The sequence below is a fragment of the Oryza sativa genome, chromosome 4 (genome assembly GCF_034140825.1).
Source record: "Oryza sativa Japonica Group chromosome 4, ASM3414082v1".
NCBI lineage: Eukaryota > Viridiplantae > Streptophyta > Magnoliopsida > Poales > Poaceae > Oryza > Oryza sativa.
The window spans coordinates 33341688-33411325 of record NC_089038.1 but is presented as its reverse complement, the minus strand read 5'-3'; the positions used below and the strand labels follow the sequence as shown (position 1 = coordinate 33411325).

The window sequence follows — 69638 nt, the reverse complement described above, 5'->3', positions numbered from 1 at the left end:
TCTTTTCTTTTCCCTCCTTTTTCCTTTTTCTTGGGCCCGGCCCATTCCCTCCAGCGCCGGCCCGCTTCACCTCCCGCGCCCACCTTCCCTCGGCTGGGCCGGTCCAAGCCGGCCCACTCCCTCCCTCCTCTCTCCGGGTCACCGACAGGTGGGGCCCACCTGTCGGCCCCTTCTTCCTCCTCCAGCCGACGGCACCGCCGCCGCCGAAACCGCCACCGACGCCGCCGGTTTCCCCGTTTCCCGCGCCCACTCCGCCCGTACCGCACGCCCACGTCGCCGCCCACCTTCCCCGCACCTCCCGCCAGCTCGCGCGCCCGCAAACGGCGGGGGATTTGAAATTTCCCCCACTCTCTCTCTCCTCCTCCATTTCCCCCACGTCGCCGGCCAAATCGGCCACCTTTCCGGCCTCGTCCGCCCCCCCGAGCCCATATAAACCATCCCCGCACTCCCCTCCACCTTTTTCCTCTTTCCGCCGCTCTCTCCCGTGCCCTCCATCACTCCCGCACCGCTACACCCGCCGCCGCCGCCTTTTCCACTCCTCCGGTCGCCGCTCGCCGCCGCTGGAGCCGCCGCCGAGCCAATTTGCCACCGCCATTAGCTTCGCCGCCGCCAAAGCTACCCCGGCCGCCGCATCCCCATCCAATCCCGCCATCGGGGCCCGCTTCTCTCCGCGCGCCGGTGAGTACCACCATAGCCGCCGCCGTCGGCCATGGTTTCCGCCCGCCGTAGACCACCCTCTCTCCCTCTAACCCCTCACACTTCCTCTCTTAGGGTGTCCCGGAGCTCGGCCGCCGTTCGCCGTCGCCCTTCGGTCGCTCACCGTCGTCGTTTGCCGTCGTTTCCTCCCGCGCCGGCCGAACCCCGGTGAGAACTCCCTCTCTCTTCCTCCCGCGCGCGCCGCCGCTCCCCGCATGCGCGTCGCCGCGATGCACCGTCGCCCGCGTCGCCGGCCGCCGTCGTCTTCTCGCCGGCCGCCGCCGTCGGAGGCCGCTTGCCGCCGCCGCCCTCGCCATAACCGGCCGGCCGGCTTGAAGCCGAGCCGAGCCAGGCCGCTTTCCCCCCCCCCCCCCCCCTTGTGACGCTGCCCGGTGGGTCCCGCCTGCCAGCCGCCCCTCTCCCTCTCTCCTGTGCCTCTGTCCCGTGGGTCCCGCATGTCGGCGCCGCCCCACCCCTTGCTGACGTCAGCCCTGGGATGAATTATTGCGCAATAAATTGATTAAGGGTTTTTCTTTTATAGTAATAAACACAGTGAATCTTCTAAAATTCATAACTAATTCATCCGAGCTCCGATTAATCCCATTCAAGTCTCAGTAAATTCATAAAAATGTGTAGAATCCATTAAAAATGGTTTTGCTTCCTGTTTCAGTAGTCTTATAGCATGTTTTGCTTGTGTGCTTTGTTTGTCGCGTAGATTTCGCCCGTTTCGTCGATTCGTGGTTTCGCGAAGACGTTGCTGTGGTTCCATCAGTGCGAGAGCAAGGCAAGTCATACATTGCAATTGATCATATTGTACCTAATTTACAAATGTCCCGCATTTCTATTAAATATTGCATTGTTTTACAATATCATGTGGGATGGGTCCTATTACTCAGCTATATGTTGTTTCCCTTATGCCATTGATAACTTGGGTATTAAAATGACTAGATGTTGGTTTAGGAGATGCTTAGCCATGCTTAGTTCAACTAGTGCACAAAAGGGGACCACATTAAAGCATAGACTTGATTATTGGCAATAGCTTTGGATTAGTGCCACCGCAATGGTGTTGGCTAATTAAAATACACTACATGGTGGGCTGTGGGTGCATGGTTTTGCTAGACGTGCCCATGGCGATTAAGGACCGGTTCGCGGGATGCCCTGGAAGAACTTATCGTACTTACCACAAGCCAGCGTGGGCAACGGCTGGGCTTGTAGTGTAGCTTTTCTCTAGCCGACGTACCCAGGCGAGGGTGGGCGTGATGGAGTTGGGTCGGCCGGGGTGTCCGGTTGATCGGCTGCCGGATTCACCGCGGCACGAAAGGGGGGCTGCCCGTTGCCTGCTGGGGACGGGGGCGAACCCTAAGGTGTGGTGCGATCGGTTAGAGGGGGTTATACGAAGGGTCCTGTCACGGCCTCTTTCCGGTATGTCGTGGTGGCATGTCGGCGCACGGGAACGTGTCGTGGGGCTGTGTCTTGTGGGTACAGTTGTACACCTCTGATCAGAGTAAAACTATTCGAATAGCCGTGCCCGCGGTTATGGGCGGTCGACCAGATTCACCGTGATTAGTTTCACCCTAGTTAGCTTTTGGAACTGATTAGTTTAGGTGGTGGTTTGGGCCTGTTGCAACGTGGTGTAACGTTGGACAGTGATTGGTTAATATGGATTAATTACTACAACTGTTTTACTGCTTTCAACTACTGTTTTGAAATGCCGGCTTTATGCAAAAGAACCTTTAGCCTCCCTTGGATATATCTTGCATCATACCTCCTCTTCCGGTATGACTTGCTGAGTACAGTGGGTAGTACTCAGTCTTGCTCTCTTTTCCCCCACACCAGAGTTGAAGTCCTTCCCAGTTGAAGATGTCTCGAAGAGGTTGGTTTCGTCGCTGCCGTCAAGGATTGCCTGTGGAATGGAGTCGCCCGCTGCAGGAGTCAAGTCTTCAGGCTTAGCTCGCTTTTATCTTTTTCCGCTGCATTTGTAATCTTTTATATTTTTGTAAGACGTGGATCTGTATGTCAACAATTGTCGTTTGTGTACCCTGGCTGGTCCTGGACAGGGGTTTAATGCACAATCAGCTTAGAAATTCTGGTTCGTGAATTTCTGGGCGTGACACGCCGCCTCCCGCCGGCCGCGCTGGCTTGGCCGCCCTCGGGCGCGTCGAGTGGCTGCCGTGTGGGGCCCGGCCGTAAGCCGCCCGCGCCCTCGGGTGCGGCTGACGCGTGGGACCCACGGCGCCGGCCGGTGTGAGCCGGGTGCACCCGGTCCACCGTGGACCGTGAGGCTGCCGCGTGGGCCCCACTCCCGTGGACCCGGTCCGCGCGCCCTCTCCCCTCGGCTGACGCAATAATTCCGATTTTAAATTAAAATTTAAATGAAGAAATTCGCAAATATTCAATTAAAGAGCATATAAACTTCAAATGGCCATAACTTGGCCATTTGAACTCGGAATTGGACCGTTCAAGTCTCTAATTTTTCCTTAAGAAGTCAAGAACCCATTTTTGTGCTTTGTTTCTGCTTGTTATATGGAGTTTATTAGAGTAAAAGCCTTTTCTTTTCTGTTGGTCGTGTAGACGCTGCAGCTTCGGAAGATCCGCTCTTCGTGGAAGTTGAAGCCGGCGTTTGGGAAAGCGAGCAAGGCAAGTCACATCATCCTTGAACATATTAAATCCCAGTTTATAAAATTATTTTGATTTAAATTATTGCATTGTCGCTTTATTTAAATTCCCGCGTTATCACTGTTTTATTTAGCCATGCCTATTTACCTTTGTTATGACCTTATTATTATTGTTATTGTTATTATTACCTTGTTCACCCTAGATTAAACAAAACCCCAACTAGTGGATACTCTACTTACGGTACCACTAGTATGATTTTAGGTAGATGCTTCGCTGTTTAATTAGGTAACATTAGGTGGTTTTACAACTCTAGACTTTGGGATATTCTCATCACCTGGACACTTTGGAATTGTTGGATTATTGTGGAATTGGATTCACACCGCCCCCTCTATTCAAAACCCCCAAAATGGTTTTAGGCTGGGCTCGGGGTGCATGGTTTGGATAGTAGCACCTCGGCCATATAAGGACCGGTCTTCGGGCCTCTGTTGCAAAGCACTACCGTACTTTCACATGTCTAGTGGGTAAGGCTTAGTTTGTGGCTCAGTCTGGTTATAAACAAAAGTACACGGATGGAGATGGACGAAGTCGGGGGTCGATGGACATCTCTAGGACAAATGAAGGCTACACGAGCTGCGGCCCGGTAGTCGAGATGTCATGGCACAGGGCTGGTGTCCTGCTGCTAGGGGCTCAATCCTGCCTACCTGTCCCGGAGGTTCCGGCCGTAGGTGGGGTTGGGTCGGTACTCTTGTCTATGGCTAGGATGGGTTGGAAACTATGTCATGTCTTCCGTCCATATGCCGTGGTGGTATGTGGCACGTGGTTACGCGTGAGGAAGATGTGTCTTGTGGGTAAAGATGTACACCTCTGATCAGAGTATAACCTATTCGAATAGCCGCGCCCTCGGTTATGGGCAAGCCGAGCAATGTACCCAAGTTAGTGTTTTAATTCTTAAAACCTGCTTAACAACTAAAATGTGGAATGGTTGGCCTGGGTTGGCTTGGGACGAGCTGGGACCCAGGGTCGGGTTGCCAGTTCGGTCTGAATCATCGTAGGCCTTGGGTTAAGGCAGGTTCGTGAGGGTTCACGGCCTTGATTAATAATACTGTGTAGCTTTAGGATCGTCTTTTTAAAATGGCTTTGGGCAACTAAGTGACTTTTAAATGCTATTTACTGCAAAACTTAACCCCTTTATTATTACCCCTTGTACCCCCTTGCATTAATCATGCATCTGCCGGTGTGGCTTGCTGAGTATTGTGGTTGTACTCATTCTTGTTCAATCTTTCCCCCCTTCAGTAAGAGAAGCTTCGGAGAAGATGTCTTAGGTGGAGTCCTGGCTTATACCCCAGTTGAGCGCCTGTGAAGATGGAGCCGTAGGCCCGCTAGTCCGCTGTTGTTTATTTTTGTTTGTCAGGCCGAAGTGCCTTTGTAATAATGTAAATATTATCGATATATTAAAGATGTGCCTTTTGTATCATGTTTGTTTGGTGTACCCCGGCTTTTCCTGGGACGGGGATTAATACACTAGCGTTCGGGAAAATGTATTTTTCTCGGTCGCGACAGTTAATATTGTTTAATTATTACTTAACTGTTTTATTAAATTCTGAAATGTTTATTAAATGCTGTTTATGCAAATGAAACCCTACTATGCCATCCTTTGTTATCCTGTGCACTTGCATATTTGCTGTGTGGCTGTCGTCAGCTCATGTCGTGAGATGTTTGGTCAAGTCCTATAACGAGCGAAACCCTCGTTTTGTGTTGCTGAGACATGCGCCTAAGGAGAAATTGTGGTACGTAGTGGTAATAGTACACGCCCCGCTCCGAAACAAAGAAAAAGGTGCGTGCCGCACTCACGAAGGACTGCCAGTGAGATACTGGAGGAAGGTGGGGATGACGTCAAGTCCGCATGGCCCTTATGGGCTAGGCCACACACGTGCTACAATGGCAATGACAATGGGAAGCAAGGCTGTAAGGCGGAGCGAATCCGGAAAGATTGCCTCAGTCCGGATTGTTCTCTGTAACTCGGGAACATGAAGTTGAAATCGCTAGTAATCGCGGATCAGCATGCCGCGGTGAATATGTACCCGGGCGCTGTACACACCGCCCATCACACCCTGGGAATTGGTTTCGCCCGAAGCATCGGACCAATGATCACCCATGACTTCTGTGTACCACTAGTGCCACAAAGGCCTTTGGTGGTCTTATTGGCGCATACCACGGTGGGGTCTTCGACTGGGGTGAAGTCGTAACAAGGTAGCCGTAGGGGAACCTGTGGCTGGATTGAATCCTTCGTGATGGAAATGCCCTCGCCTACTTGACTAAACTAAGGACCTCAACGGAAGCTTATGTAGATTTTCTACTTTTCCATTTTCCTTCTTGTTTATCAATCACCAATCAAGACAAACCGGGCACTACGGTGAGACGTGAAAACACCCGATCCTATTCCGACCTCGATATATATGTGGAATCGTCTTGCGCCATATGTACTGAAATTGTTCGGGAGACATGGTCAAAGCCCGGGGTAAGGCTAAAGGAGATTTCTTGAAGCCAACATCCAGCCTTAGTGGCCCCTCTCTGATAAGGTTTTAAAGTTTTCAAAACGAAAATCAAATGATCCGAAAATCGTATAAAAATGTGTGGTTCCAAATGCGCTAACGCGCAACAGCTTTCGCGCTAGTTGCTCAAAAAATCGTATAAAAATAAAGCAATCAAAAGGTGAAGGCAGGGCAGTGGGCGTGGGACTGTAAATCCTTTTTCGTTCGCTGGGCCTGGGCCCTTTGGACTCTAAATCCAAACGGAGTGAGTGGTTCGATTCCACTTTAGAACGAAAGCAAATGCAAGTGAAACGAGACAAGAATCAAAGATTTTTCAGTGCCGCTAAAACCAGATCTGGAAAAGTGTTCAGTGCATCCTAATCTGAATCTGCGAAACCTTTCTATTCTAAGACGGCTAAGTCGAGGGCAGACACAACAGGTCCCGAAGAGGTTCGAAAAGGCGTACATGAGTTCCTCCTACATAAGGGGCTCATTGGTTGTCAACCAAGTGAGAGGGGTCTAATAAAGCTGAAGGATGAGTATAGATACCTTCAGCCGAGATCGCTTGGGAGGCATAGCCGCCTCTACCAGGAGATTCTCTCTTATTTCTTAAGAAAGTATGAATTGCCATAGAATTCTTCGAGGCCTGATTCAAGATCTGAAGTATGTATTGAACATTGGTTTTTTCCTGTCAATAATATCCGTTAAAAAGAAGAGAGAGAGAGAGAGAGAGAGACTGCCATCGCCATCTCTCTCTCTGTCATGTCAAATCGAGATTGTGTGGGTGTTCGGTATCACAATCCCTGTATTCTAGGTTCTGGCTGGTTAGAGCAGAGGACTCGAAATCCTCTTTAGCTTTGCGCGTTGGACTCTAAATCCTAACAGAGTGGTTCGATTCCACCTCAGAACGACCTTCACGAAAGTGAAAAATCTTCGTCCTACCAAAACCGGATCTTGAAAAGTGTTCAGTGCCCAACACATCGGTGAAACCGGGGAGAGCTGAAGAGAAGGTAAACCCCAGAGGCATTGATCATTTGGTATAGCTGCTAATTCGGCATTTGGTACTGCCACCATTTCTCGAAAGGGAAAAAACATACTTAACAATTCGATTGGGAGGACCAAGGGATAGATCGATTGCAATATCAGTATCATACAAATAGAAATAGACATGAGTACATGAATAAGGAAACGCAAAAGACACAGAGTAGGGGTAGTCAAAAGCGTCAATGCAGATGCCAATGGGTAATCAGATCCATTCCACTTCTTCAGATAGCAGTTGATCCTGGATTGTCCTTGCTTCCAAACTCCGTAAATGAATGAAACTCCTTCCCCGGTCCATTGCTCGGGTGTGATACAAATACTTCTTTGAAGTTGTAGGATGCGGGTCATCGATCTTCCTATCAGTCCAGAGGTTATGCGCCAGCTTGGGAAAGAAAAAGTAAGATTTGTTTGTCATATCACGATCGGAACTTAGATGTAACTCTTCTTGAGTAGGGGGAAAAGGACACCTATCACGCGGTCATGCCTTGAACGCAGTAAAGAAATTAATAAGCTTCGAATAATAGCTACGCTAGTCTCCAATAGCGTCTTAAGCGTTGGTTTTCTTTGCGGGCATCGTAATGGATTGGTGGTTCGTTGCCTCTATTTTAAATAGGGTACGGCATACTTGCCTGAATCTTCTCTCTCGGTTACTCAGTGGAGTGATCTCTCTCTTAAATTCCCATAAGGATAAGGAAAAGTAGACGGTTCGAAACCCGTGCTTAAATCCTACTGTCACGCCCGGAATTTCTATCCAAAATTCCAAACGCTTACATGTGTGTGAACCCTCGTCCAGGAATCAGCCGAGGCACACAATAACAAATTGATAATAGAGTACAAATATTACTCTAATTAATAAGCGAATAAAATGTCATTACAGAGGTAGATAGTTCCTCTCAATCAATAAAGATCTAAGCAGCGGAAAATAAATAAACGGCGCAGACGGCTCCACTCCACAGGCAGCTTGACCAAGGCTACACCTAATCCTCCACACCATCAGCCTCATTGTAGAACTCTTCCTCTGATGAATGATTGCAAGGTGAGTATATGACATACTCAGCAAGCCACGCAGCAAATATGCAAGTGCACAGGATAACAAAGAATGGCATAATAGGGTTGCATTTGCAAAAGCAGCATTTAGCAAACTTTTGAGAATTTGATAAAACAGTTAAGTAATTAAACAATATTAATCCAACGCTATACAACATACCCTGTTGTATAGGCCCAACCATTCTGAACAACCACCCCGGCTGCACAGTTCTATCTCCAAACCAGGAATATACCATTCCAAACCAGGAGCTAATCAAATTATTACCAGTTTAAGCATCTTTTACAATGATGAGAGGTGTGAGACTAATCACGAAAGACATTGTTAGACCCGCCCATAACAGCGGGCACGGCTATTCGAATAGTTTTACTCTGATCAGAGGTGTACCACTGTACCCACAAGACACAACCCCACATCATGTCACCATGTGCCTCAATACCACCACGGTACCTCGGAAAGGAGTTGTGACAATACCCCTCGCATAACACAATCCACTGCAGCGCACCTTCCTGGATCATAATCACCCCCTTATAAACAAGGCATGGACTCCCCAGCGACCCCCGTGGGCTTATCTCCGCCACTTCTCAGTCTGGTGCCCCGCAATGAACCATGCTATACAAAAGATAAAGCCGTTGCCCATGCTGGCTTGTGGTTGGCACGGTTAATGTTTCACAACCGAAACTCGTGAACCGGTCCTTAATTGTCATGAGCACGACCAACAAAACCATGTGCTCACAACCCACCATTACCAGGTTTTAGTTGGCACATTAATTAATTAACTAATCACGATTGACCATCGTGAACTATCATGAAACCATCATTAAATAATAATGAGTCATTAGTTATCCCGAATGTGTACTAATGTTTCTAAGCAGGGCTAAGCAATTATATCTAATATCTAGTTGAAACAATATAAATAAAGCTCAACTAGTCAAATTGTAATAACCCAAGGTATCAAGGAATAAGGTAATCAAGTACGAAAGGGCCATAACAAAGAATAGGTCAATTCCACCCAATGACATTCGAAAATAGATGCAATAGTTGAATAGAAACAATAGCTTTAAATAGGATCAACATGCTCAAAGGGTTGTTTGGGATCTGTGTGACTTGCCTTGCTGGCCTTGGAACTCTTCAAACTCTTCTTCTGCGAAAACGGACTCTCCGGAAACGACGGAATCTAAGCAGAAAAGAGCAAAATCACTAAAACAGCACATAAACAAGCATGAACAGTACATGTGGATATTTTTAATGTGTAGATCTCAATTTTAGAAAAATTTAGAGACTTGAACCAACTAAATCGGAGCTAAGATGAATTAGTTATGAATTTTTAAAGATTAAATCGGATTAAAACACTTATATCGGTTTAAATTGAATTATGACGCAATAATGAATTATTTTTGAAAAGGAAAAGAAGGTTTATTGCGTCAGCGGGCTAGGGTTTTGGTGGACCGGGCGCACGGGCGGCGGTTCACGCGAACGGACGGCCGAGATCGAACCAATCCAAAACGGACGGCCGAGATCGATCGGGTCCACGGCGGCTCACGGCGGACAACCCCGATGACGTCGGCAATGACGTCACCGACAGCGGCGGCGACTCGACGGAGCGGACGGCTCGGACGGCGCACGCTCGCCGGCGAACGGCGGCGCGAGGACGCAAACGGAGGGCACCAGCACGTAGAGGACAACGCGGCGAACACACCGGTGACCAAAACGGCGGCGGAAGAACAACGGACGACGACGGCGGCGAGGAGGAAACGGCGGAAACCTTCGGGTTGTCGACGGCGACGAAGCTCCGACGATCTCCGGTGACGGCGAAGGGGCGGACGAGGACGGCGACGTGACGGCGACCACGATGACGTCCTTCCCGAGCGACGGCGCGTCTGGAACGGCGGCGGAGCACGGCTGGAGCGGCGGCGGCGACGGCGAAGCTAGGGCACACGGCGCTAGAGCGAAACCGGCGACGAGAGGCGAAGGCGAGGGTGGCGGCGGGTAGAGGAGACACCGGGGTCCTTTTAAAGGGGCTCGGAGGCGGCGGCGAAGGCCCACGGCGACGGCAACGGCGAAGGAAAGCTCGGTAAGAACAAATCCGAGACGAACTCGAATCCAACTCTTTCCAAAACGATTTAGCCAAAGATTCCAAAGGAGAAAAGGTAGAGGAGATCCCGAGGATCATTTCCCCTCTTTCAATTCGGCCGGAGATTTGGAAAGGAAACGGCGGCGGCGCGAAACTAGGGTTTCGGCGGCGGCGGCCGAAGGTAGACGACGATCCCGATAGGTGGGACCCACCTGTCAGCGACAGCGCACTCGCGCGCGGGCGGCTGCGGCTGCGGACTGGGCCGGCTGGGCCGAGGAGAGAGAGAAGGGATTTTGGGCCGACTTTCGGCCCAAAGCCAAAAGAAGACTTTTTAAAACCTTTTTCAATTTAAATTATTTCTTAAATGCAATTCCATTTATTAAAAATACTTTCTTAGCTCAAATAAATCCCAGAAAAATCTAGGAATTATAGAATTAAGCAAAGTATTTAATGAAATTTTATCTTGCCCCATTTTATATTGGAATTTATTAATTAAAACTAGATCTTCTCTTCAAGACTTTTAAAATTATTTCTAAAAATTCCATTTAAACAACAATTTATATATTTTGAAATTTTCAGGGTGTGACACCTACTCAAGGCCCACTACGGGTAGCGAGCAATTAACAAATAGAGACAAGGATGAGGAGAAATGACGCATATACGACCGGCCTGGGTCACTCATGATGTTGGTAGTTCAAGTGAATTGTCGTAGTGTAAGGAAGATTGATTGGTTTTCTGATTGCTACTTGGCTGGCATAAGAAAGAAGGCGCCCCGGCAGGAATTCTGTAAGCTTGACTTGCGCGCAGCGTTTGGGAATCAAAGATAAAAAATAACTCTATGGGACTTACGGAACTGGAAAAAAGGTAGCACCTAGGCGTAAGAAAGAAAGTAAATAGAGACAGCACCTACTACGCTATCTATTGAAGCTTACTATATAATATATAAAAGAAAAAAAAAGGCCATATAAGTGAGATCCTAGCCAGAGAAGAGCAACAGGAGCTATAAAAAAGGAACTTATGGACTTGAATCAGAGATTGGGTTGACATCCGAAACAGAGAGGAAAAGAGGAAGCAAACATAGCTAGCTCACGAAAGAAAGCTTGCAACTACGCGTTATATATTTTATTTTCAACTGCGCTAATAAGGGCACATCCGCTTTCTCTGTATGTAGATTAAAAAAATACATACCATATTTTTTCCCTTGCTTTGCTATTTGAATGCTTACCTCAGTGCAAGAGCAGGGAAGAGGTTTGATTGCTAATAAAATGAGTGGAAGAAGGCCGTCATGGAAGAGTTTGGGGTCCAAAGCCACACCTTCTTTCTCCCATAGGAACAGAGGTCAGGAGCTACCGGCAGGGCGCTGCTTTTAATCTGACTGATGGCTCAAGATAAGTTGGAGACGTACTTGAGATAGATAATTTATGTATTTCGCTATTTCGAATACCTAAACTCAAGCGGTGCTAATTTGCTAATCCAAGCCTTATCAATAATACCAACACGCCGTCTGATCCAAGATTAGCAACCTCTCTTTCTCTCACAGAGGAACCTCACTGACGCATTCAGGGCTCTGCAGTTGAAGCGTTCCTACCATCCATATATAGGGAATCCATACCGTCAGCTTGTCGATCCGGGATCGCCCAGGATCGGGTGGAAGGTCAGAGAAGCCAGTCTTCAGTGGTGCTTCCATGGCAGTTGGATAGTAGATCAGAGAGGCAGGCCAGTAGAATATGGAGTTGTTTTTGTTCTCTTGTTATTCTTTTATGGCTATAAGTCTTTCTGTCTTGGATTCGTAATGTTTGGCCATTAGGTTTGAATTTCCTTCTCTTTCTGTCTTCCATTTGAATTCTGTGACTTATCCTGCAATTTGGAGAGTAGTTGATATGGTCTTTCTTGGCTTTGGCTTTCAAAGTCCCCTTCTTTTAGTATTAGGTAGTAGAGGGCATCGCCACTCAGAGATTCTACGATAACCCGCATATTCTACCTTTTGTTCCCCTTCCTCTGGCCCCAGAACTCTGTTCGTCCCTAGTAGCACTCCCGTCTTCTTCCAAGGATGAAGCCTCAATGCCATTCCCTCTTTCTCGGGCATTAGATTTTGCTTGCTTGTACTAGAAGTTAACATCTTCATTACTCGATGGTGAAACCTACTCTGGTGGGGTCCGAGAACATAGCTAGCCCAGAAAGATTGAAGTGAGAGATTTGCCTGGAAAAGAAAGGTTTAGCGCTGCCTGGGTTGAGCCATTCCTAACAACTCATCCAGCTCGACTAGCTTGCATTAAGAGTAGTTCATTTCCTATAAAGTGTAGCGAGTTTTCTCCCTTTTCACATAACCGAGAAAAAAGGAAAAGTTACCCTACTACATGTATTAGCTAGTTTTGTCTAGTCAACATCTAACGCTCATTTCACTATGGGATTTATTTACTCCGATTGCTTCTACTCTCTTACAGCTGGGTGCGCCTATAAGGAAGACTTTTCATAGATTGACTTTGGGCAGGCAAGTTGAACTATCCGGCTTCACTAACACAAGTAAGAACAAGTATAAAACTCCGTATTAAGGGTTCCTTTTGACCTAGTGATTAGCACAAAGGAGGAGAGAAAAAAGGATTGAATAAGCGAGCACCAGCATTGACTTTCTTGCTTTAACTAACCTGACGCCAGGCCCTTTTGCTCTAGGCTCTACTCCTTGTCATTGATTTCTAGCTAGCTTTCCCACTCGCATAAAAGGAATGAATCGAGGGTATTTACTTGCATTTCTTTGTCCTACTTGGGCTTTAAGAAGAGAGGATTTATTAGCACGACGAGCAACGCATGCTAACCTGGGGATTGAATAGGATATCATAGAATGTAGCATATTGTCTGAACTTATAGGGTCTTTCCTATAATACTTTCCTTACACTAACTATACTCTTTTCTGCTCTTCAAGTAGGTGGCGTGGACGGTGTGTCCCTTGCCTATTCTTAAGTGACTTTGTTTGGATTCTGTTTATGTGTTTTTTCTAGAATTGGTATGTTGCACTCGTGTTCTGTAAAGTGTGCTAAAGTGGTATGTATGTGCCTTATGTTCTGTGCATTGCGGGCTTTAATTGTGTGATAGTTTGTTTCTCGGACAGATAACTAGTAAACAGCTTTAAAAAGATGGAAACATAGGTTGTTTGTAACTATAAAAGACAGTACATTATCAGCAGCATTAGGTAATAATGTGTCTCTAGTACTAAATCACGCGTACCAGCATGTACAGATATATGCTCAATTGGTTGTTATAAGTACCTTCAAAACAAAAGATGATCGAAATGCCAAATTGATCATAGTAGCAAACAAAAGAGATTAGGGTTAGAGGAGATAGCAAACATGGAGATTAATGCTTCTTCAGGTTCTAATTGCTTTTCTGTTGCACTATTGCTTAACTCCTCCTGTGGATCTTCCTCATCCTCACCAACCTCTTCTTCTTAACCCAATAGCATGTTTAGTTTGATTTTACACTAATGCAAGCTCTGCCAATTTGTTTTTATAATCAGCGATATATCTTCGATAAAGTGCTAAGAAAAGAACAAGTAAACTATTACATGGTCTTGTGAAGCTGTCTTTCGGGTCCGACTTAACTATATTGGTAGGTCTGACTATCTGTCTTTACCTGCTATCGATGTAAAACTGCCCTATGTGGCAGCTCTGGTCCTCCCTTTACATTACCAGTAGGTAATTTGTCTAGTGCCTGTACCCTTTCTTTTGATAGAGGAGTCAGTGTAAGCCAATGCTTAGGTCTTCACCTCCAGCCAATCAGAATCTGAAGTCAGCGGGGTATTCCAATATAGCTACTTCTAAGGAGGTTCGCTAGCACTCAGAAACCCGGGAGGCCAGGCAGTGAAACGTTCCGCAGACTGCTCACCCGGCCACACCTCGGAGCCGATGAAGGCTGGCAATACAAGCATCATCTGTCCAACAGCCTACTTCTCATCCGTAAACATCACAGTTCGTTAGTGCAAGCGGGAATGAGAACACCACTATCTTAGAAGAAATTAGTAGAACTTAGTTCAGAATGTACAGATGTATGCTAGATACTCTCACTACGATTCCAGATTAGAACCGGAATAGTTAACCAATGGAATAGGTGTAGGCGGTTTGATCGTTTCCTTTTCTCCGATCATAAATAACCTGATCTCTTTCTTTGTCTTTCATCAAATAAGTACAAGAATTGCATAGATGAGGATTCGGTATTGATCGCTAAAATGCGAGAAAAAGACCCACGTTTCTCTGTTCGTCCGCTGTCAGATCAAAACGGGTAGGGATCGGCCCAGCCTAGAACAACTCGCTTCTCATAAAAACGAATCCCTTTGTGCCTGGAAGAAATGCAAAGGGGAATGCTGGGTCAGCGTAAAGAAAAGCATGGGGCGGGTCTGCTGTTTTGTTATCTTATAGAAAGTGAACTGCGAATCGAACCAACTTGTCCGGAATATGCTCTATCGGCCCCGTCTCTCGGTCAGGTAAGAAAAAACCAAGGAATTGATCATCCAGGCGCGCCTATTCGGCTTGCTTGATAGGCTGGCGCATAACCCCCATTTCTTGACCCAGATTCACAACCGAACCTATTTCTCATCTTCATCCCGACCTATCTATATGTGAAACTCCGCCCGAATCCTCGTAGTACTAAGTCGTGGCTTACAAGCTAGCCCCTACTCCTTGTTTGGGCAAGATCTATATGGTTTACCAACCTGGCATAGACACCAGATCCTTTTTATCAAGCGTGCAGGACCAGTGAAGAAAAAAGATTTGCAAAAACACACATGAAACATATTGAACTCCTAAGAAACACCTGACCTCAGGTGCTTTTTTCTCTTGCCTTCTGGATGGTTCTGAAGTAGTGAACAGCTTCCGACCATTATGACCTTTTATTGAATTTTGGATTTTCTATAGGAGCTCACTACTGCTGCATTTCAAATGTGCCCGCCTATTGCCTTAATTTACAGACCTCTGCGATTCACATATAGCCCCACTAATGTAAGACAGCTCAAGCGAGTCTAGCCTGAGATATAAAATCACACTAGCCAATAAAAAAAGTAGCCAAACAAAGCCAGGTAGTTTTCATCCAGGTGAACAAGTAGAAAGAGCTTACTTGGTAGTGGGGAACTCTTGCTGCATTATCTGAGTGTATATGCCTTTTAAAAACTAGCATCGTAGGAACTTTAAGAAAAAGGATATTGTTTTAGCAGCTCTTATTTCTATTTTACTGCTCAACTAGCTCTTAAACATTAAAAGGGCACTTACCCAGAAAGGTAAGTTTTCTTACTAACCCACTTTAAAGGCCAGATCATATGCGGTGATATACTACGGCAGAAAGAAAACGAAGACAACAAAGCTTTCCCAGTGATAAAACGGAGGACTTTACACACTTTTGCTTATTACCAAAGAAAAGAAGCTTGTTGAAAGCGCTCGCTTCGTGAAAACAAAGCAGAAGGAAGCGGGGAATGTCCCGTCCACCAATAGTATACAGAATTTGGATACGTCACTAACTATAGTGAAAAGGATCTTCGGAGTTTTTACGATGTTCCAATCAATGGGTAAGAAGATCCGCCCACAATATGTTCATCTCTTGCTTCAAAGACTAGTTCTTCCGAAGGAGAGAAAGGAAGAGTAGTTGTAAGATAACACCGAGAATAGTTACGAGCCATATGTGACTGTGCAAAAAGTACGATTTACCTAGCAAGCATTTATTTTGTGAATTCATTAGCAACAAGCTGTTTGTGTATCACTTTGAACTGGGAATGAATTTTGTGCTTTTTCACTGAAGTACTCTTGCTTTTGAACTCAGCAAATCCCTCCTTTTCCCGCAACAAAGATCTTTAGTAATCCGGGCTAACTTTTGTCCATAAATCCCGCGTAAGAAGTAAAATGACAAGGGCGGACAATTCTTAGAATATAAAGAGAGACAAGTTTGTTAAAAACCATATTATCATATATAGTTTTCATGCCTGGGCATTCTGGCGCATGTTTTACAATAAGTAAGTGCGGCGCCCAATAGAGCTAACCTTACACAGTACCTATACAGGTTGAGCCCCCAAAAAAAGCACTCTTGTGTGCCTACTCCTCGACTTAGCCGCCGTCATAGAGAGCTTTCTAATCGTTGAAAAGCCCTGGAACTCAAATAAAAAAACACTCATTTAAGCCTTTTTTACGGGCAAGAGAACTTTTATCTGCTCGTCTTTTCCCAGGATTTCTTTCTGAACTTGTACGGGTATGACCCGCGTTCCTTTCATATTAAAAACACTAGCTTGTTTAGTTCCACTTCTTTTCACAGGAGAACTTGCCGGTACCTCTAGACTCGCTTCATTGTCATTCCACTCGCGGCACTGGGTATCAGTTATCGGAGTGATCGGGGTGATGGTGATAGTTGTTACGATCCGTAACTGGTGATGAACCGCAAAGGTTTTTGGTTAGTTGACCCTGTTAACCGTAAAGAAAAGGAGAAAGATAAGTGGACTGGGCAATAAATGACTATGTCCATATTGTAATAACCCGAGTAAGTATCTGAGTAAGACCAATAAGGAAAGTACACGGAGATGTATTAAAGTTAAATCCGCTTTATTGGGACAACTCGGATGGATTGGATTGGATATAGTAGCAGGCTGAATCCTTGGAGCATATAAGGATAGGCTAATAAAGTGGAACTGGGATTTTTTGATAGAATCTACCCAATGAGGAATTTTCAGGAATGGAGAATGTTGTGGTAAGACCGATGATATTCCGATAGAACCCATGGTTGGACGTAGATTGCACTATACTTCCCCACCACAGGACGTAAAGACGGAACGCTGAAATCAGGAGATGAAGTAGCTGTTGGTCTTGCCTAAATTCAGTATTCTAAGTTGGCGAAGCCTCATACATACCGATAGGAGGTTGAGGGATCCGGAAAGTCTCCGTTACGTTCTATCTTGCTTTGGGTTTTGCTGACTCCGTCCAGCAGGCGTATCCACCTACGGTTGCAATGGTGAGTTGTGAACTTTGTAGAGCTTCGTTCTAGTTCCATCATTTTTCTGCATTCTTTCTAAAGTGCTAGTTTCCTCTATTTCTAATATCAGAGTAACACGGGAATTCTCTCTGGGAATCCGCTCCCCCTGCTTGCTTGTATTGGGCATTTGGCAGAGGCAGGTTCTCCATCATTAAGAGGCTTCTCACTTTGGTATCGATATGCGTCTGAACTCCTCCACTCTTTCACTAGGGGTACACACAACTCTGGACTTGTGCAGCTAATAGATTCCTTTCTCAAAACAGCCTATTTTTGAGGAAATGCCCATGGGAATACGGTTATTGGGATACCACAGGGGAGTACCATCTCACCGGTCCTTATGAACAGCTTTCCCCACTGAATCATTAGATCACCCGCTTATGTTCCCTAGTTGTCCAGGTGTGACCTAGTTTGCTTAGTAAGTATGGAAGGACAAAAGACGAGTACAGATGACTACTATTCTCCGGCAGAAAGTCACTCATTTCCTCTTAAAGGCATATTTCCCTGAAAAAAAGATATGAGTAAAAAACTCTTCCAAATCAAAGATTTGCCTATTCTTCGTAGTACGAGAATACTCTTACTTCTCATTGACACAGACGAGAAAGAAGTAGAATAAAGGCAGAATGTTAGTAAAAGGAAAAGAAAAATCCATTATATATGCTATATCTCATTCACTGAGTAGTGCAATAAGCAACTATTCGTTGACACCAACTCACTTATACTTGAAGACAGGAACATAGTAAAGTCAGCTAATCCATTGACACATTGTCTATTCTAAGACAAGAAAAAAGAGTAACTGAAGAATAGTACTCTTTCTATTGTTCATTTCCTATGAATCTTTCTTCATTGAAAAGATATTGTGCATTTACCGAATTTCCTGTCATAGATAGTCTAGTGAAGCTAGCTTACTAATGCCAAGAACTACTACTCACCAAAACCTATCCTTACTAATACACGGCTATATGATATTCTTATTATTCTATTTCTATATTTACTCATATTCTAGTTTCGTAAAGCTATACTTTAGAGAAGGAAAGAGAGATTCTAGGACCACTTGCCCATAAGAATAAGACCGAACTTAACTACCTGTAACTGTCCCAACTGCCCATGTGTACTAACCCCCCGAAATCACTTTCCCTACTGCTACGTTGAAATGAAAATGCCCGCCTCCAATCCGCTTAGTTAGACCAGACTCTCAGACATATGATTGTTGGTCGGCATAAAATATAGATAGTGGTTTGTTGGCTTCATCTCTAGGTTGGGATGGCTTTCCTTCTGTGTATCGAAAGCTGGAATTGGAAGTAGAACGGAATACTTTTATTTTGTTTGAGGATTGAGGAAAGAAAAAAGGAGTAGTTGTTCCCCGCCTGGTGCTGAATCTATTTCACTTTTCCAGCGGGAATTCAAGTTCCTCTGTTAACGCGCCCCCCTTATATAAGTGCTTGCTGATGAAAGTTGGCATGAAAGTGCTAACTAACCTTACCTTATTTCTAGGAGCAAGTGGAATATCTGACCTGATTATAAGCTCTATTAATTTCTATGCTTTGCGATAAGCTTTCATATTACTACAAAGAAGGTTTTCCATGAGAGAGTAGAACATTGATTTACGGGTCAATAAACATATTAAATAAAGCGAAGTAGATAAGTATGGTATGAGGGAAGAAGTATTTGATTAAATACCTATCCAGATGCCTTTCTTTTGATACCTAATACACCGGTGCTTCTACCTATACAGGCAAACAAACCCATCCCTTGCTTGACGAGCAGCTCTTTCTATTCGCTTGACAAAGCCGCTGCTGCTCTTTCTTAATGCCTCACTGCCTGACCTTAGAGAAGACGAATTAGACTGCCTGATAGACTACTACTTCCTTTTCTTACCCGGCCAAAAAGCTATAGATTTCAAATAAGAGCACATCGACTAGGGCCCAACTATTGCTTTTTTTACTAATAGTTAGCAGGTGTCCTCGTAACTAATCTTATTCCGTTTAACTATTAGTAGATGACCTTCCCTTCTATCAATGTGATAGGAAATCCTACTACCATCGGCAAATCATAGGAGCTAATCCTCACCCGGGGGGGGCCGTGGAATAGGCGTACATGGAATTCTGGGCCTGCCCCTACTGGTAATTCACCGTCCCGCTCTTATGGGCAGACAGAAAGATCGGATTCGAAAACTGCCTCCTCAAGAGGAGTGCCCTCGGCGGCTAGGACACACGCTGGGTACTATTTGTGGAAAGTGATGCTTGGGATGAGCAAGTGCATTTGTTGGCTTTCGAGCAGTAGCGGCAGCGGGGCGGGAGAGTTGGTTATTCAATTGATCCTCTGATGTTGGCCCTTCTGCATCATCCAGCAAGGCTCGGAAGTCTGAGCTATTAAGGTCCGGTTGACGGATAAGAGGCCTTCGATATGTTAAGGGAGAGAGGGGAGAGTCATTCCAGAGTTGGGTGGGAATCGTTGATAGAAATTTTATTTTCCCTGAGGTATGATAGCGTCTGAACTAAAGAAAGGGAATATGGAAAGTGAATGTGGTAAAGGATACCAAGAGCCCTGAATGATTTTTAGGCGTCTTTTCTTTGAACAAATAAATCTATAAAGAAAATTGGATGGATCTTCCACCTATGCTATGAGTGAATCTTATCATCACTGGCGAGTGGTATCGTATCACCGTCTTCGTCCTGAAAACATCTGCAGAGCTAAGCCAGTGTAGGCTTTGACACTACTTATATTCGCTACAAGTATTACACTCGCTTCGCTACACTCTTCTCTTATGCTTCGTGCTTCGCATAGGCTAAATAAGCCGCTCATCCCTGGCGAATCCTACCCACATTGGAATGCGGAACCATCGGGGAAAGGCAAAACATATTCAATCCCAGGAGAGAAGTCACTGGTTCGATAGGACCAGGGAGAGGACCCTGATCACCTTGCCAACGAATTCAAGGCCTTAGAAAAATCATCCTACAATGGACCATAGGGACTGAGAACGAAGAAGACATCAAAATCAGGTTAGGGGGGGATAAAAAGAAAACCTCCTCCCATTCAAAGTCGTCTTCAAGTACCTTTTTGATTCTTTACCGAGTACATCAGTATTAAATCAACTATAGGTTCGAGTTTAGCCAAGATACGTACACGGCTAAGTGTATTAAAATCCAAGAAAGAATCAGGGCTATCTAAAAGCTAGGAAGGAGAAGACCGGGTGATTGAATATGACTTGCTAACAGATCCTACTCTTCCTTAAGCGCTAGTTCTATTCACGATGGTTCAGTTTCGAGAGCAGCTAAAGTAGTTACCTAATAAGATAGATGAATATTCCACGATCTACGATTATCAAAATCTTCTTATAGAAGTCTAGTTCTTTCTTCTTTTAGAAAAGGAAGTCTTGCTCTCCTTTCTTGCCGCTACTTGCGTTGCGAGCCAATCTTCAAACTGTTACGGAGAAGTCGTTTACTGATTAGCTGCTTGAACGTGGAAATATTTCGGCATATCTGCTCTTAGGTTAGTACGAGAACTCGACTCTACTCGTGCTATAGTCGAGGATGTACTTATACTACCCTAAAGAGGGATCAATTAATGGGGTGCATTTTTTTTTAAGGCAATTCTAGGCAAAACCTTGAATCACAGGGTTTGTTCCTGGCAACCCAGCATTCCTTATCTTGGCGTAGATTGGTGTGATGGGACCGTGAAAAAGCTTTTTTCTTTGACCGGAATCGACAAGTGTGAACCCATCTAGGATGAGTCAAACATAGGGAGAAGGGCCTCCAGGCAATATCCGGCATACTAGTAATCGATTATTTGGCCTTTTGCGATCGAACAACCTATGAACAGTTGTAGCCTACATAACCTACCTACCCAGACCAAGGGAAGAAGGTATCAGATCACTGTAGTTCTAGACCCCTTTTTTTTCAAATAAAGGAAGTGACAACGTTTGCCCGAAGAGGTTGAATCAATAGTAAGAAGATACCACCCAGGCACAGAATCCGAAATAACAATCAGGAATAGGACTAGGAGAATGAAGTCTAATTAACGGAGTAAAGCAGTAATTGGGCTTAGTGCTCCGATTGCGCCTTAGGACTAGGACGAAAAGCAAGGCGCCCTCTAGTCTCGTTCGCTGGGTGGTCAGAGTACAGCTTCGCCTTCTCCTCGGGCGGCAACTTGAAAAACTCCATTCCAATCCCCAACACTTTCCTCAGCATCTCCTCTGTTATCCCCTTACGATATATGCACATTAGAAAAAAAAGTTGGAAAAAAAGCATGTTATCTCTCATTTTTCATCGGTAAGATACTTGTACATAACAGACTAGCAGTACCATAAGCAGTAGGCTTTTGGACTGAGCTACAAGTCACAGTATTTTGAGTAAAATAGGGTAATACCCCATACCAGCATGAAGCCATTTACAAAAAGCCCATAATTTGGTATCATGCCGGCACCAGAGTCATACATAAAGGTCTGTCTTCTCCTTCTGCTCGAAAGAGTCTAATGCTACATCCTTTCACTCATGTAGATTGTCCAGCATTTCATTTGACAAAACTCCTTATGATCTGAGGAAGACGAAGTTTATGAAGCTGCCAAGCAAGATATTGATGGAATCTCGACAACGGGTTCTTATGTATGATGTGTCCATTAGGTCTCAAATTATCAACACGGAGTGTACACAGAGTTATGTACGAGATAGTAGTCCTTCCACACAGCCGTCAGTTAATACCATCAATGATTCTGATGAGAGTTTCCTAGGTAGGAAGGATTCTGACTTTCACAGCCATCATTTGAATTGGGTTTGAGGAAGGTGAACAGGGGTGGTCGGGTCATCTTTATTTACGCCATGCGTACCAGTTGACTAGGATAGAGACAAAAGATGTACAAATATGTCCTAAAAGTGAGTCAATGGCATGCCACATGGTGGGAAGTGTATGTAAACACCGTAGGGAGACAAAAGCAAGCAGAGAAGGCGCCAGTGGCGCATGACATATTTTTACAAGTGTATAAAGTCTAGAAGAGGGCGGGGGAATATACTCTCACGTTCTCCGAGTGGGTACTGCACCGAGTAAAAAGGGTACTGGTCGACACGGGTAGCCCATTTCTTGCATAAAGAAGTTCTCGAACGAGATGATAAAATCTTGTCCCAGGTTCGAACTTCTCTCATAAGCTTTACCGGTTAAACCTTATAAGCTTTGGGTACCATCTTCCAGTTCAGTTTTGGAAGTCTCCGAATGTGGCCATAGCGACCGTCAATGGTGGTGGACGCCGGCCTATCATGCAATATTAGGACGAGGAAGGCTGAATGCAATCGAAGCTGTAGTTTCCACCTCACTTGATGATGAAGTTTCCCACGGGTTTAAAAAGGACAGCAACAGGTAGCGAGGTATTGTTACCTAGTTGCGTTAAAGGGAAAAGGGGCCATGTGGTTATCGAATAAACCATCACCCTTATCATAGAGATAGCCACAAAGAGGTCTGACTTTATATCCAAATATATCAGCATATTGAAGTTTCTCTGAATAGTAAACTCCGATAAACCGGGGAAAATAAGCAATCCAGTCTTTTTTATGATCGATATGGAAGGAATGGCTTATTCATTGTTTCAGGACAGTCCACATATGCCTCGAGAAAGCCATACAGTTCCTCTCCCTGTAAATTACCATCCCATTTAGCTGCACCTATCGGCATTGGGGATGATTTCATTATAAACGGATACAGAGAGCGAACGTCATAATAGAAAAAATTCTCACAGCTTATACACATCCGCATGACCTCCATAGTCTCCCCTATGAAGAAACTCATCAGCAGTCCTATGAGGAATTGCTATAGGTGTACTCATCTCATCATAATAATCCTTCCTAAAGATGGTTAGCGCTAGAAAAGACAAGGTCATCATCCTTGTAGTAATATAAAGCTCGTAAAGACTCCAATAGATATTTTGATCAGCATAATACCACCCAATATGTCTTGCTTCTCTACCAATTCCCTCTTCCTAGATGCGAAATTATCCATAACTACAGACGTATGATCTACTTCACCTTTACTGCCGAGCTCTGGGCAGAGACTTTGACCTAAAGAACTTAAAGAATCTGGGAGTAGCTTCAATGAATCACGAAACACCATCCTCCTGAGTAGTCCCTTTGGCGACTAAACGCGCTTTGTACCGCTCAATCGTACAGTCGGACTTGCGTTTGGTTTTGTAAACCCACAACCTACCAATTATATTGTAGTTAGGACTAGGTGGTACCAGTACCCAAGTGCCATTATTTGCAAGAGCTGAAATCTCTGAAGCCATAGCAGAGCGCCACTGTGGATGTTTAACAGCCCCTGAATAACATGTTGGTTTAGTCTCTTGATTGGAAGGAGGCAATGGATGCAGGGTAGATGAGTAGGCAATGAAATCAGGGAATTTCTGAGGTTTCATAGTGCGATCTGTGGTTCGAGTGGTCATAGAGTGTGTCGGTTGTTGAGAGTGTTAAGGACATGGGGAAGGAGGAGGTGGACGAGAGGAATTAAGAGGAGAAGCAGAGACTGAGGAGATGACTGGAAGAGTTGTATGAGAAGATGTTGAAGTGGAGTAAGTAGTGGGAGTAGTTTAAGGCACAGATTGAAAAGGAAATGTAGATTCGTCGCAGAGAACATGCCGACTGATGTAAATGGTATTGTTGGCCAGATTGAGACATTTGCTTCCTTTCTTAGTATCACAATATCCCACTCACTCGCTTTGGTTAGTTATAGTCAATCCATACCGCCTTCCTAAGGTTAGATCAGATGGCTTGGTTTCATTTCTGAATAAAGAGGAGGCTCGGGAGAGTAACTCGTGTCGTTCAGTTGGATTCCTGGTCGGCTTTGTCCAAACAAATCACTCCTTACAGAGGCGAGGGGAAAGAAGGCAGAGCGATAGGGATAGGCAGAGCAAGAGCTCTTAAAGTCTACCCGGGCTAGCTTCTTCATTCTTCGATCAGGGGCGGGCTTCTTCCCTTATTATATACGATGACATAGATAGAGCCTCCTTCTTTGATCCATTCATTGATAAAGTCTTCGGGGGCAGTTTACCTTTTGAATCGATAGTAGAGTAGGCTTGCTCTTGCTTTCTTAATCTTTCCCTATGTAGTAGATCCAGCTTTATTCGGCTAAAAAGAGGCCGTCGTATCTGCTCGCCCCCTTCTTCATTCATCCAATTAGGTCAGAATGGATCCAGGGAACCCGGCTCGGGAACTGCCCTGAGAAAAACACAGTAAGAGAGTCCAATCTATGAAATATAGCATTTTCTCTCCTAAGTACCTAAGTAGTAGTAGAAGGCTTAGTATCTGACTTGATCCAATAGAGTCAGAACACACTGTAGATCCAGATTCCACACCTTGTTGTGGACTGGGGAGAGAGCAGCTCTACGAAGCTAGGCGTTCTGTGTGATTATGGAGGAACTGTAGTACTCGCCCCAAAATGCAAGCCGGGATAGATGCTTAAAGAAAGGGGGAGCGGTGGGCCTTCAAAAAGGAGCAAGGGAGTGATGGGCAACCTTAGTCTATATGTTGCTCGTGAGCCCCCAAGTACCAGTCTCGCAACAGTACTGGCGTTAAAGGATCGGTCCTTCACTTGCAGGTCGTTCGCGAGTCGAACTCGCTCTCTTGCCACGCCTTTGACTCACGAACTCAAGTCGGACTCATTCACTGCTAACTGATGATCGTTCGTTCTTCACTCTCTTGCTATTACCCGCAGGGAGCGCAGCAACCGACGGTGAAAAAGAAGCGAAGCGTAGCGATTCGTACTACCGGAAAAGTGTCGCTAACCGCTAGGCAATATAGTTAGCTTACGGGGTGGAGCGCAAGCAAGCGTAGCGAATCACATAGAATTGCCCCTACCTGCCAGCGCGCAGATAGATAGGGCGGGCGAGCGCAGGGATGGATGTCTGAGCGGTTGAAAGAGTCGGTCTTGAAAACCGAAGTATTGATAGGAATACCGGGGGTTCGAATCCCTCTCCATCCGCGAGGTCATAAGTTCTCTCTTGCCTTATCTATAGATAAGAACGAATCTCCTCGACTCGACTGATATGATGGATGGTAGAAGGTTGAGGTTATTGTGTGTTGATTTAGTTAGGACTTTGTCTCCCTTTCGTTATCTTCCGCCCCGAGACCTGTGGGAGCTAAGTCGAAGATCTCGGTGTCGTCGTGAGTGGTTGATAAACAGCGATTGCAGTTTGATTTAGGGAGTCCCAACCCTGTGAAGCTTAACAGACAAAGAAAACGATAGAGACTTCCGGGTATTGGGTGACGACCTTAATGAATCAAGTATTCAGGTGGCAGAGTTATTAGCTACATAAGCGCTCAAATTCCTGAATACTTATTGCCCTGGCTTCTATGATCAACCCCTGGCACATTTAGGTTTTGATCTAAGGCTATCCTGGTCTGCAGGACCCAACACAAGTATTCATCCTTTCCAATCTGAAAAAGGTGTTGCCGAAAGCTTACCCTCTTCCACACGGATGCTACAGCTGCTATCACTTTTGCTGGGGGGGAATTACAGAGTTCGCCTCTCGACATCTTGTTTGGTAAACGGAATTGGGACCCAGGCGCCCTAGTGTTGCCTAACCGTTCGGCCGGGGATGTCGGATGCGAGATCTTTAGCTACTTGTATCAATTTGCCGCAGTGTGCTTAGATACAATGCGCTGGCAGCTGAGGCTTGGCAGGATGGGAGTTAATTAGGGTCGAGGGAGCAGGAAAGAGTTTGTTATTCACTATTGGCTTAGTACGGCCTATACATAATAGGGCCATGACGGTTTTGGCAAGGCCTTGAACTTCATATATCCCTTTTTTACTCAATCCAGAATACCGATAAAGTCAGATTGAATCATTTTTTCGAGCAAGAAAACGGATGCGCGTGCTGAAATTCTTTATTTTTATTTATTTGCGTTTGAAGGGTACAGAAGCCAAGGGCTGATGGCTAGTCTGAAGACATTGACCATCTGGAGCGAAGGACAATTGGCGAAGTTAGTGAGAGAAAGCTTGAAAGATAGGATTTTCTCGTGTGGATTAGTTGAAAAACGTAGAATAGAGATTTCAGAAGTCAAGTCCTTTGAGAGCAACTCATGTTCAGCCTTGTCAGAATAAGCACAGCTAGCCCTTCTGTTCAAATTACTCTTCCTAAACCTGAACACTGTTCATACCGATACATACAAGGCTATCCGTTCGTGTCTATCTCTTCCAACCATAAACCTATCCGGATACCTGCCTACAAAACCTGGACTTGATGAGGTTTGACTGATCTATTCGCAACTATTCCATTGGTTCTTTCTTTTCTTAACCTTGGATTGGTTGAGAGCTTAGTGGGAGGGCGCGTCGCTGGGAAAAGAAGATATAGTCAGTTGTAACTTATTCTGGTAACATTTCTGGGAAATCTAGAGAGAGCTATTCTAGATAGAGGGCTCCGGGGCACGAGTTGTAAAGAACTAGTTCTGGTAGTTCAGCTCACCCGAGGCAACTAAACTAAATAGGTCTAGCTGGGGTCTCTATCTTCGGGTTCAGGACACATAGACGGAGCGAGTCTACTTCGGTAGCGTGGGATGGCATAAGGAGATTGAGTCTCACTCTTTTTTGAAATAGAATTACGGAATCAATACGTTAGAACGTTTTCCGATAGAGCGGAAAGCAAAGTAACCTATTTTAGGATCAGATCAAATCTGGAACAAGAAGCAAGCTTCCTTGGAGAAAGGTTTTTCTATGATAGGTATCTATTAATTGTCAAAGAATTCAGATTAGATGATTGATGTCTGTTTAAATTCTTTCTTTGATTTGCAAAAGTAGTAAGTCTACTCTTCTTCCCCCTCTCCTCAGATGTCTACAACAGGAATTGACAGACCGCACTCAGAGACCATTTGGAAAGAATAGCAGCACTCCCCAAACTCTATAGGTTGCGTTAGCTATACGAGCGAATTGGCTGTTTCGAGCATGTAGCAATGCGAGATAGAAGATTGAGCTTGCATGCAATAGCTATAGGTTAGTGAAAGTAGGCACGAGTGGAGGGCACTAGTAGCCTTATCACGTCAGGTAGCTTGCTATCCGAACAACTACGATATACGCCGCTTCGCTACAACTACGCCTATTGGCTTACGGCCAAGACCACTTTCAGATAGAGAGTCATGGGCTTCTATCAAGTACTGGAGGCAAGCTCATCAACTAGTACATAGCCATAGCATAGCTTTGATGAGTCCAAGGTTTACGCATCCAATTTGTGCCTGCATATTTTCTCAATCAGCTTCCGAACAAGACGACCCAGCGCAACACTACGCCCTATTGCAAGTGTTGTCAACAATATATTAGGAAAGTGAGGCAAGCAAGCTCACGTAACTACATTCACATATCTTACGCAACCTTACGTAAGTTAACAAAGCGAAAGCAACTCTACTTATCTATCTACTTCACACATGAGTTGTTCTGTTAGGAATCGAATATCCGGGCTTGCAATAGATCAGTTCTAGGCATTACATTAGTTGCATCATTAAGAAAAAAGGAGCATCAGAGGTTTTTCTTTCCGAGTTGCGTGCTACTTCTTCCGATGAAAAGTAACGAATTGATCGATTTGCGGTAACAGCAAGGATCGGTATATGGTAGTCCTCTGGTAGGAAGAGGTTGCTTGCAAGGCTAGACTAAGCACACAAGCAGGAGCCTTTCTTTCTCATTGGCAATGAAGACCGGCTATCAAGGGGCCCTCGTCAAGGACGACTTCCTGAAAGCAAGAAAAGGAACAAGTCAAAGCAGAAAGAAAGCCCACGGAAAGGAGCGGGTACGGGAGCTTGACCAGGAGCAAGATAACGATAAGTGGATTTGCCTGGGGTGGGCTCACCTACGACCACTCTTCGATTATTGAAGTTCAGAATTTCTCCGTTCCTTTAGTTGGGTGGGCTCACTTTTTTGCCTTTTCCTCCCACGATTTAAGGATTGGCTCAAGCAACCTATCTTACTTACTAATAATAATAAAGGGGCAGGTTTTAGTCTTAAAGTTGAAGTCTGTCTTTTTCAATGGATAAGAAGCTCGACGAAGAGCTTCCCTTGCCTTTAGGCTTACGGAAAAAGGCGAATCCAAGGGCTCTTTACTATGATATAATATCATAGGGACGGACACTTCCTTTAAGAAAGCCGTACTCTCATCAGCTTTCAAGTAGATAAAGAAGTTAAGGCTAGTGACATCAGCTATCGGCTATTGGCCTTTGTGAAAGCTTCTCTTCAATATGTTTTATCCTTTTCCAAGCCTTCTTCGTCAATGATTATGGGTCGTTCCTGTAGTTCAAGACACTATTCTAAGGCCAGTTGCCTATACAGGATCTAAAGTTTCTAGTACAGTCAACTTTGGTTATCGCTACACCCTCTCTAGACAAACGATTTGATTCAAGCCACTCTACTACTGGTACAGTAGCACCCTGCCTTAATAATCACATAGGCACCCGGGAACCTTACTCAGTAAAGAAGGAGACTCCCTAAACAAGACTGCTTGCTGGTATGGAGGGACTAGCTTTGCTTGCTTCCTAGTCAAATATGCCCTATCCGTCTTACTTTAATATGAATGGTATATAGAATAATAAATATGAATGGTATATATAATAAAGAAAAAAAAACTTCCTGCAGATTGCTCAAACCACGTAACCTAATCAATGTGCCTATTCTCCTAAATCAAGACAAAAGGGATTCCACGGCTCAAAGGACTTTTAAGCCCAAAAGGGACCTCGCTCGATCATAAAAGAAAAGTTCATTTTCAATCAACTGATGAATGCCGTCAATCCACTTTCAATCAATCGACGATTGCTCTTCTTCTATTCTGAATGTCTTAAATAAGGTGTACCATTCAGAAAAGGTAAGGTTACAGGGCGCTCTGAGGAGGAGATTTGTAAAAAGGATTTCCAATTAATTAGTAGGACCTTATTAAATAACTTAGCTCGAAGGTCCAAAGTCAGATGCTTAACCCATGCCATCCCTTTCAACCTTAGAAAGTGTTATCCTAGAATCTATCATTCTCCAAAATTCCCTAAAGGCCCCCCGGGCTTGACAAGTTCAGCAAAACTGTAGAGAAAGCGGGCTACACCTAGCTTAGCCTATCCAATATCCGATTCAAAAAGAGCTTGGATTGCTGCCTTTTCTATCTCTGTATAAAGTCAGTCAGTCCTAGTGTTGGGTAGAGCCCATTGTCAAAAGATCGTTTTGCTAGGATGCTTGCTTGAATCTAGTTACTTCCAAAAAAAGGCATTTGGAACTCTATACGGTATGGCTACAAACCGAATGAAGAAGTCGTAATCAGGATTTGATCTATCTGGATCAGCACATTTTATTACAACTTCTTTAGGAGTATGACATAGGGGGAGCTAACGAACTTCTTCGTGAAGGTTAAAGGAATATGGGTATTTCTGGGTTTTCTATACAAAACTAGTTGTAGTATAGTTCCTAAGCCCGAGGCCTAGGCATAGTTTTGGCTCGTTGGGAAGGCGCGCAGCGAGGCATAAATGTCTAAATAGGTAAGGTATCCTGGGGTGTATCACCGGTGCCCAAGTAACTAGTTGATAGTAGATGCCCTGCCAATCCCCATTCCTATTTTCCAAGAAGGTAAAAATCTACGAATAACCAACTTAGTATGTAGCAGTCTATTCTCTTCGCTTTCCGTATCATATAAAAGATCGTTATTCCCATTCTCCCGATGCAGACTTCGTAGTAACTATCTCACTGGCAAGAAAGAAGGGCTACTATGATAAGGCCGCAGGTCGGCGGAAGGCAGGAGGAATGGGACTATTAAAACTGGAACTCTAGGGACTTAGCCTTAGACTGTTAGCTTGTTTTCCTTTACCCTAGAAATAACTTGCTATCCCAAAAGCTTGATAACTTCTTTGCTTATGCCCGTGGGTTGCTTTAGAATCCGAGGTCAACTCGACTGAAAGGAGAGGGAATAGATGAATACGGTAAGGGACTTGAATTCTATCCAATACGATAGATAAAAGTGAACAAATGGCAGTCATAGGTAGAACGTGTCTTTCTAGATTCGATTTATTTCTTTCCATCGCGAGAGATTCTCTCCAGCCACAGGTTCCCCAGTGGTACGTCCGGGGTCGGTTCAATCAGTGCGCTATCAGTCCAGTACCATTAGCTCTCCAAGGGTAGCAATCCATTCTTTCCGGGCAAGCCAGTTCAGTTCCTTTCTGGTAGCAAGAGATCCCATATCAGATTAAGTAAAGGGATTACCTAGCTAGCGCATATCGAAGAGTTGGAGACTTCCTGCCACTATAGAAAAAAGCCGTTGATGGATCAATTTCTGTAGGTGGGTCTCAACTCGGATCGAGACATTCGGATTTGCCGATGAGCCTTGGAGGGGTAGGGGTTGTAGGGGAAGAACCAACCTTTTCGGGTTACGGGAAGTCCTATCGAGCGACTGGATTAAAGCAAGAAGAAAAAAGTCAAAACAGCAACCTACCGACCCAGCGCAGTGCCTATGAAGAATAGTGAATGTAGACCGGATAGGAATTAGGACTCTTTAGGCGGAGTGGCTTTCTTGGAGGCCTGTCTTCTTCGAAACTCGAAATTCGTTTTTTCAAAAGAAACAGGGCTATAGCCTTTAGAAGGCCAATTGACATTGACTTTTGATAGTTCCAGTTGCTTACGAAGAAGGGCAGACAGACTACGCCATTCCCATCCCTGCAGATAGACTTACTAAGCGTGGTAGTCGAGTGAACGGGCTATCAAAAAGCTCTCGTTTTGTTGCGAGCTCCTTTCTTGCAAGATAGTATACCTAAAAAAGAATGGATTCAAAAACAAACCATTCATGAAACTCATGCAGGAGCATGCGGTGGTCACATTAATGGACATGCGCTAGCTAAGAGAACTTCTTAAGTTAGGGTACTATTGGCTGGCTTACTATGGGGAGATAGGGTCACCTTGACGGATGCCTCTCGTTGGCTTAAACTTCTCCAGTTGGCCACCATTGAAAAGCACCGAAAAAGAGACCGACGTCACACATTTCATCACCTTTTCCACCTGGTGGAAACCAAGCTTGCGCATAATAGCCTCGAGATAATTCCATTCAACCCGATTGTTTCAATTATTCATCTAGTTTCCGATGTTGTTGTTGATGATGTTTTAGTAGCTTCGGGTAGGTAGATGTAGACAGGTACCTTTGATGTTTGAACTTATTAGCGATTTAGCTTTTAGCAGAGCTTCCTTTTCTAAGTCTGATCTCTATGGAACGAACCAGCTTTTTAGTTAACTCAATAAATCGTATAAAAATAAAGCAATCTTTAGGTTCTGGCGGGCGGGGGACTTGAAATCCTCTTTAGCTTTGCGCGTTGGACTCTAAATCCTAACATAGTGGTTCGATTCCACCTCAGAATGACCTTCACGAAAGTGAAAAATCTTCGTCCTACCAAAACCGGATCTTGAAAAGTGTTCAGTGCCCAACAAGCAACGGGGTGAGTGCACTAGCGCGAAAGCGTTAGCGCGCGCATCCGTTTTCTTGCTCCATAAGAAGCACTAGTACTTTTCCACGGAAGGCGCGGGCGTTGAAGCAAGGAATATAAGCTCGGGTAGGGTTCCGAGGACCACTAGTCGTTTCATTCGTTCCTGCCGCACCGGATTGAGCTGTCCAAGAAGCTAGGTCTTTTTCGGGGAAATAAGTTGTTTCTGCTACTGAACCAACTAGTCAAACTAGGCATTCCACTAATTGCTGCTGGATTGGCCGTAGGGCTTGCTTCTATTGGGCCTGGAGTTGGTCAAGGTACTGCTGCAGGACAAGCTGTAGAAGGTATTGCGAGACAGCCAGAAGCTGAAGGTAAAATACGAGGTACTTTATTGCTCCACATCATGGTCGCATGTCATCCACACTGTCGGGATTGGCGAGAGGATCTCCAAGAGTTGGGAGATGGAGTACGTTGCGACGCCTAAGCATACTCGCGAGCACCACTGACTGCATGAGTGCTCGTGCATGCAAGCGAAGAGGACGCCAGACGCTGAATCGCGAGAGAGGTGTGTGGTGACCGGTGACCAGCAGGGAGAAGGGTGGTGGTTGTTGGGCGGCGGTGGTAGGTAGAAGCCCGACGACGGCACCTGGCGATGGGTGGGGAGAAGGCTGGCAGCGAACAAGAAGCTTGGCGGTGGCAAGCGTTGGGGAAAAGGGCGCATGCATCGAGGACGATGCGACCGCAACGTGGAGTAGATGGAGTTGACCTCGAAGACGATGCGGCGGAGCCGCGCGTTCGCCTCTGCGAAGGAGAGGCGAAGCTCGGGGACACCTGAACACATCGGCTTTTGAGCCGCTCGATGGGGGCGACTATGAGCTTGGGGGATAGGAGCTGGCCATCATGACGAGGCGGAAGCCCGGGATAGGAGCTTGGCCAGCGTGATGAGGCGGAAGCCCCAGCCTTCACGCGTGCCGGTGAAGACAACATTGCAGTTGTAGTTGGGACCCGCGCCACACCCCGCACGTGCGCAAGTCCATGACGTGAGCGCTTCCGGTCATTGGGAGCCACGTTAGCTGGCGGCCTCCGCCGTCGAACTTTTCCCCGCCGACCGACACCCTTCTCCCCACCCATTGGCGAATGCCCTGGAGGTTTGGGTTGAGATGGGAGTAGAGGGGAGTGAGGTGGAAGAAGATTGTTGGTTAGCTTGTGGGGTCCACGTGGCCTCTACACTGACTCAGCCACCATGTCAACAAAACCGGAAAGCAATACTGGATTAAAAGTGATCCGTAATCCATTTTGCAAGATTAGGGGTTCAAAGTCGTTTAAAACTCAACGACAAGATAAGATAAGGGACCTTAGATGAACTTTTTTGGGAGATGAAAAAACTCCAGCCTCATGGGCCTGTGCATATGACCCATAGGCAGGCGACACCGCGTGCATAACCTCCGCCTCCCCAATCCGTCCCGTCTCCTCGCCCGCCGCCCTCGACTCCCGTCTCCTCGCCTGCCGCTGGCGCCGATCTCCATCCTGCTAGCAGAGGTGGCGCCGGCGTCCTCCTGCTCCCGCCTCATTCGCTCACCGGTGAGCATCCTAATCCATCCCATCCGGCCTCGGCCTCGAATTTCGTCTCCTCGCCCGCCGCTTGCGCCGATCCCCATCCTGCGAGCAGAGGTGGCGCCCGGCGTCCTCCTTCTTCCACCGCATCGTCGCTCGCCGGTGAGCATCCCTCCCTACCCACACCTCATCAGGTATTCTGCGTTATCCCTCAAAAAGTTTGGGGGTTCAACCGAAACAGGGTTAGATCTGCCTCTGCCCAGCTCCACCTACTTTCAAGTTGTTAATTTTGATTTCCGTTTTTAGCATATGTAATTTGGTTACTGAATCTCATCCAAACACCCTTAGAACGAAAAATGTAAGCTCACATAATTTGTACTCATCCAAACTCACATAAATTTCTTAAGAAGAATCTAGACCACAAACTACCCATAGTCACACAAAATATCTTTTTATCAAGATATATTCTTATAAGTAATTTTTATTCCACAAAATTTTCTAAAGGACATACTGTGACACTTGGCATTAATCTAAACATATAGACTATTGTTTAACATTGCATAAATATTGACTTAGGCCGAGTTTAGTTCCAAATTTTTTCTTCAAACTTTTAACTTTTCTATCACATCAAAACTTTCCTGCACACATAACTTTCCAACTTTTCCATCACATCGTTCTAATTTTAACCAAACTTTTAATTTTAGCGTGAACTAAACACACCCTTAGCAAAGTTGAGCTACAAACCAAACCAACCCTCGTTTGCCCAATTGGATTTCAGCACAGTTGGTGTCCCGTTTTGATTCTTGAGGCCCATGTAGCAAATACTACTCCTACCAGAGGAGAAAACCGTGAAACCGGCATAGCTCCTCTCAAAAAACAAAAAGGAGGGGAAAAAGAATCACGACATATAGCTGATAGCTCCGGTCCAAACTCCAAACCCGGCCGTCTTTGCTCGACCGGAGCGGAGCGCAGCGCAGCGCAGACCAGCGGCGCGGACGACGCGCGCCCCCTCTGGATCGCCGCTCCCCCGCGCGCCACAGCTTCCATCCGGCGACTGCAAGGCCGCCCAAGCCAAGAGGTTATTATTCGTCTTCCGTTCCATGATTCTGATTTTGTTTTTTTTTTCTTTGCCTGAAGATGATTCGCTTCGCTGGATATTTTAGTAGTTTCTACCTCGCTGTTTATTGGATTCGTTCAATTCGTCTCCTCCTTGGGACGAAATTCTCTCGTATGTGGTTATTGGGACGAAATTCTTCCGAGTATTCCCTCAAAAAAAAATTCTTCCGAGTAGCCTAGGGTTTGGGGAACCTTTTCCGCGATTTTTATCATCGTGTCGATTAGTTCTTTATGTATTAGACCGTCCATTCACCGATTCGAGGTGCACATATTTTGTACTTGCAAAATAGGGTTAAATCATGATTCGACAAGACTGTTAGCCTGAAGATGCAAAATACCTGTTTAAATTGTGTTATTTGTGTTCAACACAGTTCTTTTATAGTAAGGAATATATAGCATATCTGATGTAAGGCTTCAATGCGGGGATAAATTCTATGTAATAGTGTGTAGTGTCCATTATGTTCTTATAATCTCTTGAGTTCGATGGAAGAGCCTGACCGTGTAAATGTTTTGCATTGTGAATCTTACACCTACTCTATGTCCTCAGGGTTTCTTTGCAAGCTTTAGCCCCTCGACGTTCATTGAGAGAACATGCCTAAAATAAAGACAAGCCGTGTCAAATATCCTGGAGGATGGGAGCTTATTGAACCAACTATCCGTGAGTTGGATGCCAAAATGAGGGAAGGTATGACATATGCTCCCCTTTCAGATGTTTATTGATACTTCTGCTCTTATATGGATACTAATATCATCTACTCATGCAGCTGAAAATGACACGCATGATGGGAAGAGAAAGTGCGAAGCCCTCTGGCCAATTTTCCGTATTTCCCATCAAAGAAGTCGCTACATATATGATCTTTATTACAGAAGGAAGGAGATATCAAAAGAGTTGTATGAGTTTTGCCTGGACCAGGGTTATGCAGACCGTAATCTGATTGCAAAGTGGAAAAAGGTTAGTATTTGACCCATGATTTGCGAGTGCCCATCATTCCTTATACTCTGTGCAAGTTTAGTAAGATGCCTTATCCACCTTGTATAATCTTTAAGACTTTAATTAACTTGTGTACAAAGATAATTCAGATGAAGCCATAGACCCTGGATACACTGTTAAGTTTCTCACTTTTTTTCCCATGCTTAGAATGTAACTTAACTGACCATACTTTTTGTACTTGTACTATGAAAAATAAAACATTAAACTAACCGCATCCTACCATTTCTTGCAGTAAATCCATTATATTGGGTTAAGCTATCACATACTGATCCAGTTTGACATGACACATCATAAATCTTGTTTAGAATATAATCTATATGTATGAACCTGCGATTAATAGCTGTATGTCAAAGTTGAGTAGTGCCTTATTGGATTTCATGCAATGAACCACAGGAAATAGTGAAATAATGCAGCATGAGTGACTTGTGGGGATTTATGGACTATATACTTTCTTATATGGGTGTACCATGAAAAATAAGATTTTGGGAGCAAAAAGAAAAGGCAGTTGACTAAAGATGTTTATGTATTTTCTGCTATGTATTTTTATTGCCACACTAGCAGCTGATGTAACCAGAAATCAAATCATGGATAGACTTCTAACACCCAATGGTATATATATTTTTTCCTGGACATCTGATAAAAGTTGGCAGATTTGGGAGGGATGCAATACTTATGTTCCATATTACTACTTTATATACTTGTCTGAACATTGATAACGAGGGGCCTAAATTGCCCTAAGAATACTGTGAGACATGTACGTGACGAATTCAACTGTCAAAGTTTTCAGTCACTTTTTAGATGCAAATGCTGAAGATGCTTTTTTGTCACAAGAGTTTGTCAGGCATTCTTATATCAAATGTATCATTGCTTCTTTTTGTGTGTTTTCAGCCAGGCTATGAGCGCCTTTGCTGTCTTCGATGCATACAGACACGAGACCACAACTTTGCAACTACATGTGTCTGCCGGGTCCCCAAGCATCTCAGAGAGGAGAAGGTTATAGAATGTGTTCACTGTGGATGCAGAGGCTGTGCCAGCGGTGATTGAGATATCGTCATTATCTTGTTTGAATATGTCAAACTAAGCAGACATGATGTTTCTTGAGCGAAATTTCGGCTAAAAACGTTTACGAAAACGTTTTGTAAACCTGCCTACCGGGTATGACGTTATTTAAGTACCTGAGATTGTGGTTACGGTCTGCATTAATCTGCCGCATGGTCATTGCTTGATCATCGGCCTCAACACCCTGCATGTGTGTATTCTAAAGTTGTTTAATGGAAACATCTGTTACTCGATGCTAATTGCCGCTATGGTCTTTGAAGACGTATTGTTCTATGCACGATGAGCTGACTTTGCTTTGAATGACCTTATCGAAACCGTTGCAAGACTCAAATGTTTCCGTGCGGTAGAAGTTCGTGATCCAAGCAGAAAGATTCCAAGCAAGGACAGCCTGAGATCTCGGCCATTTTTGGAGCACCAGTAGCAGTAGGCGGTAGCACAAGAGAAGACGAGTGTAGTTTTGCTGGCTTCGTCGCGTTGCTCGAACATGGCAAAGCTGTACCACGTTCACTACTCTTGTCCTCGACGAATTTACCCCATAAACAAGTGCTACTGGAGTTCATGTACACAGTACACCATAAACCCAAACTCTGATGATTTTGTAAGATGCCAAATTGACAATATGCCACTGGACCCCGGACAGGGCAGGAGGCAGATCAGTCGATACAGGTAGGTGAGGCATCGCCATTCTCCCTTGAAAATGGACGGCGCAGCCTAGCTAACTACACCGTTGCGGTGGTCTCGTCAGCCCATGGCCCTCGTGCTGCAGCGGGGCGCTTGTGTCGCGCGTAGGTAGCGTACTCCCTGGCCTTGGCTGTCGGTGCGCCGTGCGCCCGCGGCCGCGACTACGACGCGCGCTGCGTGTGCGCCGTGCGCGGCTCACGGGAAACCAAGCCGTTTTTAATACCCGCGCCGGTCAAGCCACACCGCCGGCATGTGACAGTGCGCGCGCCGCATACGTACGCAGCAGCGTCACTCGCGGCTCGGGCTCGGGGAGTGCGTGAGCGCCAGCAACACAGCGCGCGCATGCATGGCGGACTCCACGGCCATGACCGTCGACTTCCTCCGCGCGCGGCTGCTCTCCGAGCGGTCCGTCTCCCGCGCCGCCAAGGAGCGCGCCGACCAGCTCGCCAAGAGGGTCAGCCAGCCACCGCGCGCAGGCGCAGCCCACTCGCCGTGTCCTTCTCCTCTCGCTGTCGTTCGCGCCATTGATTGCATGTGTTGGGTCACTTGGTTTTAGGTTGCGGAGCTGGAGGAGCAGGTCCAGGCGGTGACGGCGCAGAGGCGGCAGGCGGAGCGGGCGGCGACGGAGGTGCTGGGTATTCTGGAGTCACATGGCTTCGGCGGCAACCTCTCAGACGTGCTCGACTCGGGCTCCGAACACGATGGCGAGGAGGATGACGACCCACGCGACGGGAGGAGCGACGGCGACACGGCAGGCTCCCGCGGGGAGGAGCAGCCGCCGGCGCAGTGCGAAGCGGCGGAGGACGCGCTGTCCGGGACGGCCGAGCCCGGCGGCGGGCTGTCGTGGAAAGGCCGCAGCGTGAGCCCGCGCAAGGCGAGGCAACTCAAGCAGAAGCACCGGAGGAGCTACTTCTACCTCCTCTCCTCCGACCCCTAGCCCAAGTACCGGATGGGGCAGTCCTGCCGCAAGAACAAGCGCAAGGAGCTCAGGTGAGCTCCGTCCCGCCATTGACGCTGGCACACGCCATTGTTTGTCGAATTCTAACATCACACGGCTCTGCTCATCAGCAATGGCAAGTAGACGGCGCCGGAAGAGCAGCGCGGCGACGTCGAGGAACTCGCCTGGAGTCAGAAGGGGCAGCAAGATGGATCGGATTGCACCGACGACGGCCAGGCGGACATGGACGGCGAGGATACTGGTGGTCAGTATGTGATCAGGTACGAGAAGGACGGCGAGATGGAGAGGGTGCTCGAGAGGCAGGCCGAGCTGATCGGCCAGTATGAGGCGGAGGAAGAAGCTCAGAGGCAGTGGGAGAAGCAGTTCAACGAGAATCGGAGCTCAGCCAAGGTAAGCAACCAAACACAGTTACACAGAAACACTGCTCAGAGTTGTGATACCAAATTCTTCCACTTCCAGAGAAAATGTTTCACATGAAGCAACTTCTGCAGTAGTACATGTGTACAACAAAAATATAATCTCATAACTTTGTACCATGAACTACGCCAGAGAGAGAGTCAACTTCCCCTTGACTTCCACATGCTACCAAATTTAGTGCACATGCAGTACAAAAATGTGTACTACCAACTTGATAAGTATAAATAATTTGCTCTCTCAAAATGTTTTTTTTAATAACAAAATGCACTGCAGAGTGCAACCCACAGGTTAGTTAGTATCATGAGTGAAACCTGGTTGTTTTGGTTCAAAATTTGACATTTTACCCATACTTTTGTCTTTGGAGCTCAGGTTCATGTTGAGGCAGAGAATAAGGCGTGCCAGATAGAAAATGGTTGGGAGCAGAGCAAGGAGCATGCTAGGCTCGCGGATCAAGCGGTACATTGCAACGAAGAGGCAAAACCAGGCGTTAAAAATCACCCCAGCGCCAGCAACAACCGCTCTGCTGGCCTTCTGTTGAATGATTCCCTTCCTGAATCACACGCATCAGGACAAGAAGCTGCTGCCGACCAACGTGACGCGCACGAGGAGCATCACGACCACTGTCATGCACAGTCTCAAGGAAGCTCTAATGTCGCCGGCACAATGACAGGGAAGAATCAAGAACAAGGAAACGAGAATCCGGATGGATGTTCAAGCTACTGTGACATCAAAGCGCCATCAGATGGAAGCCCGTCAATGAGTGATGCCACCCTGAACAGCAAGGTCTCTGACTGGAGCTCATCAAGCTTCCATGACCATGGCGACAACCAGGTCGATGCAGGGCCAGATCAACAGCCAACAAGCAACATGGACATAGAGAGTGTTCTTCAGGCACTTCAGCTTGCCAGGATTTCCCTGAGTCAGAAGCTGAGCAAGCCAGTTCCACCCAGCCAGGTGACGCTGGCGCTTCCTGCACCAGGGGACGATGAACATTCAGAAGACGACGGCTACTCCCCCGTCGACGACGAGTTCACTTCTGCAAGAGATGAGCTCTGCAGCTCAAGCCAATCTCCTGAGCAGGAGATACTGGCTCTCCCTGCACCAGAGGACTACCATGACAGGGAGAATTTGCCTGTCAATGACGACGCTACCATTTCACTGACAGAGGAACAGACCAGTTCAAGCCCACACCGGCAGGAGATCCTGGCTCTCCCGGCTCCGGTAGATGATTACCACAGAGAGATAGTGGATGACATCAAGATACCTATCTGCATTGCCGGGTTGTTTCGGTTGCCAACAGACTCATTTCCAAAGGACGAGACGCTCTCAACTTGCAGCATTTGCTTGATATCCTTGCATAAACCGGAGGAAGATCGGATTATACACGTTCTCTTGGATTCGATACCTTTGGAATACTCCGTAGGGGAAGTGCTACATCGGTATATTCGTGCGCTTGTGGATTTTATCTGTGATTGTAAGAAATACCAACAGCGCCCTACTCGTCGTCGCTCCCGGTCGCTGCGAACCCATCACCCAATGCCACAGCTGCCCCCACCGCCGCCTACATGCCCAGGTGCGGTACCCGTTGCCTGGTCAGGCTGGGGGATGACGTTGGAGAACGACCCTTCATCGGTGTTGTGGTGGCCGTGTCGGCATCCTCCGCGACATCCTTGTCATTGCTCCTGGTCGCTGCGGACCTGTCACCCGGTGTCGCGGCCAACCCCACCGCCACCTCCATGCCCAAGCATCGCATCAAGCCGCTAGCCTGCAATTTATGAACAATTTATCATGTGCATACCTTTTTGACATGTGGCTTCGATTGTTGGAATGATCAGATGAACGATGAGATTGCTTTTGTGTAGAGCACTCTATGTAATTTAACTGTGGGAATATATACGTGCATTGATATGTGAAGAAAATGCATGAAGTTGAATTGATGACACGTCTAAATCACGACGTGCAAAAGCTGACGTCACATCTAAATAGTGAAAATCTATGTTTTTTTAAGTGAGTATTGTTTTCAGCTTATGCATTTGAGGTTAAATATTTAAAAATAGACAATAAAAATATAAAAGCAAAGCAGAAAGAGAGGAAAATAAAGACAGAATAAGAATAAAACACATGGTGGACAAGAGGTAAAAAAGAAAGCAGCAGTGATTATATTCCTTTATTTTTTTTTCTCAAACGCTCTTGACACTTGAGTTATATAGGAGAGAAAAAAATTAAAGCTGCAGAGGGGATAGGATAAGACCAATCTCGATTCTTCCTCCCCAGTCCCCACCAGTGCACTGCATCTAGCCACTTCCTTTTCCCCTTTTGCAGCTGCCCATGGAGGGAGCAGCGCAACCTTGGCCTCGTCCCCTGCGAGCCGCGGCAGTGACACCACCCGGAGAGCAGCGCCCTCAGCCTCGTCGAGCAGCGGGAGAGGCGACAGCCTCAGCACCGGTGCGAGCAGCAGCCCCGACGAGTAGCGACCTCGGCCTCGTCGAGCGGGAGAGGCAATGGCCTCGGCACAGGCGGCGGCGACTCCGGTGAGCAGCGGCCTCAGCGCGACGGCGGTGGCGCTCCTCCGGATCCATGCTCTCAGGCGCAACGACAGTGAGCAGGGAGGGAGCAGCTCGTCCATTGCGGCAGATCGGCAGTGACCTCGGTGCATTCCCCATCCCTAAAGCTTGCCCTTCTCAGATTTTTCTTCCTCGTACCTCCTTGTGTCGGGGCATGATCCATCAGCGTTCGAGACGTCATCCCGCATTGTTCTCGTTCCACGAAGAAGTAGGATGAGCTGAGCGGTGGAGCGGTGGTCTTGCGTTTTGATTTAGGTTTGCTGCTAATTTTCCTCATCCTGGATCCTTTTGACCTTCTTGTTTGCTTTAGGCCTTCTTTTTTCTCCTTCAATTTCGTTTATTTTTTTCCCTAGTTTTACCGCTTCCAATCAGAATATTTAAGGAATTCAAATTCTTAAATTTTGAAGTGCCTCATCTCTCTCATAGCTAAAAGTTGTTCGGATCCACTGGTGGAGAAATCATCTTTGGTCGGTCGGTCGAAATTCACAATAGTCCCGGATCCATTTAAAACCGAGACTATTATCAACCGGACTAAAGATCATTTTTAGTTAGACGTTGTTAGGCCCTCCGGGATCTTACCAACCGGGACTTAAAAATCCCCCATTTATATATGTCTTCTTCCTCCTCCAGCCTGAGCAAGCTTCAAAATTTCTTAAAGAGCCTGAGCAAACTTCAAAATTTCTTAAAGAAAGAAAGGAGGTTATGCCAAAATTTCTTGTGAAATTTTTTTTAGTGATTATATACAAATCGGAGGTGTCTAAAATGTTAGTAACTTGTTATATTACTTTTGGAGCTATGTTTCACACATTTTTTTTCTCTAAAACTTTATTGTAAGTTGATGATAGAGAAAATTTGTGTGGGGGAAGAAGAATATATAGAAATTTTATTGTTTACTTAAAAGAATTTTATTCTCATAGTTTAAAATATGATGAAAATTAATCTTACAAAATAGAAAACAAGCTAAATTGAAAATTAAGAGAAGTACAACATTAATATTAGTTTATTAGTTTAGAACTTCAAAAATTGTTAAAAATAAGAATTGTTTGTTGAATTATTTTATAATTATTAATTATATGAGTAATGATATGTCATTATTGTATACTTATCGAAAGAGTTTTTAATTATTTTATCATTATTGTTTGACTGTCATTATTGTACAAAAATTTATTTATGTACGATTTTTTTTCATTTCATGTAGATGGATCGGTAATGGATGTACGCTGACCGGTGGTCCAGAGAGTTTATCGAGGGCGTGTATTATTTTTTTTGAGAGTGGCCGAAGCTAACAAGCGTAACGGTTTTATTCGTTGTCCATGCAATAAGTGTAAGAACCAGAAGGAGTATTCTACATCCAGGACTATTCATTTCCACTTGTTTGAGTCGGGGTTCATGTCAAGCTATAATTGTTGGACATCCTACGGTGAGCAAGGGGTTGAAATGGAAGAAGATGAAGCGGAGGACGAGAACATTCCCGACTGGGCTCAGTACGCTAGATTTGAAGGAAATCAAGATTTACATTATGCAATTAATTAAAATACAAATTTCACCATCTTCTTTATGGTGATGTTGAAGAAAATAAAGACCCATGAAAATCAAGGTGAAATCTGCACTGATCTGCTATATGGTAGGTCTAACATCACCGCATTATCTAGTTTTGGAGTGGCTTGACGAAGTAGTCATGGTTGGGACGTTGGGACTGGCTCGTTTTGGTCATGAGACCTTCACAGATGGGAACACGTGGTCGACAAACGAACACCGAATCGGAAACACCTGCATGAACGATTTGAGTTGCATGTAATGTTGCTTTGTAGTTGCACGAATCTCAGGAACGTGTTTTCATCAGTCATTTCATTGAATTGATCTCTATTTTGATGAGCAGCGACAACGAAATTTGAATGATGCATGGTTCTTCCTCCTTTCAGTGGTTGCCTTCTTGTGCATACAGATCAAGCAGTGCTTCTTGCCAGAACCATATATCAGTGCAATTTGTACATTGATTTATGCGTGCATCGGTGCATGTTTGCTTTATCCGTCAACGTGAAGGACTTGTGCAACAGTAATATATGCCCGTGGGCTTGGGATCCCGACCACACATGGAAACATGGAAACAGATAGAGCGGAGGCGGATGCGGTCACGTGGACATTATTGTGCTGCCTCAACGGCCGTCACGCGGGAATCGGACACAGGCAGGGAATCGGACGCGGGCGGGAGTCAAACTTCCTACGATTTGCTCACGAATTCGGACGACATACCAAGACAAAAACATTTTTAACTTTTATAATAGTAGACGGAGAAGAGAATAGAGAGGATATATGGTTAATCAACTTAAAAACCGACTCAAACACGAATGACTTATCAAAATCTCGATAAAAAACATCTTCAATTTTTATAATAGTAGAGAAGAGATATATAGATATAGATTCTTTAATTTTTATAATAGTAGAGAAGAGATATATAGATATAGATTAGGTATTTATAGATGTCCCGGGATATTATTTTAGCCGCTCAAAGTGGCTCTCGTCAGTGGAGCGTGCCTGTAGCTGTTTTGGTGCAAACGAATTGGAATAGTAATGGCCTGGGCTTGAATGAAGCAACGTGGGCCTAGTGCCTGCCATCCTGGACATGTGAACTGAGGAACAACAGTTGGGCCCAAACTGAGGACTCTGCGTGCGTCGTCGTCCGTTACCGATCAGGTTTTCTGCATGGCTGTTGAGAAATTACCGGAAACTATGTTGTCTTGGTGATTTTTAAAAAACCATCCGACAAATGGATAGGCAGTTCATTTAGAGCAAGTCTAATAGTACAGCCCACTACTAACTCCAATTCATTTATAGCAAATCTAATAGTCAATTCATATAATAGTTGCTTACTATACTATTAATATATGGTCCACCTGTCATACATTGTGTCTTGGAGTCCGCGCTACAGCTGGCTAGATATCTGTAGCCCGCTGTTTTTTTCTCTCATCATTTATCTCATTAAAATATGTTTATAGCTGACTAATAGCCTGCTATTGTACCTGCTCTTATATCTAATTGTTTTTTACAAGGAAAAAAAATATTCATGGGCCAGTCCAGCACAGGTACACAAGGCCCCATCAATCTCGCTTCCGCCGCAGCACAACACCGAAGGCGACGCACGCCGGGCTCCCCGCGCGGCCGCGTCCCGCATCCACAAGTCGACAACAGCAACGGCCGCCCCCGTCCCACTCCCACCGACACCGGCAGTGCGGCACACCGCCAATCCCACCACCCACACGCCACACGCCCAAAACACCCCGAATCGCACGCCAAAAACTCGCAATCCCGCCGTCCCGCCCCGCGCCCGTCGTTCCGTTCCGCCTCCGCCGCGCTGCCCGCCTCGGTGCGGCGTGGGACGAAAATTAGAAACTTCCACCGGTAGGTCACGCCCGCTTTACCCCACCCACCTCGCCTCGTCCCCCTCCTCCTCGCCTCGCATCCCCTCTCTCTTTTCGTGAGCAGGGAAGAGCATCCCCTCTCTCTTTTCGTGAGCAGGGAAGAGGGGGGGGGGGGGGGGGACGGGCGGGCGGGCGATGAGGCGAGGAGGGGCGCCGCGGAGCTCACCCACCGAGAGCCGCGCCGCAAGCATGCTGCCTCTCGGTGAGGAGGGGTGCTAGCCCCGCCGCTGCCCGCGCGGTTAAATTGCTCGCCGCGCCCCGCACCCGCACTCACTCCACCACCAGGCGGGGCAAGAGGAGAGGGTTGGATTGATATGGGTTCCAATCTCAAGTACCGTGCTGGCCTCGTCCTCATCGTCGCCGTGGTGCTCATATGGGTCACCTCCGCGGAGGTCACGCAGGTGACAAGATTTCTTCGGGTTTTCCTTTTATCTTTTGTGATTATTTGTTTTCTGGGTTCTTAGATCTTGGCCGGGGATGCATGCTTGGTTGACAGCAGATTAATTTTATTATTTAATCAGGAATCTTGGAACATTCCTCTTCGCTGATTTGTTTAATCTGTTCATGCATTCTTTCCAGTAATTAAAAATTGTCCAGGCAACGTTAGAATCTGACTTGAGTTATAGATTCTTCAATTCTTTTGTCTTACGAGCTTTGATGTCTTTTGCAACCAGTTACTTTTTTCCATATGTCAAATTGTGTGCTCATGGAATTTCTCTAGAGAATTGATGTACATGCTCCATTGATTATTCTCCTGTCTTTCCTCGTGTGGCTGGTGTCAAACCCTAATTTGCTTGAGGTGGTTGTGACAATTCGCATCATCAATACCTGGTTAATTGGAGGTGGTTATGACATCCTTGCTCACCTGTAATGCGTGATTAAATATTATATGGGAAAGTATTATTCTAGTTTTTTTGCAAATCAAGATGTTTTTCCCTTTTATTATCGAAAAAGATGTTCCCCCTACCCGTGTTCAATTTTTAAAATTCTATTCTGAAGAAAACAAGATATTGGTTTGGTACTTGCATTTAACTCTCAAGAACATGTCAGTTATAGTAGCCCACCGTTAAGACGTATGATTTATGTCTTAAAACATAATATGTTTTTGTTTCTTATAGTTTTGATAAATTTGATGTTATGCGATGAATATAATTTTATTTCATTATGTGTGCAGGGGATATTCACTAAATACAAGCAACCCTTTGCAATTACTTACCTGGGGGCCTCCCTTATGATCATCTATATACCTCTTTCATTTTTAAAGGATTTTATATGTAATTTGTTGAGAAGGTCTTCTTCAAGTAGTAGAGTTTCAAAAGTTACCAACAAATCTTCTTTCGGTGGTTGTGCTCCTCTGAAGAATGGTGAATTCCAGAAGATGTTGGAAATGGAATCTCAAAAAACTATAGTCATAAACTATACTGATGTGGATATTCCTGTAATAGAAGAGACAAAACCTCTTATATGTGGAATCACTGAATTCGATGACGTTTTGAAGGAGCAAGAACTTTCCACTAAGGAGATTGCAATGTATGGGTTGTATCTTTGTCCCATATGGTTTGTGACGGAGGTAATTTCCTAATATTTACCTGTTCATTAAAATTCATAGGGATCATTTGATTTCAACCATACAAGCAGTAGTTTGATTGCTAAATGTTACTCATTCTTCTCTTCTGTTTAATGGATGCAGTACTTGTCAAATGCGGCACTTGCAAGAACTAGTGTTGCTAGTACTACTGTACTATCTTCAACGTCAGGACTCTTCACTCTTTTCATTGGTGTGCTACTTGGCCAAGATTCTATAAATGCTGCAAAAGTTATTGCTGTTTTTATTAGCATGGCTGGTGTGGTAATGACAACCATGGGGCAGACTTGGGCATCAGATGAATCAGAAATCAGCAATTCTGGGTTAGTGCGTTTTACCCTTAAATAAACATCACAGTTCTGCACTGATGCCTCAGGACATATAAAATTGTTTGTGATTAATTTGCTATGCTCATAAAGCCCTTGCATTTGCTTGCTTGTAGTAGATTGGTTGCTGCAACTGAATTGCTTTTCATATAAATATAAGTGCATAAAAAAACATAAAAGCGCTATTTATTCCATTTTTAAGATGGCCTTGTAACTGAAGATCATGTTGAAGATGATTTTGTAACTTTGAGACAGCACTCACTTTGTTGGCCACAAGTTCTGCAGCTAATCTGTAAACTTTATGAATGCAGTGCCACTCAGAGAACTCTTCTAGGTGACATGTTTGGTCTTCTGTCAGCTATGTCATATGGTTTATTCACTGGTTAGTTCTTTGCTTCCTTTAGTTGATCTGTCTTGATTCAACTGCTAATTGTTTCAACATTATTTTAGTGCTTCTAAAAAAGTTTGCTGGAGAGGAAGGAGAAAAGGTTGATGTCCAAAAACTGTTTGGCTACCTCGGACTTTTCAGTCTTGTTCTTCTCTGGTGGCTTGGTAAGATTTTCCTTGTTAACTATAAAAATTGATTCAATGAAAAGTCTAAAAGACTAATTAGCATTCAATTTTTAATTAGTATTTGGTACATAAAATGGAATCGCAAAGGATGTCATGTATGGGCATCTCATGTGCTGCTAGAGAATCTGTCTCTATTGTTCGTAGTCTGAAATTCTCTTTCTTCAGCACCACGCATGCCAATAATTCTTTTTGTTCAGGTATTCTAGTCTACTGCGTAGAACACAAACCTTTGTGACCATGTTCTTTTGTAGTTTGGTTCAAGCACATATATCATTCATGTATTCCATGATTGGTTCTTTGATCCAGATATGCTAAATTTCTCTCTTTTATTTTCAGTCTGGCCATTGACCGCATTAGGCATTGAACCAAAGTTTACAATACCCCACTCAGCCAAAGTGGATGAAGTGGTGTTGGCAAATGGCCTTATTGGAAGTGTATTGTCAGACTACTTCTGGTACGCACTGACCAAGGATAACATTTTTATTATATTGTTGCCTAGTTGTGCTATTTTTGACATGGAGCTTCTGGTCAGGGCTCTTTCTGTTGTTTGGACTACTCCTTTGGTGGCCACCTTGGGCATGTCACTCACAATTCCACTAGCAATGGTGGCTGATATGATCATTCATGGTCGTCGTTATTCAGCGGTCTATATCTTTGGTTCTGTCCAGGTAACTGATGTCCTCAGCTTAGGATTGTATTTTTTTTAAGTTATGTAAATGCTGTTATTAACCATTTTACAATTAGGTGAAAGTAAATCAAAATTTTCTGTTCTTATAATAATATAGCCATTCTTTATAACTATGAAAATCTGACTGATTAGTTCTTTGATACTTTATTTGTTCTTAGATCAATCCTGCTTGAACTAGTCATTTGCTTTACCCTGCTTACTTGTGCTTTGCAGGTATTTTCTGGGTTTGTCATTGCAAATCTTGCGGATCGCTTTTCACGTTTTCTAGGGCTCTAGTGTCACGAAATCAACCAGGTTTTATTAGAGTGTACATCTGTGTGGATCGTTAGACAAATACCCTTGTTTCATAAGATTGCGAAAATGTTACTGTAGTTTTTTTTTTCTCTTGGCCCTTTACACACAGGAATGGAAAATTTTTGTGGCGGTGAAATAGAAAAGAGTGACTTGAAGAAACTTTATGCTGTAGCAACCCTTGCAACTGTAAATTCTTTTGCTATAAAATCCTTCTCAATGTATACTACTGTAGCTTCCTACAGTAGACTTGCATATATTAATTGCTATGTCTTTGTCCCCTTGACTCATTGTGGAACATTTACAAGTCCTGCAACCGAGAAGAAAGTACGTACAAAATGGCCTTTTGGAAAATAAAAGGTCAAAGGTGATTCTGGTGCCGTTACAAGCTTGGCTTTACTGTTACAGAGTGAAAGTCAACACCCGGCTGTAGTTATCGGCGTTGGATTGGAGACGATGGACGGCGAAGTTGTCCGGCGAAAAAGACGATAGACGGCGAAGTCGGCGGCCTGCTCGGGGTCGCGCAGCAGCGGCCTAGTGACCCTGTCTACCTCGACCACCTCGAAGCCTTGCTCTCGCAGCACGTCGATACAGTCCTGCACGCCGTCGCGCGCCTCGCTCGCCGCCCACCCCACCGTGCCGCCGCCGTCGCTGTCGCTGTCGCCGTCTCGCCATAGCCCATGCAGCGTGTCCGCCATCGCCGGCATGTCGTCCGGGTCGTAGAACACGTCGGACATGAGCACCACGTCCACCTGGACCTCGGGCTCGAGGTGCCCACCCCACCGGAGCTCACGCACGTCCGCCTGCTCGGCGGTGAGCCCGTTGGCGTCGGCGTTGGCCCTGAGGCCGGGGAGGAGCGGGCGCACGTCGGTGAGCACGCAGCGCGCGGCGCCGAGGCAGGCGACGGCGGCGATGCCCGGGAGGCCCGTGCCGGCGCCGAGCTCGAGGACGGTGGCGCCACGGAGGTGGTGGTGGTGGACGCAGGACGCGAGGTGGGAGGCGAGGACGAGGGAGGAGTCCCAGAGCCATGAGCCGGTGAGCGCGCGCCCCGTGGCCGGGTCGTGCGTGCCGTCGCGCTCAGCCACGGCCAGCGTGCGCCCGGCCACGGCTACGTGCAGCGCGGCGTCCATAATCTCGGTGGCTACCACCTCCATCATCTCCATGGCATTCTAACCTTCATATGCTTCTTCTAATCTTAATTAGATGGGGCTCGTTGTACTACTAATAATAATTGTATGCTGAAGAAGTCTTGCTTTACAACTTGATGATTCGATGTGCAACCGAACGAATTTATTCCTTGTTTTTGTGTTAGTGGCTCCTGCCGAATCAGTACACCATTGGGCAGTTGGGGGCTTGGGGCAGGTACGGTGGACGCCGCCTCGCCTGGTCCGCTGGTTTTCCATAGAAGCTTCTCATGTCTGAGCGGCTGAGCAGCTGATCAGCCCCTCGACGGCTCGACCCACAGGATAAACCAACTGCTGCTAGGAATGCTCGGATACCCAAGAAGAAAACCTGAAATCGCTTGTGAAACAAGGTCACACCAAGGCAAAACATACGCGCGTACTCGTGCCGCTCCCCACAAGAAACGAAGCCGACCACGTCGCGGCCTTGCGCCCAAGTCGTACGTGCAGTGCAGCCATCCGGTATCCATCCGCCGCGCGCTCGCTTGCCTTCTCTTCTCACCGGGCCGCGCGCGCGCGCGCATGAGCTTGGTTTCCAAGGTGGTGCACGATTGCACGTACGCCGCCGGTGTGCGTGCGGTTTCGAGTGTCGACGCCGCGAGGGCCACACGCCGCACGCACATCACCGCGCGGCCGCTGCGGATGGCAAACGCGACGGCGACGATGGGTAGGCGGCCCACCGAAACCACCGGCCTTTTTGCACGGCCTTGGCCGCAGCATCTCTGGTTGGGCCGAGGCCTGGGACTGCGAGTGGAGTACTTGTACTTTCATCTTCGCGGACAGTAGCCGCCAACAGGTAGTACTAGAGCCCACGACGGAGCGGCCCCGTTGCAAAGACCGGACGGGGCGGCGTGTCTCTCTCTGCTTGGATTCTCTGACGTTGCCTACTTGCCTCCTGGGAGCACGTCCGTCGGGTAGGCACTGGAGCGTGTCGCCGACACTTTCGACACTACCCACATGCTTGCTTGCAGCTATACGCCTACTGTACAGTTCACCTGTATACGACTAGTGACTACTGCCACTGTGCCACATGCTGCTAAGGAACTGTCAAACGGAGCTATCCATTAGCCAATCCGCCATACACAACAACAAAAACACCAAAAGTCCACAACAGAGATGCATGCATACATGATATACCCATCTTAGAGCCTTAAATATTTGTCCCAAGAAAATTAACAGCCACTCATACATCCTAACTGAATGAATGAATGAACATGTGCAAATGACACCAACAGTATGCACGTAACCGGAGCCGCCGTGACGAACTGACGACCTAGCCAGTTGACCATGCATACCATCGACAATAATGAGCAACCTAACAACGAAGACATACACCGGCCGGCCGGAGACGATCCCATCCGACGACACTGAAGAACTGAAAGCACAACCTAAAGCTACGTACATGCAGAATGGTCGACAGACAGACAACTCGACACACACCCATCAAGCGGACAAACGCCTCTGGCCCCAGCCTCTGACATGCGGGCCCCACACGGCCACCCCCGTGAACACGGGGGGACGGCGACGTTACGTGACAACTGGGCCACACCGGCCCACGTACGGGGCCCCATTCGACGTGGACAACGTCGTCCCTGACAGGTCAGCTCCCATGCAATCACACCCACGGAACACCAGACACGCACACCCCGGCGACGGCGACGACAGCCGCCGCCGCGTGTGGCCGCACGGCGCGTCCGGCGTTCGACGCGGCGCAGATGATCCGAACCCCAAGCAAGCAAAACACCTTCTTGTTTCCCCCACGCAAGCGTCTGATCCGCCCCGGATCTTCTGCAAACGCGTCGGCCGGCGGCCACACGTATCAACATCGTTTGCCTGCTCTGAGCGATTAATTAGCAGTACGTATACTTGTAATTACTACTGCTCGATTACTCTTAATGGTGAGTGAGTTTGATGGCTACGTATGTGTGCTATCGCACACGCCATGTACACCAGTATTGTACGCTTAACGCGTTAATTACTCGCTGATTGACACTAACATGACATAATAAATATATATGCTGATATCAAGGTATATATTAATGCATCTTGACGTTTACTAATTTATTTCCTTCTGCAAGGCGATATGCAATTGTACAGTACCCCTGCTGATGATCTGAGCACATCATTTAAGCTAAGCAACCAATTAAGTGATCGACCAACCAATCTGTACACATTGTCACTGTACTGCAGTACTGACGACGTCCCAGCTGCTTAAAAACCTGAAGAGCTAATTTCTGAAGTAGTCTGAACCCTGAAGAGATGGAAAGAAGGGACACCGTAGCAACCCGTCGGCCGTATCGTGTGTTCATAAGTATATACCTGCAATTCACCTGAATACCTGATGGACCAGTGGACGATCGATCAGGGAGAAAAGATGCTTCATGGCTTTGCATTGCATGTACCGTACGTAGCTGGGCCAGATAGATATAGATGGATGGATGTGAATGGATGTGTGTACATGTTGCTAGTTGAGTTTGTGAGTAGTCGACGTCGACCATAGCAGCATGCATGTACGTGAGTATGTATGCAAACACTGTTAGCTAGCAGTGATAGATGGATGCGATCGATAAAGAGATGCAAAGGTTTTGAAGCTTTAATGCCACCCTTTCTGTCCCTTAAAAAGCTTACCTCGCTCGCCCATTCTACTTCCATTCTCTTCACACCATCACATGTAGTGCGTGTACTCCTAGAGCTTAGCTAGAGCTAGCTTCCTCTCGTTGATAGCTTGATACATCTCTCTCGATTCGTAGAGAGTTTGGTTGGTTGATAGCTAGCTCGACGGCGCGGCCATGGCGGCGGCGTCTCATGCGCCGAGGTCGGTGGTGGTGAGTTCGTCGTCGCCTGCGGCGGCGATTGCCACGGCCGGCTGCGTGGTGGACACGAACACGACGTTCGTGCAGGCCGACCCGGCGACGTTCCGGGCGCTCGTGCAGAAGCTGACGGGCGCGCCGGGGAGCGGCGGCAGCAAGCCGGCGCCGGCGGCGCCGGTGATGAGGAGGCCGAAGCTGCAGGAGAGGCGGCGCGCGGCGCCGGCGAGGCTGGAGCTCGCGCGGCCGCAGCCGCTGTACTACAGCCACCACCACCACAGGCTGATGCACTCGCCGGTGTCGCCCATGGACTACGCCTACGTGATGGCCTCCTCCTCCTCGTCGTCGTCGTCCTCGCTGCCGTCGTCGTCGTCCTCGCTGTCGCCGTCGCCGCCGGCGTCGTCGTCGTCGTGCGGGGTGGTGGTGATAACCAAGGAGGAGGAGGAGAGGGAGGAGAAGGCCATCGCCTCCAAGGGGTTCTACCTGCACTCGTCGCCGAGGAGCGGCGGCGCCGGCGACGGCGAGAGGCCCAAGCTGCTGCCGCTGTTCCCCGTCCACTCCCCCAGGAGCTCCTCCTTTGCCAGATCTTAATTTATTAATTAATCAGCCTTAATTATCTTGTTAATCCCGGCGATGCCATGCTTAATTAATCCTTTGTAGCACCAAGCTATCTATCTGTATTAATCAATTAGATGATCAATATATCAATCCATGCAACATCCATTGCTGGTTATGATTAGGTCTTGATCAGTTAATCAACTCTCTGCATATCTCTACATTAATTAATTTCAATTCAATCAAAAGTAGTAGTACAAGCTACTCCTGTGAACCTGTCTAGGTTTCCATGGAAGCTTCAAAACATGCATGTTGCGAATCATAGCCAGAATGAAGAGGTTCTTCAATTCATGAACAGCAGTTAATGCTTTCTTCTCTGCACGATCTTGTCATGTAATGAGCTAGTCAACTCGCGAGAGCTACACAAGTTGGGTACTTTTCACATGCCCATCTTTTAAAAAGAAAGAAAATAGTTATTCAGATCATGCTGTTCAAATCAAGCAGTTTCAGCGTAAGTTTCGAGCATATCAAACGTACTCAGGCGATCTTGCGATCATGTTTGGTCACAAAAAGTTGGATGGGAATCGGATGCCAACGTCAAGTTTATATTCTCCTCTCAGCGACAGCAACGTGTATGTGCTACACACGTAACGTACCTTGCGGTCACTAGCATGTGGGGACCCATGAAATTGTCAAGGAACACATATAAAACATTCAAATAAAATTAAAATATGTGAAAAAAAACGCAAAGATATTTAGTCACGGGTGCCACGCCGCTGCTCTGCAGATGAACAATAAACGGTTTCGGATGCGTGATGCATTGATTAGGGTTTTGTGTGACAAAAAACAGAGAATACTTTTACCATGTTGAAGTGTATATTTAAGGATAATGGCTTGTTTAATTCTCAACTTTTTCTTCAAATTTCTAACTTTTTCATCACATCAAAACTTTCCTACACACACAAACTTCCAACTTTTCCATCACGTCATTCCAATTTCAATTAAACTTTCAATTTTAGCATGAACTAAACACATCCAATGATTACTAGTTGGCCTAAAATCCATTGTAGTCTATACTGCTATACCAACATATCATTGAGTTAGTTGCATTTTAGGTATCCTTTCGAGGGAGGAATTTCAAAAGAATTAAACCAAATATATATGAAAATATTGTACTGAGTGTTTCAAATTAAAAAAGCCACAAACTAGTCACCGGTCCATCCAGGTTAACCAATCACACTTGTCAAACTTCTGATTTAAGAGTGCTCGCTTATTTGTCAGCATATGTACAGTTCTCTCTTGGTTTATACCTTCCTACTACTATATATAATATGTTTGATGGTTGGCTCTTGGGGGTAGACAAGAAGAAGGGTAAACTCATACTTGTAGGAGCTTCTGCCATATGTTGGGCTCTGTGGTTGACTAGGAATGATATGGTTTTTTACAAATCACCATCTATCTCATATATGCAGGTAATTTTCAGGGCAACATATTGGCTCCGATTTTGGGCACAGCTGCAAATGTGTGAAGATGATCGAGAGCTTATGAAGGTTGCATGTCGTAGGCTTGAGACAACGGTCATGCAACTCCTTGCAAACTATGGATGGAGATTCAGAAATAGACTTGAATAAATGTGCTCTCCTTATTTTAGTTTGATCTTTTATTTTGTTGGGTGTGTTTAATTCATTTGAACTACACTCAGTGTTTGGGTGTTACTTTTGTAATAATTGGCTGTAACTCTGATGAGCAAAGGCCGGGATGTTTTATTCCATTATCTAAAAAAAATATTTTTCTTCGCCGGGCTTGGTTAGTATATATACACGTACTCCCTCCTAGAAAGACTTTATTTCTAACTCTCAAACTTTATTGAAAAGAAATCGTTTCTACATTACCTACTCTTGATTTATAAATTAAAAAAATTACTCCTTTAATATCTCGGAATGACTATATATACGACTGCACCTGTCCGACCTACATACGACTTTACATAATACTAGGTTTTAACTTGTTTTGACTGGGTCCACATAAATGCTTATGAACTATGTGATGATTGGTTCGGCGATTCAGTCGGATGTATAACACTACTATTAATATCTCTTACGACCTACCATTATCACTAATTCTTCAACTAATAGCTAAAATTGAGTGATATATTGCGGGATGGAGGGGATGCTGATACATGTAGAATCGAACACAAGTAACCAAGCCTACCATAGAGGGGGTGAATGGTAGGGAAAACCAAAAACCCAAAAAAGTTACCCTCAAATTGATGGAGATCTTGACGTTGTCCTGTCACCACCGATCCAACTGCCGTAGCCTGTCCAGTCATACCGCCGCGCTGCCTTCGGTTAGACCGTCGTACTCCCACTGGTTAGACCGCCGCCTTGCTATCGATCAATCCGTCGGGATCTAGAAAACACGTATCGACGAAACTTATATCAACTTTATTGTATCAATATGTGTTTACAAAGTGCACCTAAAGCACTCCTCTCTCAACTCACGAACTAGGATTAAAACCCTAACTTTTCTCTCTCAAAAGTCGATGTGTAATAGGAGCATCCAAGAGTTAAAAATTAACGGTTAACTACTTACTAACACAAAAGCTGGAAGTTATACTTTCCATTATTCAGGAAAAACGCATACAATCAGGAGACCAGTTTGAATGAATAAGCTGATCCGTATCTGATCTCGCACGTAAGCAGGCGTAAGTCCGAGCCCACGCGTGCACACGTACACACACCGGCGGGGCCGCCATGGGAGGCAAGCGAAGCAGAGCCCAAAGCTAGCTCTGATGTGCATGCACAACCTGCAATAAATACCACATTTCTTGTCACACTTCTGATGGATCAATCAGTACAGAGACCCGGCCGGCTTCAGGACAGGAGTGTGTATATGTATCTCTCTCGTTGCTTGCGTTGCGTCGTCGTCCCAACCGGAATCCCGTGACTTAGCTATAGCTATAGTAGATGAAATTAACTACACAGCTCCGAAATGCTAGCTACAACTATTAATTAGGAGTTCAGACTTCAGACACACGTTCATGCTGCACCATGCCATGCCAATGCCATGCCGTCCTCTGATCCTCTTCTGAATCTGACTCCAACGCCATAAATAAAAAGTCTCTGCAAGCTGTAGTGCAGGCTTGCAGCTGGTATAGCTAGCATGGCACAGCAATACAGCATCATGCGTAGCATAGCAAGGGGCAGCATGCAGGGGGGTATCTCTGATTCTGCTGCATCCACGATGCAGAAATTCAGAGGTGGATGAAGCGAGCAAGACGGGAGGATATGAATGCGTCGCATGCTGCATAATGTGCCATGCATGGCACGGCATGGGCCGTGGTACGCAAGGGAAGCAGGAGGAGAGTAGTAATGTAATGGGGTTATGGACTAATGGCTGAGCTAGCTATTGGCCAGGAGGTGAATGGATGCATATGCTGCTGCTGCCATCTAGCTGCCGAGTTGACCTCGTAACGAGAGTTAAAGAGAATGAGAGTATGGTAGTGGTACAGGTGCAATTGCTACAGCTTACTAACTGTAAACCAATTCACGTCTGGTCTGCTGCTGACTCTGCTCCGTCTCTGCTCCGTGGAAGCTAAATTAACTGTGAAAAAGCATCCAAAGACCACACCACACTGAGCTGATCATAGTTTAAGCAGAGAAAGTCAATATAGAAAATGACTCGAGTCAGCTTTGAGTTTACTCCTAGTACTAGTAATTGCAGTCATCAAGTCCTTATGGCAGACAATTCGGCTAGTGCACATCATAAAGAATAGCGGCTACTCCCTAAATCTAAAAAATATAGCCACTTATAATATTTAAAATTTATCTCAAAATATTGCAGGTTCAATTTTTTCTCATTTAATTTCATATACTTTCCTAAAATCCGGGTCTACTCTAAAAATCACTATATTTTGAAACGGATAGAGTAATAAAAAGGAGCTCTACACTGAAACATCTGCTGCTATATCCTATATGATTCTGTCACAGATATAACTACACATGACACAAATATATTTTATTCAGCGCTGATGCGGCTGCTACCCCAAAATTACAAAATTTATTACACAAAAGACATTGCGGAAAGCTTTGTACAGTTTCACTACATGCTCTCGATCATCTGGATAGGGTAAGACTTTTGCTACCAAGCGTCTAAGCTAAGTAATTAAGCGATACCTTTCTTCCAAAATATGGCGACTCCCAAAAAGAGATCTACCGGGACCTTTAGCTGACAGAAGTGCAAATTGACTGCTGGGAATAGAGACCATGTATGGGATGCACAAAGTGCTGCTTGCTTCTTCTACGTTTTGAAACTACTGTAAATCCTTCTGTATCCTTCTCACTCTTAGGTACCACGGTGGCCTTCTGCTGTTTGTCAAGCTCTTTGCGACCTGACGGACTCTTGTTTATGTTGTTGCTGCTCTGTGCATTACCAGATTCGTCTGGTCCACTTGGTTTTCTGTCCGATTCAGCTCCAGTGGAACCTAAGCTATCATGTACTGACTTGACGATGAAACTGAACAAAATCTGCCTTGCCAGCTCTGTTTTGCATGAGTTTCTCAAGGCATCTTTCGCTCTGTTTTCCTTTCCTTTGCATGGGCTGGTGCTCTCACCTTGAATTGCTTGTTCTGCTGCAGGCATACCAGCCTTTACTTCATCTGATGTCTGTGGTGCCAACAGTTGATCTGCTGAATCAGTTACAGAAACATCTGCACTAGGCTCTCTGTTAGCCACATCAGGTTGTTGCGAAGTTTTTCCAGGCACAAACTCGGCAGCATGAGGATTCATGGTTGGGGGGGAGTTGCTACCCCTCAGAATGGTGCTCTGGCTGTGTGCGTAACCCTGTTTTCTTTGGAAGGTATGCCCAGTACGGTAGTACAATGTGGACCGAGGACCACGGGGTACCCTAGTATCAATGGCGTGAGGGAGAATCTCCATTGGTTGACTTGGTATTGGCTGAAGAACGACGCTAGCATCATATATTGCCACTGTACTGTAAGGGTGCGACATCGATAAGAGTGATCCAGGATTGAATGGAGGCGCTGAAGCTGAAAGCTTGCTTCCACCTTTTTTCTTAGATTCAGTTGGGCTTTCATCACTGTTGCTGTCCGGAGCTTTTTCATCATTGCCGATTTCCTCTGGTTCACTTGAAAGAACCTCTTTGCTGCTGTCATGACTTGGCTTTTCCTTTTCTTCATCTTCATCTGTTAACTTCTTATCTTCCTCCTCAGATGACACTATTAGATCAGTATTTTGTGCATTATCCTTCTCCTTTGCTTCCTTCTGCTCCAAAATCGGTTTCAAGACTGTGCCAGGGGGTGACACTGCTACATCTTTGTATGATACCAACTTGGAAGCTATAGTAGCAGGTCTGTTAATTCCTGAAAGCTTTATGCCTCGTTCTGGTTTAGATATAGCATTGAAAACCTTATTTTCAATATTGCTGGAATTCCCATTCACCTTGTCAGTTTTTAGAAAGCTGCCAAAGGAGAGCTGGCTAGAAGAGTTTATAACATCTTCTTTATCTCCTTTCATGTGTTGTTGTACACCAGCCCTATAAGCAGAACCTGTGCGGCCATCTTCCAAGCGATCAACCATTAATTTAGTGAGAGCGGGCCTTCTGCGACTGCTTTTCTTCCGTACATTTGCAGATCGTCCACGCAAATTAGCTGCTTGCCACCCTTCATCAGAATATTCTTCAGGTGATAAAGGATCAACTTGCTTCAGCTCATCATGGATAGCATAATTTTCTTCTGATATTGCTGGAGGGTGTGCCTTCGATTTTACTTGTTGAAACTCCTCTTTGTTTGCTTCATGAGGAGATCCTATGTCGTGCTCAAAGCTCTCCTTTTCTTCAACTAATTCACCTTGATGGGCTCTGATATTATTCTGCATTTAATACTATACAAGGTGAAAAGGAAAGCAAAGGGTAGTAAGGGTAAAATAAAAGCTTGCATAATGTTTAGGCAACAATTGAAACCATGACATCAATGGACTTCCAAAATATGTATATTGTGATTCCCAATTCATGAAGCATATTAGAAAACAAAGGATTAAATATCCATATGTAAAGGGAGTTAAATTCCCAACTAAGAAGAAATTGTGTTGTCAATTCATTGCTAAGTTAATGGGTTGAACTGGAATCATCTGGATAAATGCCTGGTATCAATGGACTAGCTGTGGATGCGGGAATATCTTTTCAATTCTCATAGTTCATGCTCCAACAATGACTGGTGGGGATAACTGTCATGGTTATTATGTCAGTGATGATGGTTCATAACCTTTTACTAGTTTCATGAACTGGATAGGATTGCTGATTTGCTGCCAGCATATGTTCATCAGTTCATATACCAGACATCCTATATGGAAGTTATTGTGCCAATCCTATTCTCATCTAGACTTTTCATGAATACTGATGGAATTGTCTCCACTGTCCAGTGTGCACTTATCTCTTCTGACTACATTTTAACAACAATAATTTTGAAAAAGTAGGCATGTTATAATCACCTTTGCACGCCTGCCCTTTCTTTGTGTATCCCTCTCTTTTCTTTCCTGATCCGGGCTTATGTAGTCAAGTAGATCTGATACACTGGAAAGATAAATGTTTCAATCCAGATCATCACAGTTTGCGACTGATAATGCACAGTGTATTCATACCTAAGATGTCCTTTGCTTGCAATAGATGAGTCAGGTTTTGGGATGCCCCTTCGGGCGGCCTCTTGTTGTTCTAATGCTTTTGACTCAAAATACTCAAGCCATGCAGCAGCATCCTGCAGCAGGAAAATTATCATGTCTAATAGTCCAAGAGAACATAGCAGTATTTGGACTCGTCATTGCATATTTTGAAGGGAAAAAAAACCTGAGTTCGAAGGTCATCTTGTCCTAGTTTCTCCTGAAGTATCTGTAAGGTGGTCTGTTCATGCTGAACACTCAAGGAGTATGCATCCATCATTGAGAGGGCTATGGCTATGGCATGATAGCTCGCAGCAGTCTGTTGTTCAAAGAAATGCATGAAAATTCATGTTAACTGAATCACGGGATCATATGCATAACAAATACGCCATTGAAGTTGTCCGTAGTTACATGCATTATGTCAAACGGATTGAAATATACAGAAAAGACTGTTTCTGTGGGTCTAGACATCAAAATAAACCTTTCCTTAAAAGATACAAGTCATGGTGGCGCGGGTACTACTGAAACAAGATGCTAGTTTTGAAATTGGATATGCAATAAACAAGTTGGATAGGAAATTGAAAGAAACTTAAACAATTGCTCATGGCCTTTGAGGGACAGCAATGGAGAATATCTAGGGATATTAGAGCTAAATCAAAAAGTTTGCTTCAGACATAGATACTTATGGGACATTTCTACTGTATCAGAGGTGTATATGTCTAATATCCTTAATAAGACAAGTATGCCGCCAATGCCAGTACTTCTGCAGAAATATTGGTGCAAGAGATAGTACGCATGGAATTGATCTTACAAGACTGTACTTTAATGCACATCAATCAAGTCCAACAAAAAAAACAATTAGATTATTGTTTCCAGGAAAACAGATAAAGCTGTGAAAGCACGGTAAGAGAAAAATATGTAGTTTTGTTTACCTGAATGTGATCAGCTCCTAGCAGTCTCTTGTTGCACTTCAGTGCTTCATGCAAGTACCTGAGAGCGACATGAACATTTCCCATACCTTCTTCCATCATAGCCACATTTATGTATGTGGCAGCTGAATTTGGATGTGAAAGCCCACAAGAAAATTGGAGTAGATATAGTGCACGGTTGACATACCTTTAAGAAAAAGATACCATTAGCGATACAAAAAACAAAAGGCAAAAAAAGAAAGATGGAAGATGAGTTTTGACAATATTGTCAAGCAAATATGTGCCTTCAGCAAGTTTCCGTGCAAACCACAAGTAACAATCATGGACAATAATGCAAAACAATGCACAGTTCAAGTCTACAAATTAATACAGCCATAGTGCCGTACAAATGCAGTAGTATCCATTCTACAGGCAATATATTTAATGCATGTAATGGCTAGAAATGAACCAGCGTAACGACATTGTGCATGATAGTAATACCAGCTACAAGCCAAGTCATGAAACTAGCTTTTGTGTTTCCACAACAAAACACCTAATAGCAGCACTTACTTTAGAGCCATTTCGATGTGCTGGAGACGGTAGTAGAAGACAGATAAATCCCCGTAACTCTTCATAGTTTCTGGGTGGTCAAGACCTAGCTCTCTTTCATTGATATCAAGTGCCTTCTGCTGATATATAGTTGCCTACAGAGAAAGAACAGAAGTCTAGTGAAAAATGCAGTTGCCAAACATTGTGCCAAAAACACATCACTATGCAGCAGATAGAATACAGCCCACCAAATTCATTGAAATACCTGATTAAAATCTCCAGTATGGTAAAGAACTACAGCAAGAAGACTGTACGCATTAGCAGTCAGCCGATGGTATGGACCACAAACTGCTACAATTTTGGACAACGCCTTCAAGAAAAGAAAAAAAAATAGTTAATGAAAGAATTTAGAATGGTAACTTCACCCAACCAAAGCAGGAAGAGAAATATTTTAGCATAGCTGTTAAACAACGTACAGAAAAAAGAACTGATTATTGCATACCTTTGTTCCGAAGTTGACGGCATCATCAAGTTTTCCTTTATCCAAAGCCATCTTTGATGATTCTAATAAGTTTCGACCATCAATAGAAGAGTACACCACATGCTGTAAGAAGCGCAAGGCCAAAGCAGATCAAATCAATATAATTATTAATTCAGGTGGTGGGGAAAGTACAGTGGTAAGTTTTCTGATAGTGTCCTACCTTGCATACAGGAATAATGTTAACTATGTCAGATTTGTCAAATGGATTTGGGCTATTCATATCATAATCTCTCGCAACCAACTCAAGTCCAACCTGAGAAATAAACATATTAATTATGCATGTTCAGAAACTGTACTCTATGAATGTTTTGGAACACACTTTGGATTGTACCTTACTGCAAAGACCTCTCAGAATGATAAATTTCCGCAAGTGTGCAAATTCATCTTTCAATTTCCAATTGTACCTTTTAGAAAGGAACCTCTCTACCCATCTAAATCTCAAATTATGTTCACTATGTGCATCTGTTTCAGTGCCACTTTCAAGTCTTGGGCATCCAAGTAAAATGTTTAAAGTCTCAGCAATAGCTGCAGACATATTTTGCATGTCATCAACAGCTGCAATAACAGCTCGAACAATGTGCTTAAAGGACCTAATGACCATTTCATGGATGCAAATTGACTGGATATGTGGAAGCTTCTCCGCGAGCTCTACCTGTTTAATTTATATATAAAAAAAAGGTTATTCTGGAAATTCCATCCAACCATAGAAGCAAAAGTAATTCAGAATAAATTTAAACTCACCACACGGCCTAAGGAGCACATATTAAGACCCCTTGTGTGCATGAAATCGGTCATGGTTCTTCCATCCACAGGAGAAAGTTCAAGGGAAGCAAAATCAGCCACCTGTCATTATTTTATTCCAAGAAAAAATTAACTATCTATTATGGGCATCAAATAATAATTAAGAAAGTTTAAGACAACATAAAAAAAACATTGTTTTTTTTTTCTTCTTTACACGCAAAAATTTTCAAGAACTGTAATTCTTTTGGACTTTGTGGTGCGAATTGTTAATGTGGATTGACTACTTCCTCAAAATTACAAATGAACTAACTGAACATTAGTACCATAACTAAACTACTTACTACAACAATAAACAATAAACAATACCAATGCCAGCAAAAAGCGACTACTTTGTTTTCAGAGAAGAGAGTGCCGATTAAAATGTTCGAGAATTTACATAAGGATCTCCAAATAAACAAGGCAAGGCTTACCAGCTTTGGAAGCGCAGTATCATCATAGAATTTATGGGCCATCATAGTGAGCTCTTCAAGGGACTAGTTCAAGAAATAACAAAGTTAAGTATTAAACAGCAAAATAACCAATATATTCCTGATTACTGGAAAAATACAATGCTGCGCTTCTGCTACTACATCATATTCAGCTTAACACAAGGCTTCTGGTGAAAATTTTAACAGATTAGAACTTTAATCCCAAGCAAAATAGCATGTATGAGCTTACCGGACATAAAACTAAATTGTTCAGACCATATTGATTGATGAACTGTATAGCTATAAATTACCTTTTGATGAAGTCCAGCTCCCAGATCCTTAAGGCGACAGAAATCATCCTCTGACATCAGCTTGCTAATATCAGTCTCCTTGGTGTTTTCAGATTCTTCCATGCCATTTATGACAGAGCAGTTACTGTCAGAGTCTTCCTTCTCAGACATAGCACCTTCAACATGGCATTCTTTCTTTTTAATTTTCTTTAGCTGTTCAAAGTGCTTACCAAGACCTTTGATAGTTGTCTCTTTTTCAACATGTCCTGCATTTTTCTTGTCCTCAGATGCCGGCGAATCCTTTTTCTGCAAGTTTTGCAGCCAGGATGACCCAAGTTCCCATCTGATGGTTCTAGGATTATTGGCAGGCATGTTCTCCAGCTTCATCAAGCTATCTTCAAGTATTTTGCGCACTAGTTTCCTTGCATGATTATCAACATGAGACTGCGGAGTAGGACACTGAGTACTAGCGATGTCTGAGTTGACAATTTTTGGCAGTGATATTCTTAGACTGAAACACACATATACAGAGAGAGAGAGAGAGAGAGAGTTGTGTTAATGGAACATTATTGTGTGCCAAATGTAAGAAAAACTAGTTACCAGTGAACATTATTTTCTCTACTGATGAGCAAGCATGTGAATAAGTTTACATGGGAACATATATCAAACCTGTTAATGTTCAAGGCATTAGAACCTCCATCTGGCAAATCATCTACATCAACATTCGAAATTCCATCGAGATGATCACAGATATCACTGGTTTGTTTGCCACCATTTCCGTCCTTTGTGCGCCCTGAAACCTTCACTGTTGCTGTATATCCACAATGTTTAACAATAACCACTCCGAGTATTGAGGTGTCCTGAATGGTAATCATGTTGGTGGAAATCGGTAATTAATATTAAGGACAAAAAATAATTTGAAAAAAAAAGAGATATGAAAGTAGTATGCCACCACCTTAACAACGACACTTTCATCAGAAGTTAAACCTTTTAGAAGATTTCTTTGTGATATATCCATAGAACCGGTTTGATAGAGTGCAACTCCATCAACTTTATCCTCCAGCTTTAAACTAGCATCAGCCTGATCCCTCTTTACAGTTATAAGCAAGTCACCAACACGTTCCTCGATTGCTAAAGAACCATCTAGGCCAGCTTGTTGACTAGTTGAGTTCCCAGACAGATCAATGAGTCTCTGTATTGTTGATGCAGCTCTAAAAATTGCTGTATCTACAAAGAGATTGTGTAAAAGAAAAGCCTTCCGGTCTCTGATCACCCTCCCTTCCTCAGTTTTGCATGGCATTCTAGCCAAAGTAGAAAATTCTTTTGCCCATCGTCTTCTGTCATACTTTCCATCTCGCCCATTGCCACCCCCGTTTCCACCCCAATTCTCATCCTCAACTGGTAATGCTGGGCACTTTGTAGCAGAATCCAAGTATATAGGAGGAATAAGCCATGTGTTTGCACGAAATCCGTATGGTAGATTCCCAAACTGGAGATGCAAAGAAGTATCCTTGTCAAATTTAGCATTTTACTTGACTAAATCTACGGTATAAGGGGGAAAAAAAAAAAGGAAACAGCATTTACTATAACCACCTTGTTGTGATCCAGAAAAGCTTTCATCAGTGCATCATATGCCTGTGCAAAATGAATTAGAAGACATCACTGTCAGATAAGGTCGGCTGTATAGTTAGCCAAAAACAAACAGGAGCAGAAAGTAAATCGAGCAACGCGTTATACATTATACATGTTCAGGATTCATGGTTACTCACATTGGCAAATGCACTGCTGAGCTGTTGCAACAGATCCACCAAGGAGTGGCTCACGGTGTGCGGCTTCCCTGCCGAATAGAAGCCCTTGACGGAAGCAACGATGTGCAGGAGCTTCCCATTGCAAACTTTCACCTGGCCACACATCAACTCCCGTCAGTGAAGTGCGTAGTCATAGACTCATCGCGGAGTTGGCTACTGCAGATCAGACGAACTCTCTAGCGTTCTGAGAGACATCGCATCACACCTCGATTTCGAAGTAGTCGCCTTCCTGAGAAGCGCCATTGCTCTCCTTCCTCCTGATAACTGCACACCGCAACCACGCGTCAGTCCAACCCCTAGTTCCACGCCTCGCAAAAAGGGGGAAACGCGATGCAGCATTCGGCCTTACAGTGGACGGGCGGGGTGAGGTGGGCGAAGGAGAGGAAGTCGTAGAACTCGCCCAGCCTGGGCGGCGGACGGATGGCCGCCATGTCGTGCGCCTCCGATATCGGCGGCGCCTGGGCGGCGCCGGCGCCATGGGCGTCGGGGGAGGCGGCGAGCGCGGGCGGTGACGGCGGCGTCGCCGGGCGCGCGTGCTTGGACGACTTGTGCTTGGCGCCGTCGCGGGGCTTGTTCACGAACGCGGTGGTGCAGGCGACGATGTCCAGCAGCCGCCGGACTTGCGCCGCCGCCGCCGCCTCCGTCGCGTACTCCTCTGCACAAAAAGGCCCATGGGCTCGATTAGCTCTACCAAAATTCAGGCCCAATAGGCCAAGTGCTGGGCTTCCCTTTATAAATGAACAGGCCCATCAATTCTGGAACAAATAAGCGAAGCAATTTCTTTTGTTTTTTTAGCAGCTGCTGCATCATATTGAACAAAAGTCGTCGAATCAAATCAAAATAGAATAAATCGAATTCAAATGTAAAAATAAAAAAAAAATGGCTTAAGACTGATGTTCATCCACAGGAACGTGGCTGAAGTTTTGATACTCGTGTCATAGTAGTAAGTACTATCACCGCTATGTCGCTATTCTATCACGTTCCCAGCGGTGTCAGCGAGTTAGAAACACATGGCCAACAACGTGATTTTGACTCATGGCATCGGTACGACCGGTAGCAGGTCTAGCACGTACTGTACTGACCAGTATGAGTCAGTGACCACCTAAACACCAATACTACAAACAAATGTACAATCACAATTCACAAACCCGTCGATTCGTCAGAAGAGTGGCGAGTAAAATAAGTTAGGCACTTGAGCTAACGCCCAACGCTGATTCCAAGAGGCGTCCTTTTGTCCCGTACCGGCGTTTAGGACAGGACAACAACCGGTGAGCCATTAGCTCAGACCTTGGAGCATACAACAACTACAAAATCGCATAATTCTGCAGTAATTAATTGTACACTAGTATAGCTTTCAGTTCTAAATACCATATGAGACAGACAGCAGGTGGAGCACTATGTTCAGTTAATTAACGAGCATGTATTTCCCAAAGCAGAACAAGAGGCTCTGACCCACTAGAGAAGTGCACAAGACGGACTTCGCCTAGGCAACTAATCAAGCGCTATCAACGAGTGAAAATGCCCTTCCAGTTTGTCCAAATGCCACTTTGCACTTGAATTTCAGGTTTTTTTTTTTAAAATGATGGACTACGGTAGCAGTAAAAGCAAGTGCATTTGACTACGAGCGCGTGTCAGACCAATCGGTCAGTCATCCCCTTCCTCGTACAGTCTTACGCACTAATCAATCGTTAAGTTCTATGCTCGTTTTCGTCGTCGACACAGACACATGGTCGCATGCCACGACCATCGCTGCCACACGTTTCGTTGAAAAAAAACCATACGAAACATCACCGGCATCCGTCAGCGAGTGTTTGGATCCAGGGACTTAACTTTAGTCCATATCTGATCTTTAGACACTAATTTAGAGTATTAAATATAGACTACTTACAAAACTAATTACATAAATGAAAGCTAATTCGCGAGACAAATTTTTTAAGCCTAATTAATCCATAATTAGAGAATATTTACTGTAGCATCACATAGGCTAATCATGGATTAATTAGGCTCAAATAGATTCGTCTCGCGAATTAGTCCAAGATTATGGATAGATTTTATTAATAGTTACATTTAATATTTATAATTAGTACACATCCGATGTGATAGGAACTTAAAAGTGTTTTTAAAAGTGTTTTAGTCCCATCTAAACAGGGCCTCAGCTTATTAGCCGGCGTGCGCGCGGGGGCGTCCAGGTTCGGTTCAACCGCCGCCTCCTTCCTCCCGGAAACTGGCAAAGCCGCCGTGAAACGTTCGCGCGGCGACGGCAAATGCGACATCGGCAGCGAAAGAGACGGGACATGTGTGTGTGTGTGGAAAAAACACCTTAGCCGCCCCGCCCCAACCAACCGCGGAGAGGCAGATCGCGCGACGACGTCACGGCCACGATCTATATCTCCCATCGGCTACAGATGCGGCACTGAAACCGGCTACCATTTGCTGCTAGTATCTGAGGATAACGGTAGAGACCCGAGATGTAAATCACATTTTTTTTGGTCTAAACAATTTTATGCTAAGTGTCTGAAACAGGATGCGCTGCTTCTAATGTCTGAAACTGGAGGCACTATGCAAAGCTGCTGCTGCTGCCTGCCTGCACGTCTCGCTGTCTAAGTGGCAAGAATTATGAAGTATAATGAACTAGATTGTACTCTGTGCTCCTATCTAACTCACTGGTGTGCCAGTATTGGGGCGTGATGGAGGCGCATGACTGCATTTACAAGGAGTCGTGGGAGGTTGCACCTTAGCATGCGAATCTAGTGATCTAGTCATATGTGTGTGTTTTTTTCTTCTGAAGTTTATTCAGCCGAAAGGCCGGCGCGGTCCATGCTCTTCGATTCAATGCTGTGCGTCGACAAACAAGGCTGCATCTATGTGCATTGTGCCGTCCCAATTTGAATAGATTATGATTTTTGAAGTTAGGTTTGATATGATCTACCGGTGAGTCAACATTAACAAAAACCACTAGCTTCACCATCGGACAACGGCAAACGCATGTTCAGACTTTAGAGCTTATGAGAAACACTTAGGGGTCTTCCAGCTAGCTCCACAAGATGGTGGACTAGACGACCTAGATTTGAAGCCTCACCCCTTCTAATTATTTGATATTAGGTTCTTCCCTAATATTAGCAATATTAGCGTCAGACTTTAGAGCTTTCAGTGGAAAAATCCGGACCGTTGGTTGATTAATCATTGATGGCAGACTGTTTGGACACTTGGACTGTAGCATAACACTGTCATGCTAACAGATTGTGCCACACGGTACACCACAAGCTCAAGCTTAATTTTGTCCTCTCGTCAGGTTGCTTCGTCTACTTAAGCATCCAACTAATTATGTGTCCTAATGCCAGCTACCCCACCTCGATCATGTTATGTGAAGCATTCCATGTTGCCAAGCGAAAAAAAAAGAAAGGAGAAAGAAACAAAACGAGCAAGGAAGAACAAGTGAAGAGCAGCTAGCGTGCGGATTCTTTCACCATGGACCGTACCTTCCACGATGGTGAGAGAGCATGGTTTCAGCGACACGATTTCCACGCCGTCCTCCAGCCGCTGCCCTCGCGTCTGCGTCATACATCACACGCTTCACAAATTCAGACTTCACCGAACACAGCTTATACAGAATTAGTTACAGAATTAACAGCATTGCAGCACACATACATTAAAAGTTACTGTCCTCAAATTAATCCCGGGTGAATTCCAGAAGAGTAGCAAAGAAGTGGCAGATAATTAAGTAGTAATTAACACTTTGACTTAAGAGTGGAATGATAGATGCTAGTACTAGCACTGCAATTGAATTATCAGTAGATACTGCAAGCACTGCAATTGATTGAATTAGCAGACAAGAAGCAAGCATTACCACGTGCGAGAGCGAGTAGTTTGTCAGGTGGCACGTCTCCACATTCGAGCCCAGCAGCTTCCTCACGTCCAGAACACGGTCCGTAGATATCCCCTGAACACACACAGAACAAAAACAAGATTAATCTTTTCACTCAGGTTCACTGTTCCATTTCAAAGGCTCAATTTCCCGGACTCATTGTGAGCATGCAGTGTGGAGTAAGTAATAACTGGCTTTGCAGCTCATTGCAAATAGCTGCAGACATTTCAGTTATCAGAATTAGGCCCCCTTTTCCCAAAGATACCAGTTTCTGTTCACTTTTGCTTGTCCTGTCCATTGTCCTTTCAGGTATTTTGTGTGTTCATGTGTGCAGCAAGTACCAGCCAGCTAATGCAGCCACACATACCTTGAGTGTAACCTGGGATTCATAGGGAGTGACAACCGTGACGTCTATGGCACTCGGCACAACTGCAAAAACAAGAAGAACCCAGCATCATACCAACAGCTGCAGAAAAAAACCTTAAAAACGGAGACGGCGACATCATGTCGAGGTGAAAGTGAAAACAGAGTATTCATCTAGAGCTCGCAGAACGCATGACTCAACCGCACGACGGTGTGCGTTACACCAAGGAAAGAATCGGGCCATGTTGCTTGGAAGCGAACGAAAAGGATTAATGGAACAAGAGAAGGTGCAAAAAAAAAAAAGACAAAAGACTAGTAGTAATAATCATGAGCACAGAACACGAAGCTAAACACCAAGAAAAAAGCGCTTAAACAGCAATATAATCACCGAAATCAGGAGTACGAATAGGCAAGAAAAAAGGAAGAGAAACAAAAGCAAAAGAAGGAATAAAGAAAAGATTACCGCTACTAATAGCAGAGAGACCATCGTCTTTTTTTCACCCTTTACCCATGCAAAAGAACCCAAGCCAGAACAGCAAACACACACAGATTACAGCAGCAGCAGCAGCAGCAGCGAATTCAATGTTCGCAAGAACAAAGCTCCTCACACGGCAACAGCAACACAGCTTCATGCCATGAAGTGAACTCTATGCCTTTGCAGAGCACAAGCGGTTTCGAGCTTCCAGCAACATGTACTACACAATACCTTTCTCTTCCTTCTTCCTCTTGTCGCCTTTGCCGCCGCCGCCGCCGCCCCTGCCCTTGCCACGGCCGGCGCCCTTGGGGGCCATTGCGCCTGAAGCTCCAAACCCAACAGCCACAAATGGAGCGTCGGCCCGGAGCCCTGAGGGGTTTAAGCAGCAGCAGCAGCAGTAGGAGAAGGAGGAGGAGGAGACGGACGCCTCGACGACGGCTTCGCTCGTTGGAAAGTGAAGCGCGAGGTTGGGGTTGGGGAGGAGAGGGAGAGGATATAGGATGTGCGGCGTGCGAGGGCGCTCATCTGAAACCCACGGATTTTCGTGCGATCCCGGCCTCTCGTTCTCCTGCCTCACCACCGATAGCGTCCGCCGCACGGGGCCCCACGTTTCGTGTCGCGGACAGGTGGGGTCCAAACCAACACGCTACGTATCACGCTTTCCGGTGTCCTGCACGGCTCAATCAACGGCTCAGCTTACTCCACCCCAAGTACAGAAAGAAAACTCTGGCTTGGTAATGACTAATGACAACAAAAGAAAAGCTGTGTGATACAGGCTGCTGCACAGGTTGCATTGCAGT

General features: G+C 45.3%; 6 protein-coding genes, 2 long non-coding RNA genes and 1 other non-coding gene across 11 annotated transcripts; 7 read left to right on the top strand and 2 right to left on the bottom strand.

Annotated features, from left to right (window-relative positions):
* The first annotated feature begins 152 nt into the window (after window positions 1–152).
* On the top strand, window positions 153–4786 carry LOC136356349 (uncharacterized). The gene is made up of 5 exons (XR_010741083.1): window positions 153–678; window positions 772–864; window positions 1412–1480; window positions 3268–3333; window positions 4606–4786. It is a non-coding gene; the product is annotated as an uncharacterized lncRNA (long non-coding RNA).
* A 20082-nt stretch (window positions 4787–24868) lies between these two features.
* On the top strand, window positions 24869–24955 carry TRNAS-UGA (transfer RNA serine (anticodon UGA)). Its single transcript has one exon. It is a non-coding gene; the product is annotated as a tRNA-Ser (tRNA).
* A 7887-nt stretch (window positions 24956–32842) lies between these two features.
* Window positions 32843–36354, top strand: LOC4337198 (protein BUD31 homolog 1-like). 2 transcript variants are annotated; one of them, XM_015781424.3, is made up of 5 exons: window positions 32843–33111; window positions 33728–34027; window positions 34613–34750; window positions 34830–35017; window positions 35945–36354. In XM_015781424.3, the coding sequence occupies exons 3-5, from the start codon at window positions 34657–34659 to the stop codon at window positions 36098–36100; spliced, it is 438 nt and encodes a 145-aa protein (XP_015636910.1). In that variant the 5' UTR covers window positions 32843–33111; window positions 33728–34027; window positions 34613–34656; the 3' UTR covers window positions 36101–36354. The 2 variants fall into 2 exon arrangements, with proteins under 2 accessions (XP_015636910.1, XP_015636911.1); XM_015781425.3 differs by lacking the exon at window positions 33728–34027.
* Window positions 36355–36997: 643 nt separating this feature from the next.
* On the top strand, window positions 36998–40111 carry LOC107277445 (uncharacterized). Its single transcript, XM_026024776.2, is given in 4 exon segments — window positions 36998–37250; window positions 37353–37786; window positions 37865–38144; window positions 38541–40111. Coding segments are annotated over 4 exon segments (2217 nt in total). The 5' UTR covers window positions 36998–37142; the 3' UTR covers window positions 39936–40111.
* Window positions 40112–40450: 339 nt separating this feature from the next.
* LOC9266804 (uncharacterized) lies at window positions 40451–42581 on the top strand. Its single transcript, XR_001545058.3, has 2 exons — window positions 40451–40821; window positions 41934–42581. It is a non-coding gene; the product is annotated as an uncharacterized lncRNA (long non-coding RNA).
* Window positions 42582–43852: 1271 nt separating this feature from the next.
* Window positions 43853–47874, top strand: LOC4337195 (uncharacterized vacuolar membrane protein YML018C). The gene is made up of 8 exons (XM_015778124.3): window positions 43853–44555; window positions 45329–45724; window positions 45845–46062; window positions 46377–46447; window positions 46516–46617; window positions 46975–47092; window positions 47171–47306; window positions 47540–47874. The coding sequence occupies exons 1-8, from the start codon at window positions 44469–44471 to the stop codon at window positions 47600–47602; spliced, it is 1191 nt and encodes a 396-aa protein (XP_015633610.1). The 5' UTR covers window positions 43853–44468; the 3' UTR covers window positions 47603–47874.
* Window positions 47647–48780, bottom strand: LOC4337194 (uncharacterized). Its single transcript, XM_015778125.3, has one exon. The coding sequence runs from the start codon at window positions 48778–48780 to the stop codon at window positions 48034–48036; it is 747 nt and encodes a 248-aa protein (XP_015633611.1). The 3' UTR covers window positions 47647–48033.
* A 2668-nt stretch (window positions 48781–51448) lies between these two features.
* On the top strand, window positions 51449–52344 carry LOC4337193 (VQ motif-containing protein 11). Its single transcript, XM_015779126.3, has one exon. The coding sequence runs from the start codon at window positions 51588–51590 to the stop codon at window positions 52194–52196; it is 609 nt and encodes a 202-aa protein (XP_015634612.1). The 5' UTR covers window positions 51449–51587; the 3' UTR covers window positions 52197–52344.
* A 3818-nt stretch (window positions 52345–56162) lies between these two features.
* On the bottom strand, window positions 56163–69301 carry LOC4337192 (protein REDUCED CHLOROPLAST COVERAGE 3). 2 transcript variants are annotated; one of them, XR_001545391.3, is made up of 23 exons: window positions 69070–69301; window positions 68368–68429; window positions 67983–68075; window positions 67615–67687; window positions 64485–64790; window positions 64341–64399; window positions 64097–64228; window positions 63921–63962; window positions 63283–63816; window positions 62997–63187; window positions 62349–62838; window positions 62041–62103; window positions 61571–61672; window positions 61161–61481; window positions 60990–61082; window positions 60791–60892; window positions 60554–60658; window positions 60310–60443; window positions 59764–59947; window positions 59019–59150; window positions 58817–58929; window positions 58667–58740; window positions 56163–58048 (listed from the first exon to the last, which is right to left on the bottom strand). XR_001545391.3 is itself a non-coding variant. In XM_015780251.3 (23 exons), exons 1-23 carry the CDS (start codon window positions 69152–69154, stop codon window positions 56384–56386), a joined length of 5163 nt encoding a protein of 1720 aa, XP_015635737.1. In that variant the 5' UTR covers window positions 69155–69301; the 3' UTR covers window positions 56163–56383. The 2 variants fall into 2 exon arrangements, 1 of the variants encoding a protein (XP_015635737.1); XM_015780251.3 differs by having other exon boundaries at window positions 58667–58748.
* Window positions 69302–69638: the final 337 nt, after the last annotated feature.

Bases quoted from the DNA above. Each gene is read 5' to 3' on its own strand.
- LOC4337195 (XM_015778124.3), top strand. From the start codon at position 44,469: ATGGGTTCCAATCTCAAGTACCGTGCTGGCCTCGTCCTCATCGTCGCC. The intron at 45,725-45,844 runs GTAATTTCCTAA...TAATGGATGCAG, and splicing joins CCATATGGTTTGTGACGGAG to TACTTGTCAAATGCGGCACT. The intron at 47,093-47,170 runs GTACGCACTGAC...GCTTCTGGTCAG, and splicing joins GTATTGTCAGACTACTTCTG to GGCTCTTTCTGTTGTTTGGA.
- LOC4337192 (XM_015780251.3), bottom strand. From the start codon at position 69,154: ATGGCCCCCAAGGGCGCCGGCCGTGGCAAGGGCAGGGGCGGCGGCGGC. The intron at 62,839-62,996 runs GTTTGATATATG...TGTGTGTTTCAG, and splicing joins AATGCCTTGAACATTAACAG to TCTAAGAATATCACTGCCAA. The intron at 59,948-60,309 runs GTAAGTGCTGCT...TTTTTCTTAAAG, and splicing joins CACATCGAAATGGCTCTAAA to GTATGTCAACCGTGCACTAT.
- LOC4337198 (XM_015781425.3), top strand. From the start codon at position 34,657: ATGCCTAAAATAAAGACAAGCCGTGTCAAATATCCTGGAGGATGGGAG. The intron at 34,751-34,829 runs GTATGACATATG...CTACTCATGCAG, and splicing joins GGATGCCAAAATGAGGGAAG to CTGAAAATGACACGCATGAT. The intron at 35,018-35,944 runs GTTAGTATTTGA...GTGTGTTTTCAG, and splicing joins TGATTGCAAAGTGGAAAAAG to CCAGGCTATGAGCGCCTTTG.
- LOC4337194 (XM_015778125.3), bottom strand. From the start codon at position 48,780: ATGGAGATGATGGAGGTGGTAGCCACCGAGATTATGGACGCCGCGCTG.
- LOC4337193 (XM_015779126.3), top strand. From the start codon at position 51,588: ATGGCGGCGGCGTCTCATGCGCCGAGGTCGGTGGTGGTGAGTTCGTCG.